Here is a 72089-nt window from a genome sequence, read left to right as displayed (position 1 = left end):
GATACTTTTAAGTTAAAATTAATTTAAATGTTAATAGGTACTAAGCAAGTTCAGTTGTATGGCATTCAATGTTAAGCTCCTAATAAGATATTTAATTGAAAAACACAATTTTCAATCTTAAAATGCAGCCAGAAGCCTTTCAGCTATAAATCTACATATTTGAATGAATTAATAAATAAATATTTATTAAACCCTTTCTATGTTCCAAGCACTGTGCTAGGTTCTGTGGATTCAAATATAAATTCAGGCGTTCTTTGACCTCAAGGAGTTTATTTTGTAATTTGCTGAGACAAGACATAGTAGGGAATTTTTGCCAGGGAGGGATAGTTTGTTTTGGGAGGTTGCAGAGATGTTGAATGGGGCATAGAGGAGTAGATTGGCATACTTTTCCCAGACAGCAATCATTTGATTATGGTTCCAAAACTGGAAAGCTTATGGTTGAAGGGGGTAGGGTATATTGGCAAAAGCCAGACTATCCATGATGATGCCAGTGAAGTACTCACCAAGCAGGACAGCATGGGCCCCATGGGAGTCTGCCGCTAAATATTTTAAAGGTTGATAGATGAAAATATAACATAATTTATGTAAATTTATGCAAGAACTTGGCTTCTAGTACAGTCAGAGCACATAGTGGGAGTTAATTTCTTTTAGCAGGTAAAACAGGTTTTGTTTTATAATCAACTTAAAATATTTTGATTGTTGTTTCCAGGTTTTTTTATTTGACTTTTTTTAGGATAAGATTTATGGATGTGATCTAGATGAAAATACACTAATCAGTTCATGTCTACTTTTGACCAAGTATTTCAGGCAACTTGTGTGGTGGAAATGTTGAAATGATATTTGGGCTTATGAAGTAGCCTTCAGTGGATATCTCTAAGATAATTCCTAGCAAATTAGATTTTGGGAACAGGAAATAGAGATTACTATCTGAAAGCAGCCATCAAACCATAACATGCTTGCATGATGAAAAAGCTGCAAAAGGATTATGATTTTACCTGAGAAAATCAAAGTGGCATAAATCAGAAAAGCAACCTATAGGCAAAGATGTCTAGTCATAAATATCAGTAGTTCTTTGAAAAATAGAAAAGAGCTGGCCATGCTATGTCAGGAGTTATATTGATTGACTCTAGTAGAGGGCATCTTATAATCAAATCATCAGAAGCATTCTATTCAAAATTGCTTGAAAGACTATTCATTCTCAGGCAATGCACACCCTCTCTTCATTTGCCCAGATAACAAAATCCATTTCTCTCATTAAGAAAGAGAAAGTCAAGAAAAATACAATATTTACAAGGATGAATATAATCCATACTGCATGTCTGAACCACTTTTAGGGAAAGATTGACAACTAATTTTAAAACTCATCTGGAACCTGTCAAAACATCAGCTCCTTTTATTTGAAAGAAATGTTTGTTGATTTTTTTAAAAAAAAATCACCTTCATTTCTCCATATCTCCCTCTCTCATCCATACCAGTGAGTTATCTCTTATATAATACAGCAGTTCTTAACCTGGAGTCCATGACCTTGTTTTTAAACTGTACTTCAACGTAATTGGTTACCTTTGTAATCTTATGTATTTTACTTTATACACTTAAAAACATTGTTCTGAAATAGGGTCTATAGGCTTCACCAGACTGACAAGATGATGCAAAACAAAGAAAGAACTTCTATTTAATGGCAAGGAATTCAAAAGATGCAGAGATAAATAAAGTATTGATTACGTGTTTACAATGTGCCAGACCTTACGTTGAGCATGAGAATAAAAATACAAGTAAGCAAGACAGGTTCTGCCAGCAGAGATCTTATGTTTTAAAGGGAAAATAGAACAATTCAAGAAGAGCTTGAATGACGGAGTCTGATTTTGTGGCCTGGAGTGGAAATGGTCAGGTTCAAAGACCTGGTTCCTAGAAGAGTTAAGGTGAAAGTTCACCTATCAGAGTTGAGAGACTGAGGATCCGTACTCAAGGCTATAATGTGAGGTGGATGAAAATGATGCCTGGAGTTCTGGCAGCAGGGTGCTTAGTAAACCACTCAACATATTAATAAAGTCTATTGGTAAATGGACTTTTACTTTCATAGTTTCCACCTTTGCAAAGAAGTAAAGGTATATTTTCATATTTTTTCTTTGATGTCAAGCTTATTCATTAAAATTACCCAGTATTAAGGTTTTTTTAAATTGTTGTTCTGTTTACATTATTATCATTGTTGTGATTACTGTACCTAGTTATCCTTATTTAACTTTGCATTAGTTCATCTAGGTTTCCCCATGCTTTCACATAAGTTTCACATTCATTGTTTCTTACCAAAATAATGTCTTAAGAAGAAATGAAATTTAAATCATTTCATTTAGAATTTAGCAATTACTTCTTCAGTAATTTTAGTCCTTGAGAGTTTGCTTACAGAAAGACAAAGCTAAAAAGAGGTATGAAAGAGTCATCTAACCTAATCTATGTTCAGAAAAGACCTTCCTTTAAGACAACATACAGGCCAGTATCTATCTTCATGGGCAAACTGTATTTCAAGCTTGAAAGGCCCTTCAAGGGTCATCTACAACTAACTTGACTTCATATTTACCTGACTGTACTTAAATTACTCAAGGAAGCATATTATTTGATTCCACATTCTGGTTATTTGAAAGACTCTGTCTTTTCATAAATTGATTTTTATCAGTTTTGCTTGCATAAGTGTCATCATTATCAGTCTTGTTCAGCAACTATACTCCGCACACAGAAAGGATACAAGGCAGGGTACTTTTTGGTTTTGTTCATTATTGTTATTTGAGCATTAACAGCTTTGGGATCAGGAAAGGCCACTAAGGTAGTGGCACTTCAGTTGAGCTTTGAAAGAAACTAGAAATTCTAAAAATTACATGATAAGGGAATATTAACCACACATGGAGGACAGTGTACAAAGGCACAAGGAGAGGAAGATGGAGTGCTATGTGTGAAAAGCAGCAATATTGGAGGCTCCCCATACCTGACTGCAAGCAAGGAAAAATGTTGAGAAGATGGAAAAGATTTTTTGAAAAAATGTCAACCTAGATAGAACATAAAGTGGATATTATGTACTAAGCACTTTGCTAAGTGCTGGAGATACAAATATGAGAAAACATTTTTAGGATCAAGGTTCCTGTTCCCAAAGGAGCTTATATTAAGTCAGAACATAAAAGGGGAATTAGAAAGTGGTAGAAGGGAGAAGAAGGAGGCTCTCCCCAAGACAACTGGTAAGGAGGCAGAACAGTACAGATAGTGAAGTGAAAAAGTAAAATTAAAGAGACAAGAAAAGAATGGTTGATTAGTTAGTTTGATAGAAAGATGGTGGTAAAATTTCCTAGTAGAAATCTTTGACAGTTTTTGAAAAAGAAAGAGGAGATAACATGATAAAGTATAAAGACTCTGGGTTCTTGTCCCAATTTTGCCACTAAATTGCTATGGAACCTAAGTCAACACACAACTGCTCTGGATCTCAGTTTGAGGTTAAATGAGACAATAATTGATTTGAATTGTCCTCAGTTTTCTTGTTTTTAAAATAAAGGAGTTTGACTAGATGACCTCTAAGACCCTTTTGAACTCTAAATGTTAGATCTTAAAATTATACAAAATGAAATGCATTAAAAGACACAATATAATATCATGTTACCTGCAGGAATCATAGTAAACACGAAGACATGGACATAGGTTTTTAGATGATTAGATGGACCTTTTACCATGCTTTAGTGAACTTCTCCAAATTCAGAGTGTCATTGATTAATATCTGACAAAAATGAATGTAAATGAGGCCTAAGCAAATTATACAATGCTTAAAGGTACCATTGACAACTAGAGAATGTCAGTATTTAACATATATGTTCCTAGGTGAAAGCAACTAAGTGATAATAGATAACATTTAGTGCTTACTATGTATGTGTCAGGCACTGTGCTAAAAGTTTAATAATTGTAGTCTCACTTGATCCTCGGCGACCCTGGGAGGTAGAGTGCTCTTGTTATCCCCATTTTATAGATGAAACAGCAAACAAAGATTAGGTGACTTACCCAGGAGCACACAGCTAGATGTGAACTCATGTCTTCCTGACTCTAAGTTGAATGGATTGCGGCACTTCACCGCTCCTTGCTGCTAAATTTCTGAAAGAAAATACAACTAAGTTGCAAAAAAAAAAGATACTAGAAAAATCAATAGAAGGAAATGTAAACAGCCTACCAAGGGAATATGACAAATGAAACACAAAGACAAACAAGAAAGAAGTCATAGACTTCAGTAGAATGCTGATGAAGCTGACCTTGATAACTGTTTAAAAAGAATTCAATGAAAAAGATAGAAATAGGTATATTTTTTCAAGTATAATTTTGGAACATTTACAAAAATTAATCATGTTCTGGGACATAAGTTCAATCAGACTTAAAGATAATCAACCATAAAACAGTATACAATAAAAAAAATGCTCAAAAGATGAAAGTCTGTGTAGAGAATAAAATTTCTGATGTAACAGATTATAGAAGTATCAGATTATATTAAAGATAATTTGAAAATTATTATGTGGGTCAGATAGGTGACTCTGTGGACAGAGAACTGGGCCTGGAGTAAAGAAGACTCCTTTTCCTGGGTTCAAATCTGACCTGACACTTACTAGCTGTGTGACCCATGGCAAGTCACTTAACCCTGATTGCCTCACTTTCCTCATTTGTATGTGTATGTATGTCCATCCTTTGTTGCCAAAGAAGACCATGCCATCAGAGAAATAGTGACATGACTTGTTTTTTGAGTGAGGGAGGGCTGTGCAGGTCACCAGCCTCACTTCTCCTCCAGAGCCATCTGAATCCAGTGACCAGATATTCATCAGGATGACTGGAGATGAGCCAGGATGAGGCAATTGCAGTTAAGTGACTTGCCCAAGGTCACACGGCTAGTGAGTGTCAAGTGTCTGAGGTGAAATTTGAACTCAGGTGTTCTATCCACTGTACCACCTAGCTGCCCCAAACTGGTATTTGCCTGAATGCTTTGCATTTACTAATAGGAGAAAAAGATGGTAAGTTCCTTCCAAATAGAGATTGTTTCATTCTTCATATTTATGTGCCCCAGCCCCTTGGAACACAGTAGACACTTAGTAAATACTTGTTGGTCATTAGTTGATTTATGACACTTGATGAACTTTAAAGGAAACTAGAGATTCTAAGAGATGGAGATGAAGGAGCAAGCATAAAGATGGAAAATTTTCAAATCAAAAGAGAAAAAAAAGAAGAAAGAATCAATTGAATTGATAAAAAAAAGTTGCTTTTTGAAAAAAATAATACCAGTGACACACAGGTAGCTAGGATGAGTGAGCTGTGACCTGGGAGTTCAGTAGGCTAGATAATTGCTCATAGCTACAAAGTTCTTGTCATGACAGTTCTTCATGGCAGAAGCTCCTATGTCTGTGACATGTGTTGGAGGTTGAAGGAGGCAGGAAGACAGGAAGAATGAGGACATGGAATCAGGAACGGTAGACAGGAGGCACAATGGAATACCAGGTTGAGATTTGCTATCCTATTGAAGTAGACCAGGAACCAAATCAAACGGAACCAAGTAGGATAAGAAAAGCACAGTTGGGGCAGCTAAGTGGTGCAGTGGATAGAGCCCCTGAAGTCAGGAGCATCTGAGTTCAAGTCTTACCTTAGACACTTGACACTTACTAGCTGTGTGACCTTGGGCAAGTCACTTAACCCTGATTGCCATACTAAAAAAAAAGGACAGTTTGGAAATATTATTAATTCACAGTTACAGAGAAATTCTATTTTAATATACTCAGAAGTTAGTAATGCAAGTCTTGTAAACTCCATTGTAAAAATTAGGAAACCAAGGCGTAGATACTAGATGATTTGCTCAGGTTCATACAGCTAATAAATGCTGGAACTAGGACTGAAATTCAAGTCTTTTGACTAAGAATAGTATTCTACCATGCCATCTCTGAGAGCACCCAGAATTCCAAGATAAGCACCACTACAAGACTGGGAAAGGCTTGGTGGTGGTGATATGTATGTGGCTCTGGGTAAGAGGGGGAGGAGAGTAGAGTGACAATGAATGAAATGAATGGTCTTCTGTCAGCTTTTTGACCTGTGGGTTTGTCTGCCATGCGTGGTTCAGTATCTCCAAGTGCCAGAGCACTGACAGAGTGGTTGAAGTTTGAAGAACTTGATGGATGCTCTCCATAGAGATTTGGGCACATGATAGCAATCTTCAAATGTTGGAACCATGTCATTTGGAAGAGGGATTAGACTTCCTATATAGAGTTTCGGAGAGAAGAACTATAATAAATAGTTGGGATTAATAAGAAGGCAGATTTTAACTCAATACAAAGAAGAGCTTTCTCATAGTTAGAATGATGAAACAATGAAAGAGGTTGCCTGGCAAAGCAACGAGCTACCTGTCACTAGATGGTTTTAAGCAGAATTTGTATCACCATCTGTCAAAGATGTCTTAAAGGTGCTTTTAAAATGAATTCTTGAATTGTATGGAAAGTTTGACTAGATGACTTCCAATGCCTCTTCTAAATGGTGCAGTGGATACAGCACCAGGCCTACATGCAGGAGAATGAATTCAAATCCAGCCTCAGATACTTATTAGCTGTGTGACCCTGGGACCCTCGGTTTCCTCATCAGTAAAATGAGCTGGAGAAGGAAATGGCAAACTGCTTTCTTTGCCAAGAAAACCCCAAATGAGATCATGAACAGCTGGACGCTACTGAAACAACTAAATAGCACTTTTAAAATTCCATTGCATATGTTTTAAAATTATATTTCTTTTTTCCACTTTTATTATGAATTTGACAATCAACAGCAAACATTTCAACAAACAACAAGAAAGAGGACTGTGTAAGAAACTGTGAATTGTTACATACGGTTTCTAAAGAAATATATATACACACTTGTATATAAGTATATACACAATATTACATATGTAATATACATGTATGTATATGTGCACACCCCACCACACAAATATATGTATGTACAAATACACACACATATATGTATATTCACTTAACCTTGCAGTGCTGCACAGTGTTTTCAAAGTATAAATTAATGAAACTGCTGCCTTGCATTGACAGAGGGCATTTCTTCAAACCAGGGACCTGCCACTCCCATTAAAATCACAGGTCCAGTCATTATCCATATGTATTTCTGTATATATACAGTATTCTACTATGCTTAAATTAAAAATATTATTTTCATATAATATTTTTTTCAAAGATGGAAGATATTTATTTTACAAGAATAAAAGTAGTTCACAAAAATATTGTTAGAAATGGCGTGGGAAAAAGAATGCTTGAGGTTATTCTGAGACAATGAAATGGAAAATAGGAAATATTGAGCCAAGTGCCAAAAAGGTGACTGAGGGAATATCTGAAACTCTCCTCCCCCACCAACTGTCCCCTGTCTATTAAAAAAAAAAGTAGGTCATTTAGTCCTACCGTGGACCCTGGTATTGTATTTTCCCCTTTGAGATTTTGTCTGGGTTTGGATAATGTGATTGTCCAATAAAGGTTTCAGCTTCCGGGAGGCTGACAAGAGTGTTTATTATGAAAGAAATAAACAAACAAAAAATTCCACCTCTTTGTGTAGGGGATGAGTCGGATAAAGGGAAGCCAATATCAGTTTTAGGCTTTCCGAGCTCTTTGTTTGTAGGTAGCCAGGCAGAAATAAGTATTTGTCATTGTACTCTTCTAGAATTATTCTAGCACAGTGTGCTGCGGACATGACACATCAGAGTGTGGGATTTGTCTTTTATTACCTGCCAGGACCTTCTGGTGAGAGCCACCATTGAATTCCCTAACAATCTTTGTTGTCTGGAGAGGTATAAATATTGTGCTCGCTTGACCACGGCCTTTGTGATTTCTGGGGCTGACTTCAAACAGAATGTGCTGAGATGAATGATGAAGGGGAGCCTCTGGAGAAGGTAAGATGTTAATTATTAATAATGCTATTTACCACAAAACTAAGAACGGTCTTTTTGGTAATCTGAGTCAACATACCAGTATGAATAAAAGTAGGACTGTCCTATTCCTTGTGTGTCTCCATTGTCTTTCCATTGGGAAAGCTTGTGAACATTCTCTCCACTTACATTATAACTCAAACATTTAAAAAACAAAACAAAACAATATTCATAGGTTTGGGAATCTAGAGCTGAAAGGGTATGTAGTTCAACCCTGTCACTTTAAAGATGAAGAAATTAAGGCCTAGAGAAGTCAACTGACTTGTCCAAGGTAACATAGATAATAAGGGGCTCATGTGAGATTTAAACTCAGTTCCTCTGACTCCAAAGTCATTGTGCACTTTTCACAGCACAACACCGCTTTTCACCACTATTAAAAACAAACCAAAAAACCTCTCATTGAGTGAGGCTTGATATTGTCAAACTTTAAATAATAACTATTGAATTATGGAATACTAGTCTTGAGATTAAAAAAGAAAATAAAAGAGTTTTGTGCCATTTTTGTGGCGGTGGTAGAAGTAAGGGTGGGGATTTTTTCTTTGTTTAAGTCTCTGCATTTGTTAAAGATTTGTAGTTACTGTAGGTCTGGACCTGTGAGAGATGGCATAATGGATACAAGTCAAGAAGCACTTGCTTTGGTACATTCTAGTCATATTTCCTCATAAAGTAGCTTTTAAGTAACTAGGGAAATTCACTAAAGTTGTTCCCCGTTCACGGCATTCCATCTCTTGCATCCAAACTGTTGCAGTGGCTTTTCCTCACTCCTGCTGGTGGAGATAGGGTACTAGGTTTGAGGTCAAGAAGACCTGAGTTCAAATCCAGCCTCAAACACTTCCTAGCTGGGTGACCCTGGGCAAGTCATTTCACCTTGCTTGGCCTCAATTTTCTTATCTATAAAATGGAGATAATAATAGCAACTATCTCCCAGATTTGTTATGAGGATCAAATGAGATGATAATTATAAAACACTTAGCACAGTGCCTGGCACATAGTAACTAATACATAACTATTTGCTGTCATTATTGGCTATTGTTTTCTTACTCCGCTCTGCCTATAGGAACCTCTAGTTTATTCAAGCCTCAGCTCAAGGGCTTCTTTCTACAAGCTGGTTCGATTGATTCCCCACTCCGAGTTCTTAGCATGCCCCCGTACACAGGTTATGTATTATATATGTTTTGTTTCCTCTTGAAAGCAAGTTACTTGAGGACAGGGACTGATGTCATTTTTATTTGTATATCTTCAGTGCCTAGCACATATTAGGTGCTTCATAAATGCGGACTTCGGTTGAATTAGAATTAAAAATTATAGACAAATTGATGAGGAGTTGTGGATAGGCTGTTAGACTTGGCAGTCAAGAAGACTTGGGTTTAAAGAAGATCTAAAGTACTAACTGTGTGACTCTGGGCAAATCACTCAGCCTCTCTGGTCCTCAGATAACTCATCTATATAAGAAGAGAGTTGGACTCTATGGCTTCTGAGACGCTTCCAGCTCTAGTCCTGTTGTCTTATGATTTAAATCTTCATGGGACTTAACACAATTACTACACTGCTAAATCATAAATAAAATAATTTATTTTTATAGGCAGCTAGATGGCACAGTGAATACAGTACTGAACCTGGAGTCAGGAATATCTGTTTTCAAGTCCTTCCTCTGCCATTTGCTAGCTGTGACCTTGGGCAAATCATTAAACCTCTGTTTGTCTCAGTTTCCTTAACTATAAAAGTGGGCCTAACAAAAGCACCTACTTCCCAGGGTCCTTGTAAGCATCAAATGAAATAAAATACTCAGCATAGTACTTGGCACATAGTAGGTGCTATATAAATGTAAGTTATTATTATTAGTATCAGCAAAATAATATCATGGAGTTAAATATTGTTCCATATATGGGATAAGCCCTTGAAGTTACCTTTATGCTTCTGGTTTTTAAAAATTTTTTTATTGAGAAATGATTTTCTATTCTTAGCTCATAATGTACTTCCATTGAGTTTGACATGGGTAGCATTGTCATGGCTCTTTGGCAACTTGGTGAGTCAGCTAGAGTCCTCAAACAGTGACAGCTGCAAATGTACGCTATACCCTATTAAGTCACCAAATTGACCAGGTGTGGTTAATCTGATTCACATTTTGGTCCTGAAGAGTTCATATGGTTTCAATGTTCAGCTTATACATTGACACCTCTAAAAATCCCCCTTGAGTCCAAAGTGCAGGCCACAACACCAGCAGGTATGTTTGTATAGGCATGATACCGGTTGGAAATTCAGGGGAGCTACCTTGTTTTTCCCAGAAATAGAGTATATGGATGTATTAACTGCACTCTGATCAAGTTTGTTGACCATGACAATACCACTGAGTCATGGGCATAATTATGAAAAGGAAGGAATTAAGCTACAAGAAATTTATAGGATCATAGATTGAGAGGTGGAAGGGGCCCTCAGAGGTCATCTAGTCCAACTCTCCCCATTTAAAAAAATGTGGAAACTGAGACCCATTTGTCTAAGGACATGAAGTTTATAAGTAATAGAGCTGTGCTATGAATCTAGATTCTCTTAAGTCCAGAGCTAGTGCTAGGTTATTTAGTTTAACCCCCACATTTTGTTGATGGAGAAACTGAGTGTCACAGAGGTAAAGGAACTCATCACATAGGTAGTAAAGACGCAGACATGTTTGTGGAGAACAGTGACAGAGGGTCAGGAGGGGCAGCATGATAGAATCAAAAAAGCACCATACTGAGACTCAACTTCAAATCTCCCCTCTGACACTTACTAGTTATTGTTGTAGGGGTCACAAAGAGTTGGACACAACTGAAAATGACTGAATAAAAACAACCCAAATGCCACTTCTGATGCCATCAAGTTTTCATTTTTTTTTTTTTTTTATAAATCAGGGGAATTTGATTTTGAATTACTTACTTTCCCCCAGAGTCATGCTCAGTCTGTTCTTGGACAGCAAAATCATTTTCTATATTCTCCATTCTCACCTTCAGCTGTAATTTAAACCAATCACATGTAGAGTCCCCAAAGCATTCAGGATACATCTCAATCTACACTGGTCACTTGCTTTATATGATCCTGCATTTCACTTAGAGTTGCAGATAGGAACTGGATCTGGGATCTCTTTGGTAGGAAAGTTGGTGGATGAAGAAACTCCCTCTATAACTGCAAGTAAGTATCTTATCTGACATTTATATTCCTAAAACATTCCTAGATTCCTAGATCTTTAAGGGATTAAACGGCTTGTCTATGGTCACATAGAAAATACATCAGAGGCAGGATTTGAATTCAGGTCTTCCTGGTTCCAAAGCCAGTTTTCTGTCCTTTATGCAATATTGCTTCTCCAGCATCTCAGATGGCTAGGAAAATCCAAAGACTAGGAATAAACTGAACAAAGCAACAGTAAATACACCAGATCTAGGCTTTCCTTTGTAAATAGATACTCTATTTGCTTCCATATCTATTAGTTATGGATGAAAAATCATGTCATAAATATCAAATAAGAGTCTTGGTAGAGTAGTTTTCACAATTTTTTTATCCTCACCCAAGTTACTTTTGTGTCACCCAATTCCTCTGTAAAGCTATACATCTTAAGGGGAAGAAGGATGATGTATTAACTGGAAAGAACATGTACAACATGTTTTTTTTCCAACTAGTTGGAGTAGTGGATAGAGTACTGGGTCTAACATCAGGAGGACTTCTCTTCCTGAGATCAAATCTGGCCTCAGACACTTACTAGCTAGGAGACCTGGGCAAGTCCTTGTTTGCCTCAGTTCGTCGTCAGTACAATGACCTGGAGTAGGAAATGGAAAACCAGTCCAGTATCTTTGACAAGGAAACCCCAAATGGTCTGAGGAAGAGTTGGACACAACAGAAATGATTGAACAGTAACAACAATGCATGTTAGGAAGTGATTAAAAAGCTGCTGCTTCGCACCAGTTGCTCTGGGAATGTAAACGGCATCAGGAGTTAACTGCAGAGAAAATGCAGCATAAAAAAGTGTGTGCTCATACAAGGGGGAAGGTTGTTTGTGTGAGAAAAATAAGGCAATGACTTTCCCAAGTCTAACAATTTCTTTGGCTGAGTCTTCAGCTAAAAAATGAACACTTATTAATCTTGGATTTAATAGCTTCCCCTAAGGATATGCTATTGAGATCTTTAATCAAAACGATGACATAAAGCAATGTTTTCAGTCAACTTCTTCAGAGTGGTGCCCAGAAAAAAAGATGGAAAGACACATTCAGATTCCCACAAACAGACCCTAAAGGTATCAGAGACTATGAAATAGGGAAAAGTGATGCTCCATAATCATCTTCAAAGTCTATTTTTCATGTCCTGAACTGCATAAGAAATTATACTAGGTGCCCTACAGTGCAAGTTAAACAAGAAGAAAGATTCCAGGCTCTTGACAACTTGAGAAGCCAAGATAAAAACATTAACTTATGTAGACGTAAAGTACATATTTTTGTCCAGACATGAGTTTTTTGTAAATGTATAACCAAACATAATGATCAAGAAGAAATGCCATGCTGATCCAGACCAGTGGTTTGTACAGTCTGGTAGTCTCTATCTGATAGGATTACCAAGAGATGCTTGGGGGAAGGCAGAGTTGCCTCCATAATGAAACACCTAAAATGCTAATGTTGATTAGCATTTGTTAAGTACCTACTATGTGCCAGGCATTGTGCTAAACCCTGAAGATAACAAAGAAAAGCAGAAAATAAGACAAAATAAAACAGAAAAAAAGCAGCCCTTTCAAAGATCTCACAGTCTAGTGGGGAAATAGCACACACAACTATGTATAGACAATATGTATACACACATATATATGTATATATATACACATGCCTATATGTATATGTATGTGTGTACATATATAGGTACACACCTATATATGTATACATGTATGTAAGTATGTATGTATATAATATATATTTTAGGGTGTTGTCTCAGGAAGAGGACGCTAAGATTAACAAGAACTGGGTAAGGCTTCTTGTAGAGAGTAAGGCTTTACCTAAGACTTAAAGTCAGTCAGGGAAGCTACAAGGCAGAGATTAGGAGAGGGAACATTCCAGGAGTGAGGGAAAGCCAGTGAAAATGCCCGGACCTGGAAGATGGAATGTCTTGTGTGAAGGACAGTGAGGAGGCCAGTTTTACTGTAATGAATACTGGTGTCATTTTGTGTGTGTATATTTGTCCTTCGTTGCTGAAGAAGACCATGCCATCAGAGAAATGATGACATGACTTGCACTTGACTTTGTTTTGAGTGAGGGAGGGCTGTGCAGGTCACCAGCCTCACTTCTCCTCCAGAGCCATCTGAATCCAGTGACCAGATACTCATCAGGATGACTGGAGATGAGCCAGGATGAGGCAATTGGGGTTAAGTGACTTGCCCAAGGTCAGAAGGTCACAAGTGTCTGAGATGGAATTTGAACTCAGGTCTTCCTGACTCCTGCACTAGTACTCTATCCACTGCACCACCTAGCTGCCCCTAGATAAGATAGAAACAAATAGAACAAAGATGAAGTTAGAGAATGAGAAAGTTCTAGAATGCAATAAAAATCAGTTTATCTTTGTCTGGAAAAATTATTACAAAAGCATAGAAAGTATACAAAGAAGATTTAAAGAGAACAGGAAGCTCCTTAGGTTAAGTGGTGGCAATTCAACAAAGAGCAGAGGGGGAGAAAGTGGAGAGGGCCCTAGTGTGGTAATAAATTCTATCCAGGCAAGTCATTCCTTAAATGAGTCAGTGAGTCAGTACACTCAGTCATTTTTTAGTCATATCCAACTCTTTGTGACTCCATTTAAGGTTTTCTTGGTGAGTATACTGTGGTAGTTTGCCATTTCCTTCTCCAATTGATTTTACTGATGAGGAAACTGAGGCAAAGGGGATTAAAGTGATTTGTCCAAGATCACACAGCTATTTAGTGTCTGAAGTCATATTTGAACTTAGGAAAATGAATCTTCCTGAAGGCCCAGCACTCTGTTCTGGCAATAGCTAACTGTCAGTTAGACAAGGCTCCAACTGTTCATTATTATACTTGGTTTAGGGTAGTCAGGACTGGTTATTTGTAATCTGATTGCTTCTGGGTCCACCACCCCTAAGGTTCCAAAGTTCCTGCGTTCATTTGCCTTCCTCCAACCTCCCAAGATACTTTAGGCTCTCCTTCCTTTGGGAAAACTGCATACCAATGTGGCTCAAAATCACCTCACCCTGTTTTGGCCATGATACCTTAACTAGGTGAGAACATTCTCAATCAATAAACTTTAGATTATATGCTCAAAGGTTTTTGAACTAAGCCCAGGCAACTTGGATTCGGATGACCCAGGGAATATTTATAAATTATTTATATTCATTATATTACATTAATTTATATATTGTATATAATTATGTATTATATATTTATTATATATATTATTATATTTATAAATTATTAAGGAAATTGAAAAGGGATTCATTTCACAAATTTGATTTATAATAGCTTTCTAGCTTGACTCCCTGAGAAGGAACCTCTTGGGGGAGGACAAGCCATGATTTTGGCCTTGACCCCTTTATTCCCTTTTCTCTATTCTCCCTTTGGGCTTGGACTTCTTATCGTCCTACCAATGTCTATCTGAAGCATTTTTTTTTCAGGCTCCCAGGGTTAAGTGACTTGCCCAGATTCACATAGCTAGTACCAGTGGTCTATTCATTGAACCACTCAGCTGCCCCATACCACATGACATTTGACCTCAATTTCTCTTTAACTCAATGTTCTGTAGATTCTTGAGGTGGGCAGCTTTTGAGGGAGGCAGAGGACTTGCGTCCAAATTCTGTCCCTGCTGATTATTTCTCATGCAACTTTGGGAAAACCAATCACTTATCCTTTTTGACCCTTAGTTTTGTTGCCTATAAAATAAAGGGGTGCGACTAAAATGTCTTCTAGTCCTAGATTTTATTGTTATCACTTAGGATATATCTTCAAAGTAATACCTCTTGTTCCCAGTGTTTTATTGGACATAAAGTCTGTAAAAATAATTTTCTAGCCAAGTATTACTTCTTTCATCAAGAATTAACACGTCACTATGCAGACTTTTTGGAATGTTCCGAATTAAATATGATATTGACTATTAAGCTTTATGGAAATTAGAAAACATTTGAACAAAATATATAGTGCCTGTGTAATTGAAAATGATAAACATAAGTTAAAGTCATTAAAAATAATTTCATCGTTACTGAATATGATGCTCTGTGTGTCTGTATTGGTTGGGAACATCATCAATACCTTGAATTAGATGTTGAAAACAAATCTATTTGATGTTGCATAGATATAGAATGCCTAGGCTAAAATAATGAGTAAAGTGATTTTCATTTAACTATTTTGTTTTATGTTGTTTTTAAGCTTGGTTGGCAAACTTTAGTTCACCTTAAAATCACTGTCTTGTAAAATTGAAGTAATTCCACAAAAGCAATGATCCTTTACTCTAAATATTCAATAATGTCTTTTATATAGTCTGTCTAGGTCTGTAGAACTCCGAAGTATCACTTTTTTCAACTCAAAAATCCAATAATAGATAAAACAGTGGAGGATTAAAGGGGAAAAATTTAAAATCTATATCAGTAATATAAATTTAGATTGTGGGTCCTTAACTAAAGTCTTTTATTGTTTCAAAACTTAGATAGAGAGTGCCAAAATTCTACCAGGTCTGTTTGGGTAGTGGCTCTACATCTTTATTATAATATGTACATCATATTATAATAGTAAGGAATTAGTCATAATGCAATTTCCCACACTGTTTCATATAATTATATATAAATATGATATAATCTCTAAATCATATATATATAATTATATAATGAGGTTGATATTGTGCAGTCTTGTTTTTCTTGCCTCCATCTACCCTTATCTATAATTTATTTGGATAATTTTGCTTTGTAAGCTAGCTTTTATAAAGTTCTTTCTACCCACTGGATTTTAGCTAAGTGGCATAGTCAACAGAATATTGGACCTAGTCAGGAATACATAAATTCAAATCCAGCCTCAGACACTTATTAATGGTGTGACCCTGGGCAAATCTCTAAACTTCTCTAAGACTCAGTTTCTTCATCTCTCAAAAGGCGATAATAACAGTAACTACTTACCAAAGTTATTGTAAAGACCATATGAGGTAACATATGTAAAGCACTTTATAAACCTTAAAGCTCTTAAAGCTAGTTATTATTGTTATTTTTTAGTCAGAAGACTTTGGTTCAAATTCCACCAATATCATTTAGTAACCACATGACCTTGGGCAAGTAATTTAACCCCTCTGGGTCTCTCCTTTCTCACTGCAAAATGGAGTTGACCAAATGACTTACAAGGTTCCTTCTAGTTTTAAAGCTATGGTTAATTACTCTCCAACAGACTAAGGTCCTTAAATCAGAAAAAAAACATATGTGTGCCATAGAGTGTTATCATTGAAGGTCAATGTACTCACTCCTTTCGAGTGATGTTTTTTTAATGATTTCAGTCCCAAGTGTTTGTATAGCTTTTGAGTAATCATGTGAAAGTCTTGCTCATTCCTGGTCGATTTTTGTGGTTGTTCAGTCATTCAGTTGTATCCAACTCTTTGTAACCCCATGGACCATCACACGTAGTCAATTTATCAATATTCAGTCTAATACCCAGTTTTAGCAATAAGAGTAGGAAACTGTCAAAGGCAGACAATTTTAGGCACTGCCATTGATTCCCTGATGGTATCAGTGATTAAATATGGCTTCTGTGTGGGAACTTAAGCAAATCTTTTTCTAATAATTCAATTGTATTCTCTGCTATAAATATGTATTAAGGACCAACTACTGTTCTAAGTACCAGAGACATAAAAGTAGTTAGGTCAAAGGCTCAGCATTCAGGGAGCTAATTGAATTTGAAAGAGCATTGAATTTGGAGTCAGATCACTTGATTTTGAAAGGTCAACTCTATTACTACTTGTGTGATTTAAGAAAGTCACAAATTTCTCTTGGTTTCCTCAATCATAGAGTGAAACATAGGCCTTAGATGATCTTTAAAGTCCCTTCATGTTCTAAATCCTATGGTTTTATAATCTACTATTGGTATAAGGGAAGTATGAAAGATAGATACACAAAAAGCTATGATACAAGGAGAATCTGATAAGTACAAAAGGACAGGTTTCAGCAGTGTCATGAGAAATATGAGGGAGCAGGAAAAAAAAACTTTCACTGTCAAGGATGGTGGTAAGGGAAGGCTTTTCTGAGGAGACTTCAACAGATGGAAACTGTCAGAGTTATTCTAGATGATGGGGACAGAATGAGCAAAGGTGTGGGAATGGGAGAGGACCAGAGTAGAATAGGAGATGAAGAAGAGGATAGTTTTATTAGAATCTCAAGTAGGCAGGTAGATGGCACAATCCATAGAGTACTGGGCCTGGTGTCAGGAAGACTCATCCTTGAGTTCAAATCTGACCTCAGACACTTATTAGCTTTGTGATCCTGGGTTCAAGTCACTTAACCCTGTTTGCCTCAGTTTCCTCATCTGTAAAATGAACTGCAGAAAAAAAAGGCAAACCACTCTAGCATCTTTGCTAAGAAAACCCCACATGGGGTCACAAAGAGTCAGATATGACTGGAAACAACTGGACAACAATAAAGTGTGTAGATGATAATATGTGATAAGTCTTCAAATGGAGTCAGAGGAAGGGAGGAAGGAAGACAGAAAGGAAGGAAAAAAAGAAAGGAAGGAAGGAAACACTCAAACATCTACCATGTGCCAGACACTATGCTGAGAACTTTACAAATATTATTTCAGAGTTGGGAGCTGGAGTGTTGTGTTTGAGGAAAAGCAAGGAAGCCAGTGCCACTGGATCATAGAATATGAAGATCAATTTGACAGCTGATTGGAGAATTTTCACAGGTTGTGAGTTCCTTGAAAACAGCAACTGTATTTTTGTCTTTCTTTGGATTTCCAGATCTTAGTACAGTGTCTAGTACCTGGTAAGTGCTTGTTGTTAATCATGATGAAAATGATAAGGACGTGACACTTTGAGAAAGCATATCATTCAAAAGCTATCAGAAGAAAGCTTAAGAACTATCATGGCAGTTCTCATCATTTGTCATCAAGCTGAACTTGATCGTTAGTTAAATGGTAGGGATGCACAGGAGTTTTATCATATTGATATTTATCATATTGATTTATTGATGGTACAATGTCTTACAATGCTCCAGCATTTGAAACAATTCACACAAATGGCAATGAGATGGAAGTTAATTTCATTTGTTCTGTATTAATAATTTATGAGAGGCAGCATGCTGTAGAGGCTAGAGAGTGAGGAAGTCAGGAAGAATGGGATTAAGTTCTATGAATGACACTTATCACCCATGTGACCCCTAGGCAAATCATTTAACATCTCAGTGCCCTGGGCAGCTTTCTAAAATGTTAAGTTGCAGAGAAGGAGATGCATCAGTTGAGGTAGTTTCATCATTGGGACTGATATCAACTCAGTCTTATAATAAATTCTATGTTCCATACCCATGTCCCTTGCCTCTGCAAAGAAGGAAAGGAGGTCTATTTTTCATATTTTCTTTGGGTTCTAAGATTGGACGTTATACATACATAGCGTTCAGGATTTTTGTTTTTGTTTTTCCACTTACATGGTTGCTGCTTTGATTTGACTCCTAGGACAGAACCAGAATCACTAGGTAGAAGTTACAAAGGGGAACATTTAAGTTTGATAGGAGTTGGAGGGGTGAGGAAAGTGGGGGTGCGTGTGTGGGGGGAGAGGCTTCATCATAATTAGAGCATCTCCAAAGTGGAATTGACTGTCTTGAGAGGTTTGTGAATTCCTTCTCTTTGGAGGTCTTCAAGCATAGGTTGAATGAATATTTGTCAGCTATGTTACAGTGGGGATTCCTTTCATGTATGGGTTGGATTAGGTAGCTGCTAAGGTCCTTTCAATTCTCAAATTCTACGATATGAGTTTCTTATGCTAGTGAAATCATGGGGTGCCAAAACCAAACAAAGATTATACATCCATATAATAGACCAGACCTTACTGAGACTGGTTTAATACCTTGGATTCAAGATTGGAGCAAAATGAGACATGCAGTCCTTCTAAAAGGTAACAAAGGGAGACTTAACTAAAGAAGGAGATAAATATTCAGGGGGTATATGTTGTTGATTCATTTGAGGAGAGTTCCTCTGTGCCTGTGTTAGTCATGATGCTCATGTGTTTGTCAGGAGTCTCTGGGAGGAGCCCCTTACAGCTTGGCCCTTTTGTACTTAGAAACAAGGAAGTTACATCAGTGACCCAAGACTTTATAGTCTCTTGAGCCAATTGGGTCCCACATCTTTGCTTAGTCTGCTGCTGCTTGGGCCTCTGATGATAAGAAAAGTAGTATCAAAATTCCCTTGTCATAAAATATAAGAAAACACACATGAAATCGATGCTATACGATAGTTTCTATCTTCCAAATAATTCCAAAATTAAGGTTCATTAAAAGTTTAATTGTTGCCTTTTGTTTTTATGCCATAATAATTTTACATTAAATGTTTCTTTCCTTCCTCCCTCCTACAAATTCGAGTCTTCCTCATCATAGAGAAAAAACATTTAAGGAAAACCCCCCAATAGAAGACCATATCTGTCAGTGTATACCATATCACACAAGTGGAGTCCCCCACCTCTCTACTGAGAAGAGGCAGTTATGTTTCCATAATCAATTTTAAAGTAATTCATTTTAATATTAGAAATTTCTGTGGGGGAATTTCTAAAAGGTAACATTTTTGTTATGGCTTGTTCTTTTGAACATCTATTCAGTGAATAGTTTGATATTCCTTTCTTGTTTTTAAAGAAATGCAAAGTCAATTGATTTGTTCTTCCAAATTTGGTAAACATTGATCCCCTTTCCTCCCAAAATTTCTATCAGAGAATAGAATTGATATGACTTTTTGGCTTACTTTCTTGCTTAGGCACCAACATCACTAATAATACCAAGAAAGCTTGGGGAAATGAATATTAACAATCCTAGCTTTGGCTGGAGCCTTGACCTCTTGTAATATTTATTCAAGAGGTCAAAGAAGTGGTTAGGTTTTTTTCAGTCTTGTTCTTAAAAACTCAGCTATTAGAGAAAATGAATATCACAATGATTAAAGTCAGTGATATTTAGTATCTAAATAACACTACCCACTATAGTACAGAAAATTAAATTGGCCTAAGCTAGGTTCAAATTTTATGCTTGAGAGCACTCCTTTAGTGGAAGCCATTTGTATTTAATTTGATAGAGTAAATGAGATAAGGATAAAGAAGGCACATGTATGCAAGCAGTATAAGTAGATTTCAAAAGAAAAGATGTAATGAGAAAAAATTCATGAATTATGAAAATTTCTTGAGTTATAAGGAAGTCTTTCTTTGAGAATTCTATTGTGAGACAAAGGGATCATCTAATGTAATTGATGCAAAATCATTCTAAAGAGCTGACTGTCTCTGGGGTAGAAATGCTTGTCACAAGAAATGAGAACCAACATGCTTCTGCTGAATTTTAAGCTATTCTATGGCCTTCACATTAATTAAATTCTGATATTTATTTAGCTTGTCTTTTAAATCTCAAACTGTGATAATCCCTTCTTTTCCAAGTCAAAAAGCTTCCACCTTTCCACCTCTATCACGCCTACCATTTGCTCCTCTGTCTTTCTTTCTGCTCTTTGATTCCTCTATCTCTCAGACTATCACCCCACTTATGGTTAGATCTGCTTACCTAGCCATCCCAGAACCCCATGGTTGACCATTTCCATAATATTTTGTGTCTTCACAATTCTTTATTTGATTGTCTGCTGTTCCAACTTCACTTCCTTGGCCGCTGGAGAATGTAATGAAGCTCTAATGATAGATTTCACTATAAACATATGTTGTCTTGCTTAGTTTAATAAACAGGAGGCAATTCAAGAAGTATTTACTTAATATTTACGTATTATATGCAAGTCATTGTGCTAGGGATTCAAAGACAAAACAAAAGAAAAGGAAAAATAATAAGCTTTTTTTCTTCCAGTTTACTTGCAGCACTTTATTTGGAAGGGCATTACATTCTAGGGTGGTGGAGACAATGTGTGACATAAATAAATGCTAAATATGTGCAAGGTGATTTTAAGGGGAAGGAACAGGACAAAGACATAGAGTTTGTAGAGAGCACAATGAAATAGTAGATAAGAATGAGATAACAGACAAAGGAGGGAATGGAGCTGATATGGAAAGATGTGAGCATTCAGGGAGTGATGGTTACAAAAGGGAATTTTGACCTAGGTAGCCTATAACTATGAATTATGGTAAACTCATAGGGCAATTGATTGATTGTCATCCTCTCTATAATTGCAAAGCTATTATTGACTTTATTATTGGTCCCTAAAATAAAGTGGAAAAAGAGAGAGCTACAAATGTGATAGGCAGCAGAGAGGTATGTTCAGTCTTGAGTCTTGCCTAATAGCCAAGGCAATGGTTGATAGAGTCCTTGGAACCACCTGAGTGAATAAGGATGAACTCTCCTGCCCTTAGCCAGGTCAAGTCTGCTGCAGGTCTTACTCCATTGTTAAATATATATAATATCATTACTGATGTCCAGTGACTCTCTTGAGTTGACTCCCTTTCACAGTCTATGCATCAGCTGCTTAAAACCTATCCTATTCTTCTTGTATTCAGTCCTACTCCTGTCTTCATTCTAAATATATTATCTCACATCCAAATTTACTAAGAAAGTCAAGACCAGAATATTAAAACTGGAAAGGACCTTAGAGGCCATGCGCATATTTAATAATAATAATAGCTAACATTCACATGGTGCTTACTATGTGCCAAGTAATGTGCTAAGTACTTTAAAGTTATTATCTCATTTAATCTTCACAACAACCCTGGGAAGTAGGTGCTATTATTCTTCTCATTTTAGAGTTGAGGAAACTGAGGCACACAGAGATTGAGTGACTCACCCAGGGCTATACAGCAAGCAGGTGTCTTAGACTGGACTTGAGTTCAGGTCTTCCTGACTTCAGGTCTGTCACTTTCATCCACTGTATCATCTAGCTAACCCATACTTAAAAGATTCCCCATTCAGCATACCCCACAAGTATTATTTTAGGTACACAAAACAAAGAGGCATAGATACCATACTGGATGACAGAATTATATTGAAAGCGGTCTTTACAGCATAGAATATTGAATTGTAGAAAAAAAGACATTCATTATTTAAATGACTAATTGTAGCACCCCAACCCATACTTAAGTTCCTAGAAACATTCTTGGCTGTATCCATTGCCTGCACATCTCCATGTTCCTCTGAATCTCCCCTAGCCAACCAGAATGAAGTATTGTAACATTATCTTAGTAAGGCAAAATAAAATAGCTGAAATTCTTACCACTTGAGGCAGTCAGGTGGTGCAAAGGATAGTCTGCTGGAATCTAGAGTTAGGAAAACTGAATTCAAATCTAGGTAAAATACTTACTAGCTTATGTGAGTTCGCATCTATGAATAGATCCTTCGTATAATCTCCCCTTACTTACAGTGTGGCTGAGTAGATAACATTTTTCTGCTACTCTTGATCTTCTCTCTGTCTGCCTGGTGGCAGCTCTCATGTTTTCTTTTCTCTGCCCCCATTTACTCACAGTTAGATTGGTGTCCATGAACTGCTTTTCCACAGTTACTTAACTCTTAATCTAAGAGATGCTATATTGAAATTGCTTGGAAACACCCTTTGCACATCAGTTACTTGAAAGGCAATAGAAACCTCAATGGCTTCCTTTTGGGAGCAAGGAGACAACTGATTATTAGTAGAGCCAAGAATGAAATGTCACCCAGGGAATGTTTGCTCCCTCCATGTCCATTTTACTTCTTGCTTTCCGTTTTTCCCCTTCCAGCTCTCCTACTTTTGCTGTTTGAACCTGCTTGTGTACCAGCAATATCGACTTGTGAAACTGCTGTAGCAAGGTAAGAGTCCTCATGGTAAAGACCTATCACACAGGTTGTGGGGAATGTAGTGTACAAGGAGATCAAAACATACATGCTTTGAAGACTCTTGTGTGTGCTCTATAGATGTTCCTTATATAGCCATAGGTCAGAGCTAGTGAGGAATACAATTAATGCCATAACAGTGCTTAAAGATGGGAAAACATGGAAAAACTAAAAGCCCTACAGACATGATGAAGGACAAAAAGAGGTATGAGAGAAATGGAACAGGTATGAACCTAGAGATTTGTTCAGAAAGGGAAATTTTAATGTTATGGATCTTAGAGAGATAGTGAGGTCTAGTATATGACCACCATGGGAGGAAACTGAAATAGAAAGTCTAAATGTCAAGTTGAATATTTGACCCACGTAACCAAAATAAAACTTTACTGCATCAAGTTTAGAGTGATGATAGCACAAATTAATCAAAGGATTTTGATTCCTATAGAGTAATGTAAATGTTAAGGAACAACTCAAAGAGCACAAGATTGTTCAAGTACAAAAAGAATTTTCCTAGGAATTAGCAACCTAGTCCTATGCATGCTTTTGGATCTCTTTCCTTGGCTCTGCCACTGTGTGCTATGTACACGCTGTTGGACAAAGTGCATTTCTTTCTGCTTCTGGTTGTTTCCTTGTAGCGTCATTGGATCAGAAGTTTGGAGTTGAAAGAGACCTTAGCGTCAGCTAGTTAGTCAATAAGCATACATTAAACCCCTACTTTGTGCTGGCATTGTGCCATTGAGTTCAACATGCCCTTCTTACAGATAAGGAAACTGATGCTGAGTCATATATCTAATAATTTTCTAAGGCAGGATTTAAACTTCAATCTTCTTGACTCTTACTCTAGAGTTTTATCCACCACACCATCAGGTTATTTCATGCAGCCCTAACTAGCCCCATCTAACCCTAACCCTAAATGCGCACTCTAAAACAATATTGAAAGGACAAAGCTCCAAGGGTGTTGTAGCCATTCTGAAGTTTGAGACATGATTTAAATAAAGTTCTTCAAACCTTCAAGGAACTGTATGTGTTTCTTTCCCCTCTTCCTTTCTCTTCCCCCCCACCCCCAGACACTCTGTCCATTGAACTGTATCTGATTCCTTCATGATGTGACCAAATATAAATGAAAGGTTAAGATGAATGCAATATATGGCACCGAAGAGAACAGTGTCCTACATAACAGATATGCTGCTGTTTAAGCTAGCAGAGAGATTGTCACAAAAAGTACCTAAATATGCTATGGCTAATCACCACAGGATAAGAAAATAAAATAGCTTAGGTTAAGGAGGACTGAAATAAATCCCTCCTTACAAATCCAACCTTTGTAATAGGATTTGTGGCAATGATATCCCTCTAGTGCCATATTAATAGAACTCCAACTCCAAGGACTTAGTGGAGAATGGTCAGGGTAGAAGGGTGGGGTTGGGGGTGGGTGTCATTTCTCTTCAACCAGCTATACACATTGGCTCATTTTATGTAACCTCAGATGACTCATATAGAATTAATTATAATAAATATTTGATGAATGAATTTAAAATTTAAAAAGCAACAGAAAAAAATAACCCTTTCCTTGCTGTTAAGCAAGAGTCCTTTTATTCCATCTTATTGAAGTGTCATATTGCTCTAGGCATAAATCCTCAAAAATAAAGTGATCAATTTTCAAACAAAAGAAATTCTTAAAAGCAAGAAAAACATTATAAATAAAGGTATGAATGGATCCCTTTGAACTTTAACTTTTTTTAATTCTAAAGTTGGAGATGGTGATTGATATCCCAATTTCTATAAATAGAAATTTAAAGTAGTTTTTGCCATATTTTCCCAAATTTTCCACCTCTTTTCATTCTTCAAGCAATCTAGTGCCCTTCTCTAAAGAGGCCATGACCTTTCAGGTATTGTTTCACAACTCAAAGTCCTTTTTTGCTTTAGAACTATGTAGAGAGAACCCAGGTCTGTCTTCTGTGGCAGAGGTATTAAACATAGAGCCTATGGGAAGCCAAGTGTTTACTGAACCAGATTAAAACATAATTAGGAAATATTTAATAAATAAATAAAAATACATTAAAACATAGACAATATTACATTCAAAAAACTACATTAATATGAGGTCCCCCATGAATTCTTATGTATCAATTAGTGGTTCCCATTTCTACTTGATTTTGACACCATTGATTGAGGTCTATGCACAAGAGAGGCTAGCAATAGAAAGGAGTGATAGGGATTTTAGACTCTGGTGAACATGAAATACTATTTAATTGATCCCTTGCTTTCTCCATTCCATAATTGAAAGGCTATAATTATTAGGGAGTTCTTACTTGAATTGAGGTGAATTCTAGCCAAATTACAGTTTCCAAAACACTTTCACATGTATTTTCTCATTATTTTCAATTATTAGTATTCAATTCAAGCCCATCTAACAAGGATTTATTAAGAAGCTGTCATGCACAAGTATCACATTGGGGTAGTAGATATTTATCTGGCCCTGGAGCCAGGAAGATCTTAATTCAAGCCTTATCTCTGACATATACTGGCTGTGTGACCTGAACAAGTTACTTAGTATCTAAGTGCCCTAGGTGACTTTCTGCAACTTTCTAACAAGTTACAGAGATGTGTATTGTTAATGGAATGATACGATCTTTCCCATCCATTAATAGGCTTATGCGACCTGCTTAAGTCACACAGAAGTCTGAGTCACATGAGTCTAAGTTACATGGAGTAGGAAGGGATGGAGCAAGAAGTATGGAGCAGAGCTGAGAGGAAGTGAGACAGAGCAGTCAGAGCTGGGAAAGAGAGAGGAATCAAGCAGCTAGCTGTGAGTGAGAGAGAGAGTGATTTTGCTTAAGAGAGTTGGTTTGTGGGAAGGCCTGATAATGTGTACAGACTTCTTGGTTACTATGATGGATTTCTTTGTTACTATGATGGATTTGGCTTTTTGGTGCTTGAATTAAATATCTTGGTTTCATCTTCCACGGAGACAGTCTATTATGTCTTGTGATTCGAGCCTGGATATATACCAGTATATTCATAGCTGCAACTGTGGGTATCACTTTGGCAATATAAAAAGTCACAGACTTGCATTGGTAGAAGATGTGTCTTTTCCTTATTCAGGAGTTCCCTTTGCAAATGAAATCACAAGTCCTGTCCCCATCCTAATTTTACAATTATCATGAGCTTGTCAAAAGCCTAGGTGTTATTTCAAAGATAGAAGGGCAAACACAGAGATAATGCTAACAAGGAAATACATCCCCTTTCCTATCCCTATGTACAAGCCACCATGTTAGAAGAGTGCTATGTAGTAGGTAAAAGTGCTGGAACTGCGGTTAGGAAGACCTGAGCTTGAATCTTATCTCAAATACTTACTAGCTGTATAACATTAGGCAAGTCATTTAAACTCTCTCAGCCTCAGTTTCTCCATTTGTCAAACTAGAATAAGGTAGTGTCTATTCTTAATAGTGTCTATTTTTGAGAGTTCTTCTGAGCATGTATATGAAGCTGTTTGTAAACTTTAAAGTACTGCTTTATTCTAATTATTCTCATTTTCTATTTTTTTTTTTAAAGCTTGATGTGAGAGGCAGTGTTGTATACTGGATAAAGAGCCAGCCTTGGAATCATTTCAAATCCTGCCTCTGTCACATGCTGGATGTGTGTCCCTGGGCCACACAAAAGTCACATAACTTATCAATATCCTGGGCAACTTTCTAAGACTATAAATTACTGAACAGGTCCTGCTTTTTGTGAACAGAATGAATTTTCCCATTAGGAATTCTCTATATCAGCGAAATCAGAGGCTAGAACTAAAACCTTAAGAAGCATATTTTGGATCTATTAAGGAATACTTTAATAAAATGAAGATGTGTAGCTTAGACAAGACTCAAAAGTAATTATGATAGCTCTCTTTCAGTATTTAAAAGACAGTCTTATAGAACAGGATTAGACTTTCTCTGTCTGGCCCCAGAGAACAGAGCCAGGTACAATTAATTGAAGAACTAAATTTTGGGCTTGAGATCAGGAAAACCTAAAAGTGAGAGCTATCCAGAGGTGGAATGGGATGCTTTAAGAAGTAGAAGTCCTTCCTCATTGGAAGTTTTAAGTAAAGGAAAGGTTGGATGACCACTTGTATTAGGGATTCTTGTTCTAGGTTGAAGAAGATGGTAATCATTGTCCCTTCCCACTCTAAAATTCTGTTATTCTTTGATATCAGAATATCAATTTATAACCATTGTTTTTTTAAAAAAATAAATTTTAATTTTTTATAGTATTTCATTTTTCCAAGTACATTTAAAGAAAGTTTCCAACATTCACTTTTATAAGATTTTGAGCTCCAAAATTTTTTCTCCCTCCCTCCTTTCCCTTCCCCCTCATCAAGGTGGCAAGCAATCTGATATAGGTTATACATGTACAATTCACATTAAACATATTTCTATGTTAGTGATGTATAAACATTCTTAATTTTTTCCACAGTTGAAATTAATTGAAAAGCTAATAGTTAATTTATATATCATAATCAACATTGGCATTCCAAAGGATCAAAGATGCTGATTTTGAAGGGACTTTAGATACCATCTAATTGTCATGACAAGCAATCAAACTTTCAAGGCTATTGTAGCCATACTAATATTTGTGATATGATTTAAATATTCTTTTTAATGTTTTAGGGATCCGTGATTTTGTCAGTGTAGATACTCATTTTACCAGATCATATTACAGCCTGGCTACAATGCAGTAACTAGAAAATTTCCATGATTGAACAATTGAGTTGGTGATGAACTGCAGAACTCACTTTGGCTGGTCTTCAGCGGTAAGACATAGGTTTAGTTGCTTGGATCATATTCAAAACTTTTTCAACTAGTTATTGTCAGCCAGAGTTTATACTCTATCTTTAAAGCTCATTAGAATGCAGAATCACCTTTGCAATACAACGAGGTATCAGAGTGTAACCATGATGGAAGGTTTATATATGAATGTACAGATAAGTGATAGGCTTAATTTTCTTAATATCATTTCTTCAACCTCCATGAGAAAAGAAAAGAACAGTCAGTTAGTTAACAAGCATTTATCAAACATTTATTGTAAGCCACATTGTGCTAAGCAATGGGGATACAAAGAAAGGGGAGGTAAAGGGACTAGGCTTATATATAATATATAATCTTAATATATAAGATAGCCTATTATTGCACTAATTATTTTTGAGTAAAAGTAATATCTATTTTAGAATCTGACTTTTCAGTCTCTACTGTGTTTCTGCATCTATGTCTATTTTCCATGCAATGTGTTGGCTCTGTTTATTGATTACAGGACAAAGCAAGAGTTGAAGAAGAAGTTGATGGTAGCTGGATATCTAAGAGGATAAGAAAATAAAGTTAGTGAAAAGTTCATTTCATCATCAGAATTGGGAAAAATGGATATATCTTTCTCAGAAGGTATCTCAGACAACTATGATCTCCCAATAGCATGTGGTCATTTACAGACCCAAGTGAGTCTACCTCTTCAGAATACAGCTTGCATTCCTCCTGAACAGCAGGAACCAGAAGAAGAAAGAAATAAAAATTATTCCCAAGTAGCAAGTCTAAAAAATGACAAATCTAGAGTTATTAAAGAAATACACGAAAGCAATCAACTAAAGCAGATGGAGATCAGTCTCAAAGCAGATAAAGAAGGAGCAGCAGTGACAGAAGATGAACCTGAGGGAGTCAGAGTTGACAATGAGGATGTTTCTCAGAGAAAGGAGACAGAGACAGCAACTGAGCATTTGGGAAACCATGACAAAAGTGTGAAGCAAGCATTTACTTTGTGCCTTGGAATGCCCAGATCAAGTCTGCAAGAGCTTGAAACTCTACTTCCAGAGTGTTCACTAGGTATTCATCTAAACAGAAATGGAAGCAAGCCCAGGGACACTCTATCTTCCCAAGTATTCCTGCCCAAACCTTGCAAACAAACAATAACAAAGCCAAAACAATGGCAGACATTCAAGACATTTTGCCCTCATCATAGAGAAGATAAAAAGCTAAACCATGTACATAAAGATATAACCGGAATGCCAAGCAAACCAATCCTAAGACCCATTTTTGTGGAATCTGAGGAACAGCAAACAGGTGGCCCAGATGAGCAGCCCACTGGAATAAAAACTCCCCCCCGGACAACTGGGAGCAAACCAGATCTTGAATATGACCCCAACACCAGCCATATTGGTAAGAATGCAATATTTTCAATTTTGGTGTGTCTTTCATGGTCCTTGTTAAAGTTATGTCTCCTTAATTTGGAGGTGATATGGTGTGATGTGAAGCATACTTCTAGGAGTCAAGAAACCTGATTGCTGAACTTGGTTCTGCTTCTAATCACTTGTAGAACCTTTGTCATATTAAATACTCATGCTAGATCTCAGTTTTCTGACCTTCAAAGTGAGGTGGTTGACCTAGTTGATCTCTAAGGTCCTGTCCATGTTTAATATTCTGTGATTCTAATTGACAGCAGTATAATTATGTTTGATAACAGGGTCTATTGTACTCTCAAAACTGTACTTGTTCTCTTTTTGTGGCAGCAGGTGATTATGAAATCCAACCACCTGTCCCCCAAATAGTCATTTACAAGTGCTCACGTCTTGTTCACTATAACTGAAATACTTCCTCATTTTAACAGAACAAAGGCAACATGTCTCTGAGGTCTTCCAGTTGCTATAAAGTTTTGTGATTTTTTTTTATATTTCCTTTTCTACCCCTTAAACATTTCCAGCAGTAAAACTACTCCCATGAAGTCACATTGATTTAATTTATTAGTCCTGCGAGGTGGTTGGAATGCAAGAACATCAAATATGAACAGCACGGTAAAGAAAACAAATGAACCACAAAGCTTGCAATTACCTCCATGCTATTCATCATGTCCATTTGGGAAGTGTTGACCAAAGGGCTTAATTGTTACTAACAGGTATGATTTATTTGAAACAGGAATTTAAACAAGGATGCAGCTCAATCAGTTGATGCTATAAAAATGAAAATAGATTGGCTAGAGTTCTTATATTTGATGAAAAAACTTCAGATCAGAGCACTATCTCATTTGTTGAGATATATTCCAGACCATCTAACAGTGATTCTTACTTGTTGGTTAGACAAGGCGAGATGTACTCTATCAATGGTAGCTCATAATACAAACATAGTTGTGATCTTGCACATGTAAGATCTTACCCAGTATTTATCATTCAGAAAATACTTTAGGAGAAATTTGACTTCAAAGATCTGTGATTTCATTCATGTGAGTACTTATTCCCCTGTTGTAGATTGCATAACATCATAGGATCATAGATTTTGAACTGGAAGAGAACTTAGAGTCCAAGCCAACCCCTTCATTTTATAGATAAGGAAATTAAGATTTAGAGAGATAAGGGATTGGCTTAGGGTCCCACAACTAGTAGGAGTCTGAGGCAGGCTTTGTACCCAGATCTTCATGACTTTAAATTCATTACTCTGCCTACTACACTATACTGACTCTCGTAATCCCTGCATGCTGTGCATGGTCTTCACTATTCTTTAGTTGAAGTCCTTCCTCCCATCTCCACCCATGACCAATTCACCAGCCAGTCAGTCAACAAACATTTAACAGTCAGTAGACAGACTTATGGTGATGACCCCTTATAATATATTGATTCTAGGCTCTATTAAAGTTGTCCTGTTTCAACCCCTGTATGCATATATGCCAAAAATTACCCATTGGTGTAGCTGAAAAAGCATTGAATAGATATAGTCTAACAGTCTAATTCTATAATGTACATTGAATACTCTATAGCTTATTGTCAGTTCTGTACTTGTAGTCCCGATAGCTAGGTGAAACCATCATACTTTTCTTTTTCTTTGTGAATCTAGAATTTCCTTCGTATCATGGTGATGCATTGAAGTTGTACTTTAGGAGAGGATGCTAAGTAATACCTTCAGAAAAACTCCAACAAAACATAGCTTAATGCTATTTTAAGATATTTTGAAATCTGATTATCTGAAAATGAAATTTAACAATTAAAACTATTTTATAGATATCAGAAAAAATTGATACTATCCTCTCCCATCTTTTTTCAATAGATTGCCCCTACTATTACCCTTTCTCTTTCTTTCTTTTCTCTCCCTTGCCCCATCTCATTTTTAGTCTCTCCCTATCTACTGGCTCATTCCTGGCTTCCTACAAATATGACCAAGTTTCCTTGATCCTTACAAACCATAGATGTCACCCTTCCTGCCAGCTTTGGTTCCTCCTTTCTCAACCTAATTTTTTGAGGTCATTTATACTTAGCATCTCCTCTTTCTCTTATGTCACTCTCTTAACAGTCATCAATGTGACCTCCAACCTTATCACTCAGTTGTCAAATCTATTAGCCTCTTCTCAGTACTTAACCTTCTTGACCTCTCTGTAGCATCTGAAGCTCTTGACCATGCTCTCCTAGATACTAGCACCCTTCTAGGTTTTCATGACACTGCTCTCTCCTGATTCTTATTTTCACTGACTTATCATCTATCTTAAGCCCAATAACTTTGAGTATACCAGAAGTCACTGTTCTGGGCTTTCTTCTCTTTTTCTTTCCCTCTACACTTGGTGATCTCACTTACTCCTGTGAGTTTAATGATCAAGTTTAAAGATAAATCTACACAGTCATACATAGCTGTTCTAAGTTCCAATCCTATATCATGAACTATTTGACATTTCACACTTAATGTTCTATAGGCATCTCTAATTCAACATGCCCAAAATAGAGCTCATTTTCTAACCCACTTCCTCTTCCCACCCTTCTCTTGAAATTTCCTATTTATGTTGAGAGTGGTACCATTCCAGTCCAGTGACTTCCAATCACCCTGGTTTATCCACTTTGCCATACACCATAAATCTAATTTTGTCATTTCTATCTCCTCAACATCTCTCAGACAATTTACCTTCTTTAAACTCCCACAACCATCACATTAATTTAGGGTCTTATCACCTCTTGCCTAAATATTTGCCATGGACTCCTGCTTATTCTACCTTCTTCAGTTCTCCCTTGCCAAATTCATCCTCTAACAAAATGATTTTTCTGACACATAGGTAAAACAGCGTTATCCCCTCCACTCAGTAAACTACATTCACTCTCTATTGCCTCAAGAATCCAGTACAGATTTCTTTGTTTGGCATTTACTATTCTTCAGCATTTGGCCCCTTCCTAATTTTCCAATACAGTTATCCCTTCCACATCACTGGGGTTAGGGATTCAGTGTCTCCATGAGCTTGAAAATCCACATAAAATTTTTTGGCCTGCCCTTGTGAATTATTAGTCTTAATTATTATATTAAAAAATAAAATATGTTGATATTATATGATACTCTACATACATTTATACATTTTTGAGTTTTCAAACTTTTTCTGTGTTGTCTCCTAGCCTTTGTGTGTCATGTGCAAAAACTACCAAAAAACCCCCATTTAATTTATTATGCTGACAAGTGACATATTGAAACCATGATGGGGAAAGTTATGATGTGCAAGAGGTAACTGTAGTTCCACATTATTACCCTCCTTAGTCTCCATAGTCTAGCCATATTGACCAACTCGCTCTTCTTTATATACGATGCTCTTTCTTTTGTCCCTAATTTCCTTCAAAGTACAGCTCAGTTGCATCCTCCTAAATAAGGCTTTTCTTGATTTGTACACTGCCTCCCTCCAGTCCCCAGTTACTGGGATTCTTTTTCTCCTGAAGTTATTTACTATGTACTTCACTTATGTGCACGTTTTATCTTTTCCAAGAGAATATAGTCCTTGAGAACAAATACTATTTTATTTTTGTCTACATATCACTAGAACCTTGCACGTTTCCTTAAATAGTGTTTAATCAGTGTTTACTACGTTGAGTGAATAATGGACATAAATAGCATGCCTACAGCACATTACAAATGATGAATTGTATGTACAAAGCAATGTAAAATTTACTATCAGCTAAGTAGTACAGTGGCTAGAGTACTAGACCAGGAGTCAGAATAACTGGAGTTCAAATCCTCCCTCAGTTACTTAATAGATGTATAGTCCTTGGCAGCTAGATGGTTCAGTAGATAGAGCACTGAAGTCGGGAGGATCTGAGTTAAAATTTGGCCTCAGACATTTATTAGCTGAATGACCCTGGGTAATTCATTTATTCTTGTTTGCCTCTGTTCTTTATCTGTAAAAAGAGCTAGAGAAGGAAATGGCAAACCACTCGATTATCTTTGCCAAGAAAATCCCAAATGGGGCTGTGGAGAGTAGGACATGACTGAAATAATTCAACAACGATGAATGATCCTGGCAAGTTACTTAACTTCTGCCTGTCTCAGTTTCCTCAACTGAAAAATGGGGATAATAATGGCATGGCTCAAAGGAAATATTTATAAAGTATTTAGTAGACTGTGTGATATATAGTTGGTGCTTAGTAAATACTTTTCCATTCCCTTCTCTACCATCAAAGAAATGTATGATCTGAAAAGCACATAGGTAGTTCATGTAGAAAGAACAAGTTCAATTCTAATGTTACATTTGCACTCATGTAATGTCAAGAGATCTAGAGGAGGAAACTCAGAATGTTGGGTAGACAGCCTGTGGTGGTTTATTAAAGGGTATGGACAAGAGTCACACAGATTGAGAACGCTTGGCCAGGTTCTGGAGAGACAACCAATATTCATGGGATCACATAAATTGAATAAAGATATTGAAGTACTGAAGAAATATATGTTTTTACTTTTAAAGAGTTCTTGACTAGTAAATATTGACTGTATCATTATTAGTTATATGATCATGGACAATATATTTAAGGTATTTGGGTCTTGTTTTTCCCATCTGCAAAATCAAGTATTGAATGATTGATTAGCCTTATAGACCTAGAGGAAGTCAACCAAGATAGAGAATTATCTACAGATTATGCCATGTGAGGATTAGTTGAATGAGGATGTTTGACCTGGAAAAGAGAAGACTTAAGAGGAATATGATAATTATCTTTGAGTATTCCATTGTGTTGTGGGAAAGAAACTGGATGTTCTTTTTGGTCCTAAATGGTAGAACTAGGAGAAATAGCTGCAAGCTCCCAAGAGACAAATTTCAGCCTAATGTAAGGAAAAATTTGCTAGAGATCAGTCCTGGTAAAGAATGGAATGGGTTGCCTTTGGAGGCTAATTTTTTCTTTTTTAAATTTAATTTTTTCTTTTTAATTTATGAAATAAAGCAAGTACTTCCATAGCATAGTAGAATAAAAACCTGTGATTCCACATGAAACCATAAATCTTGCTATTAATTTTAAATCTGTAATAAAATTATCATGTAAATTTCCTTTTTCTTTTTCTCCCTCCCTCCTCACCCGAGAGATGAATAGACACAAATATCTATATCTATGTCTCTATCTATATCTAAATTTATGTGTGTGTGTGTGTATAAAATCATCCTATAAATTATAGGTTTCTTTAATATAGGCTTTCAATGAAAGGCTAGATGACTACTTGTTATGTATATTGTAGAAGGATTTTTTTGTTCAGCTGTGGTTTAAAGTAGATGGCTCAGATTGTATAATTCTGATTTCAAAATAATTTTGGTTTTACAAATCTGATTTATAGAAAATTTATTAATAATCCTTTCAAGGCACTGTTTTATTTTTATTTGTTATTTATTTATACATATAAATTATTTATATTATTATATAATATATTATAATGTAACATTATATAATATTGATATATTGTATTATTATGTAGTAATAATGAAATATAATAATATAATAAATAATTATTATTTTTGTTATTTATATTTATTATTTTAAAATGAATTGTTATTTTATAGTATTTCCTTTTTCAAATTGTATTTATTAGCCTACTTAAAATTTAAAAAAAAAAGATGTATTAATGCCTTTTGTCTTTATACCATGGTTATTTCTGAAATTAGCTTCTTATTTCCCCTCCAATGATTTTTTCCACAAAACACATGTACAACATTTCGTATTCTTAGTGCCCCATTTTTAAAATTTAAAGTGGGAAGTGCATTTCCTCATCTCTTTTCCAGGGTCAAGATTAATTCTTATAATCACAAAGAATTCAGTTTAGTTTTATTCTAGTTAGGTAGGTGGTGCAGTGGAGAGAATGTTGGACTTGAAGTCAGGAAGACTTACCTTCCTTAGTTCAAATCTGGCTTGAGAAGCTTACTACCTGTGTGACCCTGGGCAAGTCACTTAACCCTGTTTGCCTCAAGTTTCTCATCTGCAGAATGAACAGGGAAGGAAAGGACAAACTACTCCAGTTGTTTTCTTTATATCAAGAAAACTCCAAATGGGGTCATGAAGAGTAGCGCATGGCTGAAAATGATTGAACGAGAACAATAACAAAGTTTTTTTTTTCTGCTTACTTCCCTCTTCATTAATTTTTGAAAGTCATAAGGTCATAGATTAAGAATTGAAAGGGGACATAGAAATCATCTAGTTCAACTTCCTCATTTTATAGATGAGGAAACTGAGGCGTAGAGAGGTTAAATAGGTTGCCCAACGTCATTCAGGTAATAAATGGCAGATCTTGATCATGTCTTGTTTCTCTAAATTCCTCATGATTGTTATTTTTTAAAATAATAAAATCCCATTGCATTAATTTGGTGGGCTATTTTTTTTTGCTACCGTGAAGAGTACTTCAGTGAGTATTTTTCCTTTGATCTCCTTGGGGTTGGAGATGCAGCAGGAGGATTTCTGAGAAAGGATATTGACACTGTGATGTCTTTTTCTTTCACTCCATCTCTCTGGTTCTGTCTCTTTGCCTCTGTCTCTCTTGACTTTGTAAGTCAAATGCCAAATTCATTTTTATTTTTATTGTTGTTTTATTTTATTTTTTTGAGTGACTGCCTCAAATGGCTTTCTTTTCTCAAAGGTCCATTTTTTTCCCCAAAGATGGTTAGGCTTGGCTTTGCAGGGTCTTCTCTTTGGGGATGTGTCTTGAGGTCTTTTACTTTTTGTGATATTCTGTTGACTTCTTTAACTTCTTGTGGTTGTGGAGTTATCCTGGGCTGTATGCAATGAAATTCTTTCACAACCCAAGGCCTTGAAAAATTTACTATTTTGGAATTTTAGTTTTGAAATTTAACCATTCAATACCTTGGAGTTTCAAACATGAGGCTTTTCTTTGGTAGCAATTTGTGGATTCGATTAATCAATAGATTGTTATTTGTATTAAAAAGTCCTAGGTTTTTTTCTTGTATTGCTTCCTGTATTATGATATTCAAATTTTAAAATTTATCATGCTTTTCTCTTTTAATTCTGTGCATCCTGTGTTCATAGTCAATTACTTTGACTGACAAATAATTTTTTAAAAAATTGTTGTCTGTTGCTTCTCTTTTGCCAATTTTTCTTCCATTTCAATATTTTATATTTCCAAATCTGCAATTCTCCTTTTTAAGAGCCTTTGGTAGTTAGGAGACCTTTACAATTATGTTTCATAGACTGTTTATTTTCTTGTTTATATTTATTAATTTAGCTTTAAGATATCTGATTACCAATCTAATATCCATCTTAATATATTTTAAAAGTATTATTTCTTTTTTGAACTATTTTGGAATTTCATGCTATTGTTCCTTTACCTCCATAGAGTCCCTTTTTCAGTGGAGGGTTTTTGGTTCATTTTCCATCACAATATTATACTTTTTCAATGTGTTGAGGTCTGTTTTGAATTTTTACTAATTTTTTTTCTTAAAAAATCTGACTTAATTTGCTTGAATACTAAGCTTATATTTGACTTTGGGATTTTTATTTTCAGTCCTTTTCTTATACTTTTAGCAGCTTGTTTCTAGATTTTCCTCCTCATTTTTGATCCCTTCCCCTCTTGCGTGCACTTTTTCTCTTTATAGATCCCCAAGGTTGAGCATCCTTAGTTTTATAGACTTGGATGATGTGGGGTTCAGTTGGTTCCCTGGCCAGAGTAAATTCCATGGGTAAGGAATGAATAAAAGGTAGGTTTGTAGGGTCCTTTTCCTTGAACATGGAAGCTTCTTCCTCTCTAGTCAGCTTTGGACAATCATGTCTTTGGTTCCCACTCCCCCAATCACTCTCCCTTTCCTTCATTGGTCTTTGTAGAGTCATTGATTTCTGCTTCTTGTGGGATAGGAAGATATTCAGATTGAGTCATTTCTGTGAAGGAGTTGGACAAGGACACCCAGGGCAAGGAACCTGAGAGACAAGGTTGTGAGGTTGTTTGCACTGGCTATGCCTGGTGCATAGGCCATACTTTGGTTGTGGAAAGTGAGTCAAACCTTTAAGCAAGGTCTCTGAATTTTTTTTTTTTTAATTTCTCTGATATTTGGTCAAGAGGCTTTTGCCTGGGTTAATATTTCTGTCTTATCTTAAGGATTCACTCTTAACTGTTATAAATTTGGCATTCATTTCCTTCTTTTGAGGTGCTTTGCAGGGTGTGATCTCACTAAAGAAAGAGAAACAAACCCAACTCCATTCTTAAGGACTTATAAACTTTTAGTATGCTCTTCTCAGGTCTTGAAGAAAGCTCACAATCTTTTAAAAGATATTCATCATAACAGAGACATGCAAGGTGTCAAGGTTGTGTATTTATGTAAATTTATTCTCATTTACATAAACAAGGGCATTTGTGTAAGCACCTACATATGGTAATGACATACACTTATGCAAATAGTGCTAACTCCCAACTAGGCAAAAGTGATAAAAAGCCTCTTAGACTGCTCTGAGATAGCACAGTTGGGAAGATGTATGGAGCTGTGGGGGCAAGAAGGAAGGCCTCTGATTATAGGGAAATGAAATAATGAATCCACATTCAATAGCTGTCTTCTGGATGTCTGGGACTATAACAGTCTTAATCACTACATTTATGTCGCTCTCAGGTTCTTCATTCTTCACAGTAAAGTTATTCACAGACAAAATCTTTTATCACTCAATAACTTGAACTCCATTTTTTTTTTAATAGATGGTACCAAGGATCATGATACCCGCAACCCTAGATTTCATATCCCACTTCCCTTGTTCTCCAAAGTGGAACACATTAAACAAGAGATGGCCAGAGACAATATACATTTTGTCCGATTTGAAGCAACAGATCTACATGGAGTGTCCAGGTCCAAGAGCATTCCAGTTCGTTTTTTTCCAGTAAGTTTAATATTAAAGTTATAATTTTATGACCATTGCATAAATCACAATTATATTTATTTCTTGGAATCTCTAAACCAATTCAAGCATTCATTCAATTTCTCTCAGCCTTTTCCCAAGCTCACAAATGTTTCCCCTGAATCTAAATATATCCCCTTAATTTAAAATGCTTCTTCTTCATCCTGGCAGAGGTACAACATAAAATTAGGATGGGAATTTTAGTTCTTTTGCCTTGAATAATCTCTCTCTACAGAATTATCTTTCCTAACTTACCATGATCATGAAGATTACATTTTATCTGACATGAGTAAAATACAAGAGGAGACCCAAGAGCAAATATCAAAAGAAATGAGTGATGAGATTAACCTTTTGAAAAATACAAGTATCCCTTTGTAGCTACTAATTATAATTAGAAAATGTGTTAGTTTCTGGATGACATTAAAAATATTTGGGACATTTGACTCTAAGAAACAAAATTTGTTCATTCTCTGCACCCTCAGTCCCCCAAATGGTGTTGAGATTAACATGGAATTTTAATTAGTATAGAATATTAATATGGAATATGGTTTCTATCATATCCTTTTGATTTTGCTAAAGGAGTAAGAATGCTAATCAGATTGCAAATATAATATATAACAATATTTCTGAAGTTCAAATTAGTCTTTTCTTATCTTGTAAGATGTCACTATAATGTGTAATTATTATTTGTGTAAAGGGTCTGATGTGAGTCTAATGGAAAATAGATAGTAAGAAATTTATTGTTAATTGTTGATAAAGGATTTTCAATAAAGCCTAGTGCAGTAGAAAGGGCTTTGCACCTATTGTCAGAAGATCAGAACTCAAATCCAGCTCTGCCACTTAATTACTTGTGTGATCCTTAAAGCAGATCATTTACTCTCTTTGGTTCTCCCTTTTCTCATTTATAAAATAAAGGGTTTGAACTAGATGATCTAAGGTACTTTCCAGCTCTAAACCTGTGCTTGTACGATCCCATGATATTTACCCCAATATCTCATTGCTTTGTGTTCCCGGGCATGTGCTTGTAAATGTTTAAAAACTACCTCTCTGAAAATAATGTCCACACAATACACTGTTAAGTTTAATCTGCATTATTTAATCTGCATTTTATCCATCACATTCTTAAATTTAGACAGTCAACAGCATAATAAATCAACCCCTCATTTGTTGTATTTGCTGTCTTCTGAGGTGAAAATTTAACAATCATCTACTGGAAGCTAGTCCAAGCTGGCTCCATCAAACCCTTGTTTATTGCTGAAGTGGAAGATAAACTCTGGCAGGTCCTACTTAATGAGAAATGTCTAGTGACTTTTGCATAATCTATGGTCTGAGAACTAGCCTCACTGAGTTTGGAGAGGCATATTGCCAGAAGGCTAGTCACAGGATGATTTTTCTGGGGGAGACCACAGCATTTCATGAAGAATACTAAGATTTGGTGTCACAGTGGGTATAGTGCCAAGTCTGGAGTCAAGAAGACTCATCTTCCTGAGTTCAAATCTGGCCTCAGACACTTACTAGCTCTGTGATACTAGGTAAGTCACTTAACGGGGTTTGCCTCAGTTTCCTCATTGTAAAATGAGCTGGAAAGGAAAGGGCAAACCACCCCAATATCTTTGCTAAGAATACCTCAGATGGGAGCACATAGAGGCAGACATGACTCAAATCACTGAACAACTAAAATTTGAAGAGGTTACGTATGATTTGCTTTGGTAAAGTGAGTAGCTTACACACAAGAACACCTTTTATTTAAACAGAGAACTCTTGTGGTTTTAAAAAAGAAAATAAGTTATACAGGGTAAGAATGTAGCCGGATCTAGGCTGGTGGCAATAAAAATACTAATAAGGAGATGGATGGATACAAGAGGCATTAGGCCTATGAAATCATAGGTCCAAATCCTATCCCTATTTTACAATTAGCCTCTACTTGTCAAAAAGTGGTGAATTAAAGGTGGGCTAAGTATAGAGGTGCTAACAAAAGCAATAAGAGTATTTCATATTTGATTGTCCATAGATGGAAATCTATGCAGATAGACTTGGAAATAGGTAATCAGCCCTAATCAAATTTAGTGAAACATTAAGGGTAATTCGGATCCAATGAATATATCAATATTCTTTCCATCTGATTGTAATGTTGAGATAAAATAAACATAATCATACATGCCATTAAAAGGCACTTGTGAAACATTCATACTTTTAGACCTGCCTTTGAGCCGTTAAGAAAGACAAGGGAAACAGCTCCTAAATAGAAGTGCTATTGATTTAAAGAAAAATCTTACTTTTGTGAAGTCAGTGCAAAAAAAATTCCCAATGATTTTGAAAAGGTGAAAATCATAGGATCATAGATACAGAGCTGAAAGAGACATCAAGGTCATCTAATCCAACTTTATCATTTTAGAGATGAGCAAACTGATGCTCAGAGAGATGAAATAACTGGTACAAGGTGACAGATAGTAAGTGATAGATTCAGGACTAGAACACAATTTTCTTGATTCTAGAATGACTTTTATAGCATTCAGATGAATCAGGATAGGAACTAAAACTTGAGTGTTATAATATATTCCCATAAAGACCCATTTTAACTTTGTGATGTGTGTGTGTATGTGTTAATGTGTGTGTGTGTAAACCATGGTAATAGATTTTTTAAAAAATCTAAAATGTAATAATGTGCCACTCTTTTAGCTTTTATATTGCATTAGCAAACTTCTTTTATAACTCTTTCTTGTTCAGCTTCCAAATTTCTCATCCCAAATGCTCCATAACGTTCCCTCTTATTTAGGAAAAAGCAATCCATGGAATTTCCATACCCAGAAGCTATCTTGAGCTGACCTTGAATCCTAAAGACAGCGAAGTGGATCATCTAAGTGTAACCAGTTTTAATAGTGACATCATCCTGATCCCCGAGTTATCAACCTTTAGACCTCTACCATGGGTTGAGAGAACAGCAAGAGTGATATGTGATCCCTTTACCATAATGGGCAACCCTCTATTGACCTCTCCCAGACACATTGCCAAACGACAGCTGAGTCATCTGCGGGAGAATGGTTTTTCTCTGTATTCTGCCTTCACCTATGAATTCTGCATTTATGGTGTTGCTGAAGTCATTGATTCAAAGACAATATCCTTTCCCATGGGAATGTTACTAAGCAGTCATGACCAACTCTTCATTCAAGAGCTTGTTGATGGAATGTATCACATGGGCGTCAATATCGAGAGCTTCTCTTCTTCCATTGGACCTGGTCAGATGGAAGTGATTTTCTGGCCAGAATTTGGCATTACTTCAGCAGATAATGCCTTCACCTTCAGGACTGGTAGCAAAGAAGTGGCAAAGAAACATAATTATCTAGCCAGCTTTTTCACGGAGACAGGATTTTACAATTCAGGAGTTCTGACTCATAGTCTGTGGGACACCAGTGGGAGGAAAAACTTATTTTCCACTGGTTCCAGGGTACAGCAGCTCACAGACATTGGGAAAAAGTGGTTATCAGGGCTCTTAAAGCACTCTGCTGCTCTCAGCTGCCTAATGGCACCTGCTGTCAGCTGCAGAAAGCGCTATTTTGTGGATTATAAAGAACCAAAGGAATGTGTGGCTCCAACATGGGGATATAATGATAATAGCTGTTCTTATAATATCAAGTGTCATGGTGAGAAAGGTGTTCAAATACAAAATCGACTGGGTTCAGCCACAGCAAACCCTTACCTTGTACTTGCTGCCACCATCGCAGCTGGTTTGGATGGAATCCAAAGTGGGAATAGTTTCTTGGATGATCCAGATGACAGTGAAAACTCTGTTCAAATACAACCTTCAGAAATTCCTCTAAAACTGGAAGATGCGTTAGTGGCACTTGTAGAAGATCAATGTTTGCGAGATGCTCTGGGAGACGCCTTTATCCATTATTTTGTTGCCATGAAGCAGTACGAGTTGGAAAATGAAGAAACTGAGTCAGAAAGAAATAAATTCCTAGAGTATTTTATTTAGAAGATACCTAATGTCTCCCTTTCCAAAATACATTATAACTGCTTAAATACCTGAAGATTCAATAATTCAATTCAGTAAATTGTTCATTAAAAGTAACTAGTACTTATAAGGTCTTTGATCTGAGATAATCAAAGACAAAAGCAAAAAAAAAGTCTTCAAATGTAATGCCTTCAAAGAATATAGGTCCTAATGGGAGAAGGATGGTGTTTTAAAGGTACAATAAGTCAAATAAATAAAAACCATTATATAAAGTCATTGTAAGAGAGAGAGAGAGAGAGAGAATGCTAACATTTGCTGTAGGGGTGAGGGATGGAGACCAGAAAAGGCCTTGTGAGGTTCTGGCTAAGTGACGAAAGCTCGCTGGGTGCAAGTTTTCTCATCTGTAAAATGAGGGAGGTGGGGCTGGATCACATGCGCTCCAAGGTCTGTTCTACCTCTAGACTATCATCGTGATATCTTATAAGGTCTCATAAATCAGTGGTCAAGAATGGGTGATCAATAGCCAAAAGAAAAAAATCCAAATCCTTTTCATTTTTCCTCCTTACAGTTGCTGTAGGTGTGTTATAGAAGGGATTAACACATCAGAGGGAGCATGGACAAGATGACCTCTGATATCCCTCCCAGCTCAGGAGTCTGTAATTCTCTGATCAGTAGCTTCTTAAATATGACTTTATTTGATTTTATACAGACTGAAATGAATGGTATGTTTGGCTAGGGAAAAGGCAAAAAAAATCCTTTAATAACAAACATACTGAAAATACAAGATGAAGTTAAAAGGAAGAGGATTAAATTCTAGGAGATAAGTTTGCATACTTTCCTTGTGCTGTCAGAAAGACAAAAACATTTATTGATTGTTAACTAGGTATTGAACTTTGTACTAAACACTTAACTGAGAGGCATAGCTTAATCTTTTAAAGATCTAAATATAGTACACACGTACATGAGAAGACAAGAGCATTTAGTAAACAACTATAGGGAGTAAACATTAATTCATAAATGTATCATATATACATGTGTAAATGTATACGTACACATATATACATGCACACATTATATGTGCAAACACACATGTATGTGCTTGTATGAGCACATGTATGTATAAACACACACACACATATGTAAATCTCAATTGTTTGGTATAGAGGAAGAGAAGGTCCAGGTAAACCTAGAAGAGTCCTGTGTTTTGGATCACCATTTTTTTTTTTTTTTACCAATTAGCAGCTATGTCAGAATACCATAAACTTTCAAAATTCAAAAATGCAATGAATTGAAGAAAAAAAGTGCCTTAGCTTCATCACTTACTCTGAAATAGAGGCCATTTAAAATTCATAGAATTACAGAACTTTAAAAGAAACTTAGAAATTATGCACTAGAATATAAGCTTCTTTGAGGCAATGGATATAACAGTGAAAGAATGAATGAAACGCATTTATTAAATTCTTACTATGTTCCAAATACTGGACTAAGCACTGAGGATACAAAAAGGAAACGTGATACAGCCTGTGTTGTTGTGGAGCTCACGCTCTAATTGAGGGAAATAACACCAAAGAGAGTAGAGCTGTAGGCTAGATGGAAAGGCCTGGAAGTCCTAACGATACATCAGTGAGGCCAATGACAAGGCCCAGGGTGTCTTTACGTTAGGTCAGATGACAGTACCTGGGTTTGGAGGATATAGAGACATGGCAGATGGTAATGCTTGGTGATTCTCTGCCCCGTGAAAAGGCATAGAGTTGGTGACTCCATTTGAGCATCCTTAGTCAGGGAAGGTCCAAGATGACAAGGCAAAGATACACCTACTTGTAGTGGGTCTTCCCTAAAATTTTGTTCTGGGCCAGCTGAGAGCAAAGAAAGAAGGTAAAGGAAAAAGGCAAATGAGGGAGGGCACCTCCAATTGTGGCAGGTGAATGAATGAAAAAGCATTTATTAAGTACTTATACACCAGACAATGTGAGGAAAGGGAGTGTGTTTGTGTAATATTTTTTTACTTCATATCCTCACTGCCTTGTCTATGGTCAGCTCTTAATGAATATCTGTTGAATGAAGCCATGACTATAGTCAAATCTTTGACTGACAGATGAGAAAACAAACCCAGAGAGCTTCTGTATTTTTTTTTATAAAAATGGGCACAGACTGAGAAACACACAGCATATTGTGTATATCATGTTCATATTATGCTAAAATCTTATTTTCAATTTCTGCTTTCCTGTGAGATGTAATAGTTCATTTTCAGTGCCTGTGTTACTATTTGGAAATAAAAACCACTTCTATTGGCATCTGAGAAATGATGCATGCGTTTGTTTTCTTTCAGGATCACATCTATCCCTTTGCTCGTATTTTAAGGGTCATGCACTACAAGTCAAAGCTCAGACATAGCAACCTCTCTTCAATATCATAGTTAAAACTAAGACACATGAGTTGATATCAAATACAATTTTTAATTTCACCAGCTTTTTCATTGGAGGTCTAAATCAAATAAAGAGAGAGATAAATGAATGGATGAATGAATAAAAAAAGAGATTTCAAGATTTCACAATTACTTTCTCAGGCAGAAAATAGTTGTTTTTTTTCCTTCTGATTCAACAGATTCCAATCAGTACTGGTAATTAAAGTCTTTACCAGCTCCAAACTCTCATTCACGGTGGGACCAAGTATCCCTGGGTCACTCCTCTTTGAAGCTCAGTTTTCTCATCTGTAAAATGGAAATGATAATATTTCTATTACCTACCACATAATTTTGTTGTGGGGAAAGTGCCCATTATATTGTAATTATCCAAATTGGCAAATTTTCCCATCATATGAACATGTATGTTGCCCTTGAATCAGACATACCTGTGTCATAAAGGACCTGTTTCCTTTTTATATAATATTTTATTTTTCTTTCAATTACATTAAAACAATTTTAAAATATTTTTTAGTTTTGAGTTCCAAATTCTGTCCCTCTTTCCCTCCTTCATTCCCCCTTTCCTGAGATGGTAAATAATCCAATATAGTTTATACATGTGCAATCATGTAAAATATTTCCATTATTTCCATATTAGTTATTTTGGATAAGAAGTCTCAAATAAGAAAGAAACAGAGGTGAAGAAAGGAAGAAAGAAAAAAAGAAAGTGAAAAATAACACGTTTCAGTCTATATTCAGGCAGTATCAGTTTTCTCTCTGGAGGCAGACAGTATGCTTCATCATTAACGACCTATGTTTCTTTCTCCTGGTTCAATCCACACTATACAAACACTATAAAGCCCTTTCCCTGGATAGCCTAGTATAGTGGTACCAACTTCCCATCTTCCAAGCACATTAGTTAGAAGAATTTTGGTAAAAGAAATGAAAAGAGTAAACATTGGCTGTTATGCATTAGGCAGATTCCAGTAAGGTGAAGTCCTATATCAGGTATATTAAAGATGACTCTAGTTTGCTTTTAGCACTTGAGATGTTGTTAATGAGGTTAGGGAGGGATCTCAGATATTCCCATTCCTGATCTGGCCAGCGATTACAGTGTCAGCTCTGGAAAGCTGGGTAGATAGCTATGGCCAGAGGACAATAGGCACCTTAGAGGTCAGCTAATCCAACCTTGATATTTAACAGATGTGTCAATTGAGTGTTAGGGAAATAAAGTGACTTACCCAAGGTACCATAGCTAGTGAATTGCCAAGCTAGGCCTATGAATATTTTAATTGCTGTGGGTGTTTTTCATAAGCCTGCTGGTTTTTTAAAACTATTTGGAAGGCTGTTTTATGGCTCAAAAATAATCTTTTATGAATCTCTTTTCAGAAATTGCTTTCTTATTTTGCTTTCCTCTAATTGTTCTAATCAAAGCTTAAGGGGAAATGTGATTACTGAATTTAGAGTTGCTTATTAAATGAGTACATATACTATGTGTAAATTAAAAAAGTATGATGACTTGAAACCAGAAACTAAAACATTAGTACCACAGTAAGGGGTGTCTATTTTCAAAGATATTTTATTATACCAAATCTCATTTGACTGTGTCTGAAACCGCTATATAATAACAGCCAAGTTTGAAATGATGATTTGAATGAAATGGAAGATTTAAGCACTTTAATATGAATACAAATTGAAAGCACACTTTGAAGTCTGCACTTATCAGCAGCACAGCCCACCCCCTGACATCTCTCCAGTCACTTGTTTGATGAAACTGACTTACAAAGATGTTTACCATGTAGTGTGGAATTATTAAGTGAGGGAATACTTTTTCTTTTGGGTTGCCTATTAAAAATGTTGGAAATTGTGTTTCTATTTATACAAGATATGTGTGCACATGGTAGAGATATAATCCAACATTAGTATATACAAATAAAATCATTATAAAAATGATCTTGCTTCTAATATATTCCCAAAGAACATGATGCAGAGCCTGAAATCCCCAGGATTAGGATGTCTCCAAATTGAAGTAATTTTATCTTCAGAAGGCCCCCTGTCAAAAAACAAATGCATTACTTGGGAAGAGTAAAAATTTTGAGTCATCTGCATGAATAAATTTTCAGATGTGACCTTAGAAAGCAAAGAGTAAATCTCTGAGTGACTAGAACATGGGATTGGCAAATTTCTAATAAAACAAAACAAAAGAAAGCAGTCTTGGATTGGCTTTTATCAGGAAGACTGGGGGATAGAGAGAACAGTATGAGTCTATTCAATCTTGTTCTATGTAAAAGTGAAGGCAATAATAGAAATGATGGTCCTTTAGAAAGTTAAGGAGAAATAGTAAGAAAGTCATCTGTATTCTGGGAGGATCTTTAAAATGCATTTTCAAATACATAATACTTGGTTTTTAAGTGCTACTTCATGCCTTACAAAGTGCTTTGTATGCACTATCTCATTCGAGCCCTTCAAGAAATTTGTGAAGTAGGTAGTGCAGGTATTGATATTTATTTTAGAATTCCAGATGGAAGGAACCTTAGCAGTCATCTAGTTTGGTTGGTTTACAGAGGACAAAACTGAAACAAAGAAAAGTTAAGTGACTTGCCCAAGATCACACTGCTTGCAAATTATAGAGCTGCCATGTAATTGTAAATTAAAAAAAAAACGACTGTGATTGAAGATATTTCAAAAAATCAAAATCATGTAAGATTGGGGATATTATGTATGACTAATGATTTTTTAAAACTAAACTTTAAGGAATATACTGATAAAATGTGTAAATTAGATACTATTATCTAAGCATTAGAAATGACCACAAAGCTCTGTAAACATTTATGGAAAAGAAACTATTAAAATATATTTGAATACCAACAATAATAAGTTCATAATAATGTCAATATTTTTATAGTGGTGTACTATCAGAATGTGATATTGTTATAATTTTAATATAACATATTATCATTAGCATATTAATATAATAAAATTAATATAATTTTAATATAATAATTTTAAATATTTAAAGTTTTCTCTCAAAGAAGAAAGAATCAATAGTCATCTCAAGAGTCTTAGCAATAATGAGTCCTTAAGAATTGCTAGCTAATTTATTGACATAACTAATATTATAATTTCTTTCTGCATATATAGAACTCTTTAGAACAAATTAGGTTCAAATTAAAACCAGCAGGAACTACACAGGCAAGCCTACAGAAAGAATTAATCTTTACGTTTGGAAAATTCTTGGTTGCAAACATACTAATAGTTTAACCTTGACTTTGAATTTTTTTATTTTAAATCTGTAAGGTCAACCTTGGCATATCACATTATACCACTTATGAGCTTTGATTTTATTACCTGTGAAATGACAATGTTGAACTATGTAATCTGTAGGATCCTTTCTAGCTGTAGCATTCTGATTCTAATAAGCTTAGAAGTGTATGGGAGAATAAACATAGCCATCTTTAGGCAGTCTCCTGTTTAACTTTGCAAATGCATTCCTACTTTAGTCCTCACCAGGCACAACACTGCAAATCATGCCACCTGTGACATTAAGGTCTTACATCTCTCTCATGAAACTTATTCCAGGACTCCAGGTATAGACCATGACAGCAATCAGTCACTGAAAAGGCACCACAGGGGTTGTTAAAGTGTCTTTCTATTCACCTTGTTTCACAGGCTATGTTTTGGTTTTAGTCAATATATTGGAGAGGGGGAGCTGAGTGAGTATCTGAATAGGCCTTGGCCTAAAAAGGCCAAGGTCTTCCAGTGCCTCCTGGGTCATCTCCAGTTATCCTGATGAATATCTGGTTGCTGGATTCAGATGGCTCTGGAGGAGAACTGAGGCTGGTGACCTGCACAGTCCTCCCTCACTCAAAACAAAGTCAAGTGCAAGTCATGTCATCATTTCTCTGATGGCATGGTCTTCTTTGGCAATAAAGGACGAACATGACAGCGAGTCAATATATTGGACTGACCACTAATCAGGAAGGGGCATACTAGATAGAGGGCTGACACAGACGTTGGGAAGACAAGGGTATACATCCATCTTCTGACATTTAGGATTAATACCTCTCTGAGCAGCAGTTTCCTCTGCAAAATGGGAATGAAAATATCTATAGGACTTATACCATAGGATTCTCGTGGAGTTGAATGAGACAATGAAGCTCTTTGCAAATGTTAAGCAATACATAAATGCCTGGTATTACAGAAACTGAATTTTTTAAAGATATATCTGAATATTGTATAAATTTAAATATTAATGTTCAAAAGAGGAATTAATCCATTGGCATTTCCAGAAATGTGACCTCTGTGCCCTTGGGCAGGTCACTTAAGTTATCTTTGCCTTAGTTTCTGATCTGGAGGTCTCTCATACACAATTATTGTTAGTGAATAGTGTTTTCATGTCCCAACATTGTTCCAACAAGCTGAATTCTTCTTGCAAAATATAATCAGGTAGGAGCACTCTTTATTTTTCTCCTCAATCATAATTAACCTTTTTCCTTGTATTCATTCATTCCTTTTTAATGTTTTATTTTAAAAAGTTTTTTGGTTTCCAAATTTTCTCTCTTCTTTTTACCTCTCACCCACCCATTGAGTAGCCAAGAAATACAGTATCAATCACACATGTGAAGTCATGGAAAATATATTCCTGTACTAAATATGATGCAAAAAAAACCACTCAACAAAAAAACAAGGAACATAAAGAAAGTGAAAAAAATGCTTCAATCTGTACTGATAGTTTATCAAATTTCTCTCTGGAGGTAGATGACATTTTCCATCATGAGTCCTTTGGAATAAACATGAGTAATCTTAAAACAGAAGTTTCAAATTTAAATGACTCTTTAATGTTTTAGGAATATGGAAAACTCTGATGGATAGTTATATCTTATACTCAGGGAATTGTCTAATTAGGTGCATTTTAATCAATCAATCAACAAGGATTTATTAAGCTACCAGTACATGACAGGACCGGTGTTACATGCTTATGGAAACAATGATAAAGAATGAAATAATTTTTATTTATGAGGAGAGGGAAGGGAAGGAACAAATATTTCTTAAGCACTTACTATGTGCCAGTCACTATGCTAAGCTATAAATAAATACTATTATATCATTATTAATACTATTATAAATACTATTTCACTTGGTCCTCACAGAAACCTGAGGAGGCAGGTGCTATTATGTTCTCCATTTAACAACTGAGGAAATTGAGGGAGGCAGAGGTTTAAGTGACCAAGATCACACCCCTATTAAATGTCTGAAGTTGAATTTGAACTCGAATCTTCCTGATCACAGGCCCAGATCTTTTTTTGCTATGCTGTGTAGCGGCCTCAAGAAGACTCCTTAAGGAGCTTATATAATAATGGGGGATCAAAATGTAAATACTAAGTTAATAAATACGCACATTTACACATTAAGTACACATATACATAAACAGAGTACTTACATATAAGCACCCAATTATACATGAAGTAATTAAATACAAGGTAGTTTGAGAGGGAGGGCACCAGATATTGGTAGGGATAAAGAAAGATGGTGCTTGAGTGGCATCTTAAAGAAAAGAGGGAGTCTCTATAAGCTACAAGTAAAGAGGGGATGCATTCCAGGCATGGGGGATGACCAATGCCAAGGAATTCATAGATTACTTTATTCAGGCTTCAGAAATATTCTTAGAAAAGAGCTGCTAGCATTTAACGATGGCAGGAAAGGTTTGATACTTCCTTTGTCTGCTTGTTTTGTGAGTAACATGAGGCAGCACACGGATTTTTGAAATTCCCAGCCAGTTGACATGGATAAGGGTTAAAGTAAGATAGAAAGGAAAATCAGGACCTCCTCTAAAGAGCTGACATAAAATGGGACACTAATGCAAACGTTCAGAAAAAGCTTTTTCACAAAAAAAAAGTGACGACTGAATTTCAGAGGACAACTTTAATAAATGAAGTTATTATAATCAGGATCTATTTCTCTCTTAAGGAAAGGAAAGGCAGCCTCTTAACTAATCAAGACACCAACTGAGTCTTATAGAAGAGGTAACGATGTTTCATTGATAAATTAGGGATTTTGTTTCATCTTGTATTTTAAGTGATTGTCATTAAATGCCTTAGAAGAGAGCAGACAAAATTCCCAAAGTGTGCTAGAGGGCAGCAGTGTACCATTAAATAGGAACTTTTGCTACTCTATTTGGCAAGCCTCTGTACTTAAACTGAGGACAATCATTCTTAAAATGACTAAATAATAGCCTTTCCTTTCTCCCAACTGCAACCAACCCAAGCTCACAAATTTTTGGCAGCAGGTAATAGAAACAGTCAAAGCAGGAATATATTTTCACTTGCTTCCCTTATGATTTAGGATAACAAATATTTAAAACAAACTCAATTCAAATACTTTGAAAAGGAGAATAGCTTTGGAAGGAGAGAATGCCACTGATATTCAAAGGAGATATTCAGGATCTATGGGAAATATAAAATCTTAGAAATTTACTTATATTATGATGTAATCTGAAGTTAATCCAGATTTTCTGAGTTTTGAATGACTGCCATGAATCTTAAATAAATCAGTCTGAAACACATGAGGCCCAAGGGGAAAAGTTTATTATTGAATAGTCTATAAGAAAGGGTAATCAAAAGCTAGTGTAGTATTCCTTCTTGTTTTGGGGTTCCACTGGGATGATTAAGTTATGAATATTACATTCAAACTGCCCATGAATCAAATATTCTTTTTTTTTGTAGAAATCAATCCCCAGTTTTGATCATAATGGACCACACATCTATTTCGTTTTCTGGATAAATTTCTGGAAAGGGCGACATCAGCGAGTTTTCAAATGGTATTCCCTGACAAGGATTTCACTAATTTTAGAAATTGTATGGCACTTACATTTGAAATCACATGTACGTGATCTAGTCTGTCATCTCTCTGGTAGTTTGCTAATGTAAACCTTCATGGTTCTAAGTTTGCTTATGGTAAAGAATCACAATGTGCCAAGGGCAAAAACAGCTGAAGAGTCACTGAGTGATACTATGATGACTAAGAATAGGCCAAGTTACAACATCACTTCAAAAATTAGATAACTTATAGCACTTCTGCTTTTTCCTTTTATGAGCTATAGAAACCAATATCCCTGATTTCCTTCAAAAAGCCCAAGAATGATCTGGCTTGTTTGAGGATGGTTTACTAATTCCCTCCAGCGATTAAACAGGATGTGAGGAGAATGGGTTGTAGCTGGAGATTAACAGAACATTTCTATTTCTAGTCAAGGACTTAACTATCCAAGTGCCCTCTGCAATGTCAGTTCTGGGGAAATTTAACAGTTTTTGTTCACAAGAAGATTTGGGGACCAGTCAGGCAATGTTGTGTTGGTGGAAAGGGTTCTGGATCTGGGTGGAGTCAGAGGCTCTAGGTTTAGGTCCTGGCTTGCTTTGCTTGCTTGCTCATTGCCTCTGTGACTTAGGGCAATTCCCCTAAGTCTCATTTTCTTCCTGAAAAACAAGGGGTGTGGAGAAGGTGGATTAGATCTCTCATATGCTTTCTACATCCTGATACTATCCTGCAGAGCAACAGGGACTGTTTGTTTAACTTGCTTAATACGGAATCTGTCTCAGTGCCCTGTATGTGACATTTAATATTCTCTTACAGTGACAAGAATAGTGGAGATGTTATCCATCTTTGCAGACTATTTTAGAAGCCTTTCCTTCACCCTTCATATCGCAATCATTTTTCTTAAATGAAGAGAAAAAAACATTAAGTTCCAGTAAGATAAATGAATAAATATTAATGAATCATCAAGTCCACACATTTTTAAAAATGCTTTTACTTCATATGATTATATATTTAAATAGCAACAGCAGATGACCAATTTTTAAAAGCTTACCTATATCAGTAGGATAATTATATTCATGGAAGAAGTCATGCTAACCAACATAAGCAGTGAAAAAGGTTTTATTTGAGAAGTGATGATGAAATATTTATCCATTTAAAAAATTTTCAAATATTTTATTTTTATAATCTATTGAAATAATAACTTATTTCCATTGCGCACAAAGAAATGAGAGGTTGCATGATACAGTGGATAGAAAGGTGGCTTAATGAGTAAGACCTGGGATTCAAATCCTGCCTCCCTCTCATGTTGTCTGTGTGATCCTAGGACAACTTACTTAACCTCTCACTGTCCCTGGATAACTCTGTAAGATTATAACTGCTCTACTCTGATAGAAGAAATTTCCTTACTGAGATGTCCTTAAACCAAACAAATCACATATCCAGTCTAAAAAAAAGTACAATAAATAAACTGTAAGCACTTTTGGCATGCCGATATAAATATGGTTAATCCTGGATTTCTACTTTTGCATTTTTTTAAATCAATTTTTAATGATGTCTCTTGTTTTTATATGACCATGTCCCATTGTATCCTCCTTCTACCCTCTTAAAGGACTGTATTTTCTAATTGAAAAATTTTTAAGGAAAAAAATGTTCAGCAAAATAAATATATTAAGAAAGTCTGACCTTAATATGCATGTAATGTTCTATACCTATTATCCCCTTCCTTTCCTAAGAAGAAGGAGGAGGTATCTTCTTTGGATTCAAGATTGATCACTATAATTTTGCAACATTCAGTTTTGTTTTGTTTTCTTTTTCTTTTTGTAGTCATTGTATATATTCTTTTTCTTGTTCTATTTACTTTGTGTTGGCTCATATGTCTTCCTGTGCTTCATTTATTCATTATTTCTTACAGCCCAATGATATTCCACTGTTTGTACACCATAATTTGTCTAGTCCTTCTCCATTCAATGAACATCTTTGTTGCCAGCTCTTTGCTAGCATAAAAATTGATGCTATAAAAATTTTGGAATATATCAGTGCTGGGGATGGAAGCTCAATTCCATGTGGACAGTCTCGGGGGGGTTAAGGTGGGAACTTCTAAATCTTAGAGTTCTCACGAGGCCCCCCCAGGAAACGACTGGGAATCGAGGTGAACCGAGCTATCTCGTGTATTTCCGCCTCTTCCCGTGAGAAACGTGATGGGAGAGAGCTCTCCCCGCCCTCGAGATTGTCCCGGATCTGGGCACACCTAACAGCACGGTATTCAGATGCAAACTATGCGGCTGGAGAGCTTAAGTAGGATCAGGAAAGCCTGAAAGTTCTCTTGGGCGGAGGGGCCACATCTGAGGACAACAAGGCTCTGCTTTTCCTCTCTCTTCTCTCCCTTCCCCCTCTCTCCCCACTTATACTTCTACTTCCAATCTCTTATTGTAAGATCTTTGCCTCCTTGGGAGATTCTTCGCTCCCTCCTAAGGAAGAATTCCCCTGCACTTGTAACTAGACCCTGAAATAAAGCTCAACCCTTGTTCGACTCTGGAACGTCCTTTCTCTCATATAAGCATCCAGTTTGGCCAACCGAAGACCTCTGATAGAGGTAAGGGAAGACTCGGGTAGCCCTCAGGCCTCTAGGCCTGGCATATCAGGCCTTTTTTTTTTGGCAATTGACTTCCTTAGAATTTCTGGATGAAGGCATATAGATATTTTAGTCATCTTCTAGACATAATTCCAAATTGCTTTCTGGGATAGTTGGAACAATATATTAGTCTAGAAATAATGCTTTAGTGCACCCATAATTTCTATAAGCTCTCAAACATTGACTCTTCCCATTTTTTGTCATCTTTGCCAATTTGCTGAGTGTGAGGTGAGTTGTTTTGATTTGTATTGTTTTGCCTATTCCACATTTCACCCACCATTTATTAAGTACTTGCTCTGTAGGAGGCAGTATGGTGTAGTAGATAGAGAGCTAGCCTCAGAGATAGGAAGGTCAGGGTACAAGTCAGATCTTTGATACATACTGGTTAAATGACCCAGGGCAAATCACTTAATCTGAGTGCCTCAGGCAACTCTTGCATATTCTGTTTTTCAGAACAGTTGCAAATCTATGTTGGTAGAGAGAATTTCCTTATTTAAGAGTTTTCTATTATCTATGAAGTCAGAGTTCTGGACATCACCCCCAATTCTCCCTCTGTCTCCACCTCCCAAAAGAGCATAAGGAACACACACACACACACACACACACACACACACACACGCACACCAGTCCTGCCCTACAGCAATTTATATTGATTTTTTTTTTTTTTTGCTCATTTGATCCTGGCTGATAGACACCAAAACTTCATCCTATTCAGTGATTAATTTCTACTCCTAATGGCAAATATGTTGAATGAATAAATGAAAGACCATATCTTCAGTGCTTTCTATGGAAGCACTGTGCTAAATGATAAGGATACAAATAGAAAAGTGAGAGAGACCCCACTCTTAAGGAGCTCACGCTTTAACTGTGGTTAACACACATAAAAGGAAGTTCAGCTTCAGGACAGGTAGCAAGAACCACAAATCCTAAGTGTATTAGGGGTGGATGGCTAGGTTAAAGGGTCTTCAGGTTACATGAGTAGGTCAGATGAGAGTGCTTTAAGTCTGAAGGGCACAAAGACAAGGCATGAAGTAAAGACTTGTGATCCACCATCTCAGTGGAGGGAACAGAATTGGTGACTTCCATCTAATCAAAGTCATGTGAGAAGCAAAATAAATCAGATTTTGCAGAGCCATGTCTGGAGAAGGTAAATGGAGAAGGCTGCTCCTCCATCCTTCTTTTTGGGAGTAGGTTGATCCAAGAGTATAACCTTTCTTGTTCAGTCAACTTTATCATGACCAGCTGCTTTATGACATAGTTTCCAGGAATGCATCATGCTGGAAAAACATGGACTTCCTGTGTACTAGTGCTCATTTTTAATCCAACCACATGAAATATATTCCTATTATGTGGAAATAGATCTATTCCTTGAATGATTAAGCAACATAGAACAGTTATGAAAAGTTGAGCTTAAATATTATGAAGATGTAGAAATAACCCTCAAGAAAATAAATTCTGGAGAAAAATTTTAGGACCTTACAAAGTAAATATATTTGGAAGAAATCTGTACTGGAGATGTGTCAACTTTAAAGATACCCAAGATACTTTCAAGATATCTCCAAGGGGAAAATTACAAAAGAATGGAGAAGATAACAGAGAATATCAGTGCAAAACAGATATCTAGAATGCATTAATAATTGAAAATCCATACACCTTCTCTTTCATTTTTATGAAATTTGTGAGAAAGGCCTATGCATTCATTGAGAGTATTCTTCATAAAAATTTAAAACAAACAAACAAAAAGCATGAGGCAGGTTTTTCTAGATGATTTTTTACAACAGACCACATTTTCACTATTGCACAATTAACTGAGAAGGACCAAACTGTTGGAAAAACAATGCTCTGCTGCATTCATTGCTTTCTGATTACAAAGAAAAAGATAGGTTTGAGTCCAGCAAAAACAAAACTTAAAAGCTCACATTAGTCATCAAGTCCTTTTGTTTTTAACCACCATCTCTCACATATATCTCCATTTCTGATCTGACACACTGCCACCTCTCCGGTGCAGAGCCACTCACCTCATGCCTGGATTGCTAAGCTATTCTAATAGTTTTCTAGTAGGTAATTCTGCTTCATCTTCCCCACTCCAGTTCACCCTCCTTTCAGTTGTCAAGTTGATCTTCTGAAACTGTCTAATCATGTCACTCCACCCCCACTTAGTAAACTCTAGTGGCTCCCTATTATATCCAGGATCAAAAGCAAAATTCTCCATTTGCCCTTCAAAAACCTCTTATAACCCATGCTCTTTCTACCTTTCCAGACTTCTGGCACCTTACTCCCCTTCAAGTACTCTGTGATCTAATGAGGCTGGTTTCCTTGTTCTTCACACATGATAATCCATATTCCCCTTCTGAATGTTTTTACTGGGTGTCCCTGATACTGAAACACTTCCCTTCCCCCTTATCTATATTTTCTCCCTTCCCTGTTTTCTTCAGTTCTCAGATAAAATCCTACCTTCAACAGAAAGCTTTACCCAATCCTCCTTAAAATTTAGTGCCTTCCCTCAGAGATTACTTCTAATTTATCCTGTATATAGGTTGTTTGTGCATGATTGTTTGCATTTCCTTTCCCTCAGTAGACTGTGAGCTCCTCGAGGGCAGGGATTGTTTTTTGCTTTTCTTGATATTCCCTATGCCTATCACAGTACCCAGTACATAGTAGGTACTTCATAAACGCTATTTATTTATCTATTTATTAATGAAAATGCTATTTACTTATTATCACTTAATAAATGAATAACTGACTCAGAAAAACAAAGGCTTAGAAGTTTCAAAAATATGTTGCTTATGTATATAAGATTCCTTGATGAATGTAATCAGAGATAGACATGACTTTGATAAAAATCTGATTATTTGTATAAAGGTAAAAAATAGGAGGATATGTTCTCATTTTCCAAAAATTACATTCTTTTGGACTTCTTTTGATCTTGCCACCATGCCACCAGGAACTTCATCTTTGGGAAATGAAAGATCCAATCAGACTTTGTACTCACATTTAATTAATACCTTTTCCCCTCCCCTCTTCTGATTGGAGGATTGAGCCATGAGCTCCAAAACCTCCATTTAAAGGAGGGGAGCCCTGATCAGCCATCTTTTCATTTCTCACCCAGCTGCATTCCTTCTTTGGACTTCATTGGTTCTTTAGATTCTTCAGCATGCCCCCTTTCTGGGTACTTTTCCCCTATCTTTTTCAGTTTTCCCTCTTTTTCGTGTTGTATCCCCCCATTAGATTGCAAGCCCTTTGAAGAGCTTTTTGTATTCATATCTGCAGTGTTTCACATAGTGCTTGTCACTATGATAATGCCAATGATAGAAGGGACTTAATAAACGTTTATTAAGTGACTAACTGACATGTAGTTACCAAAGGTGTTTGTAAATGTCATTGATTAATGTTCTGCACAGAATCCAAAGGAAAGAAAGATTTTCTGTAGGTAGGGAAATTTTCCCAGATGATGTTGCATGTAAATGAAAATGTGTTCGTTCATTAAGACCTGGAATTCTACAGGTCATCATCATTGAAATCCAGTCATTCAAAAGAAATTTGCTTAACAGCTCAAACTTAAAAACATTTAAATGGATATGCTTTACTCTGATTATGACAGGCTGGTGGATGAGAAGCCCTTGGAGGTAATAAATCAGAAGATATGCTTTGAATAGCTACTGTAGAAGGATAATGAAATGGTCCCAGAACGGAATAGGAAAAAGACCAGGTCAAATGGCATTTAGAATCTTGAATAGCATTTTCAATGGTACCAAGCTATTCCTTGCCACCAAAGCCCATAACTGTGTAGTATCTGATACTAATATATGGATAAATTATGCAACCCTATCATCTCAGGAGATTAAAAATATTATCAAAGAATCCAAATCATGATAGAAAGACACATAGTAGGTGTAAGTAGAGTGGAGCATATTGCAAATATTTACTTGCATAAGAAGAGAGGTGAAAAAGTGAAAGGAATGAACGTATGAATATGAAAGAAAGTGGGAACTTTTTTTTTTTCAAGGATGAGGATTCCCAGTAGGACAAGCTGAGTGTTGTTCTGGAATATATTAATCCAAATCAATTCAATTAGCAACTATTTATTAGTTTCCTACAAGGTGCAAGGTCTTACTGCAAAGGCTGGAGTCAACATGCCAATGATTTGGATAAATCTTTTATGGAGAATTTGTGGAAAATTATGAGCAAGAATAACAAAGAATATGAAAGTATAGAATAGGTTCTGATCCACATCAAAATACTAATTCTGATGAGATGCATGGGACCACTGAAGGATTAAAGTAAGTAGTTATAAAAATTTTAGAGGTAGAATGAATCAATTTCTATTCAAAAATTCAATAAAGACCTAAACACATGTATTTGAAACATGACTGGTGCTTTCATTTAATTTATGCATAATTTCATGTGTAATTTTTTTGGAGGGAGGTGTTATATAGCATTACTTGCTTTGTTATGAGATGATATTTAATGATTACTAATTGATTTAATTTACTTTTAAAATATAAAATTGTATAATGACTTCCTTTTAAGTTAAAGAATTTTGTTCCAGAACACATTTGAAGACATTTTGTGCTAGAATTTATATCCCCATTACAAAGTAGGTACTTTATACTTTATCCTAAAATATGCATTAGGATCTGTTACTATTATTATTATTTGTGCCATTATTACTACTGCTATGTAAAGAGAGGAATATAATGTAAGCTATAACAGCTAAATGATTAACAGAGAAGACATGGTATTGTGGAATGAACATTTTTGGACAGAAGACCTGGATTCAAATCCTAACTTTTTCATGTATCGCGTGAATGATCCTGAGCAAGTTATTTAATCTCTGTGGGCTTGCTTTCTTTTCCAAAAAATAAAGGAGCTGGACTAGATGACCTTTTAGCTCTAAATCAATCCATGATGCTATGATTTTAATATGCATATGTAAAATAAACAACTTGTTAAGATTTTTCAAGATGATAAATAGCCTACACTGGATATATACACATCAACTCCAATTGGATTTCTCATAAATAAAACCCATTTAACCTCTGTTAATTTGCTGCTTCACTGGTGAAAAACAAATGACCCTTAGCCAATATTTATTGAGTACTCATCACTAGAAAACACTACTAAATTCTATCAGTTAATGTTAGAAGGAGATCAATAGTTAGATGACAATAGCTAGACAATAGATGAACAAGAGATGAAAACATTGAGTGTTTACTGTATAGTAAGCATGGTACTAAGTGTTGACAAAACAAATGCACTTCGTCTAAAGAGTCCTTGCCTTCAAGGACCTTGCATTCTAAAGCGGAAACTACTCTGAGGAGGAGTTGGCTATGATGGGATAAGTAGAGCAGTGAGTGGAATAGTTTGGGAAGTACTAGACCAGGGATTCTGTCTTCATGATAACTTACCAGTTTGAACTCCCTGAAAATTTGAGATATAACAAAGTGACTTGATTTCCCCATTTCAAGAAGACTTCTATTCCATCTCCACACTTCTGGGGTTTTCTCCATGTCACTAGAGCTACATGTTCTGGGACTGTTAGTAGTTACTTCAAGTGCCTTACATGGAGGAAATAGCTTTAAGAAGTGGCAAACTTAATTTTCCACTTTTTTAAATAAAAAAGTTCCAACCATGTGCCATCTAGACAAAAAGCTTGTTGAAGTAAAGCCTTCCAAGGCTCTTCTAAATTTTTCTATTGCTGCTCAGTCAAGACATCCTTGACTTGAAAATTTAGGTAAAGACCAAGAAACATGTCTCTCCTATGCTGCTTCTCAAATGCTGGTTCCTTGACTTAGAACATTTCACATTAGTTAAATTAAACTGTGCAGGGGAAAGAAAAGCTGTTTCTAAGTCTAGAATACCTCTTTAAATTCCAAGACAGACCATTAATCCTTTCTGCAAGCTACCAGGACTATTGTAACAGATTCTTAGGACTGGTAAGAAGTATTCTGACATTTAAATCCTGTCTCCTATTCTCAGCATTTTGATAAGAGGATGCTACTATAGAAGAGGTTCAAATGAATGGATGAATAATTATCCCCCAAACTTAAACTTTTAGAGTGCTTTACAATTAGATAAACTGTACCTAATCTTCAGGTGATTCATGTTTATTCAATAAACGTTTATTAAACACCTAATATGTGCCAAGTGTCAGGAAAACAAAACCAAAACTATTCCTTTTTTCAGGAGTTTGCATTCTAATTGGGAAGAAACAATACATATGTAGATAAAATTCAAAATATTGACAAATATTGTTGAAGGTAGATACTAGCTACTGGAAATACCATAATAACCCCGTAAAGTAGTTAATGCAAATAATAATTTCATTTGATGATGAAGAAACTGAGTTAGAGAGTTCATGCAACTTGTTCATGATCTATAACTGAAAGGTATCAGAGATGGGATTTGAATTACAATCTTTTGGAGCTAAGTCTGGTGTTATTTTTACCATGCGATCTTACACTTTTGTGAGCATGAATGACTTTTCAAGAACTACTTGTTTCTTATACTAGAATACTGAAACCAAATGAGTGACTATTTCTCCTCTGCTGACTTGAGGGAAAAGATAGAGTCCCAACAATATGAACCAAGTTTCTTAACTCACATCTTCCTAGGCATATATGATCAAATCAAATGAGATAATATTTGTAAAGTACTTTGCAAACTTTAGAATACTATAAAATCTCAATTATTATTTTTTGGTTTTACTAAGTTCCAAATACATGAATTTAAAAGCCATAATGCTGGGTAAAACTTTCATATAATATAGGTTTCCACTCTAAGGACTAAGGATTTCTGGACCTTGCCATCCACTTTGCTGCAACATCCTGAGACCTATCATTTCTATCCTTCCTATAGACCTACCCTGCCTTATATGATGTTTCTCCCTGAGGGCAGAGACTTACTTACTCTTCTGTTTGTCATCCCAGCACATAGCACAATACTTGGCACATGCTCAATAAATGACTTTTACTTCATTTTTTCATACCAAATCATATTGTTTGAATGATCTTTTTGGGGGAGGACAATTAAGATATCATTAGTGTTCGAAATGACAGATGGCTATTTATATTTATTATTTAAAAAAATAAACTAAGCATTATGCTATTATGACATAGAAGAATATGTAATGTAAAGTAGAAGCAAATTCAAATAGTTGGCTTAAAAGACACTTCTACTATATGCAGAAAGAGATGAGGATATTCGACATAGATTTCTACTGAAAATGGCTCATTTTCACATTTCAACAAAAAGTATGTTTATTCTCAAGAGCACCTTTCACTTAATTATTTAATCCTTTCTATCATAATTCCTTTTCCACTGAGGGACAGTGATAATTAATTTTTAAAGGAAATATTTTAAGTTAATAAAAGGTATTTAATATATTTCTGAGCTAAGGAAACAACCACTTCAAATATTTGACGATTATTTCTATATATTCTTCAGATTTTAAGATCCCAATCAAAGTTGGTCATTTAGAGATGAAACAGACCTTATAGGTCACTTAGGTTGACCCATCTCTTATTTTACACACAAGGAAACTGAATCCCGGAGAGATTAAGGGACTTGCCTCAAATCACCCATGTAATCAGTAGCAGTGCTACTTGAGCTCATATTCTGTTCAGGTATAACTTTTTCTTGTAACTTTCCCTTTTTTTTTAATACCTGAATAAATAACTTTTTTTTAACATGAGTAGGTCTCAAATTGCAACACAAAATAAATAATGAGCAATAGATTTTTTAAACTGAAAAGAAAATTAAAATCTATTATTATATTAACAAGCATATAGGATAGGTATGTTTATGTGAAGTGATGAGGAACTGAACCAGAAACCGTCCAGAGGACAGAAGGGGAACTCTACGAGAGATTCTATGAAGGTAAAATTGACAGACCTTGGCAACAAATTGGACGTATCTGTGTCTGAGAGGCAACATTACATAGTGGTTATGGGGCTGGCCTTGGAGTTAGGAAAATCTGGATTCAAGTCCTATGTCTGGTCCATATCAGAGAGTGACCAAGGACACCTAAATTAGCCTTTTAGTGTTCAATTCAGTTCAACAAGGGTTTATTAAGTTATAAGCTTGGAACACTGCTAAGCCCCAAAGATACCAAAAATGCAAACAGTTCTCAAGCAACTTCCATTCCATTGGGGGTGGGAAATATCTCGTATATGGTTAAGTAAGCATAAAACATAAACATGGTAAATATAAAGTAATTCTGAAAGAAAATACCAATTATTTGGGGGTCAGTGAAGTCCTTCAGTATGAGTTAGCACTTGAGTTTAGGCTGGAATAGACCTAGATATTCCAAGAGATGGGGCCCACAGAGTATAAATCCTAGATAAATGTGTGTTGCACATAATTGAATGAGTTGCTGATAGAGACCGGTACAGGGAATTTCCACACTGGAAATCTGTTAGATTAAATCACTAGTCTAGACAACACCACTCCAAATCACATGAAATCCATCTCAAAATTAGGAAAATTCAATATTACTAAGGTTCTGATTCTACCAACAAGGTTTTGGAATTTTCTGGAAGTTGGATTAAAGTATTAATCCTTTTTGAAGAGATGACCTTATTTCTTCATCTCCTTGTTATGAAGATTAGTAACTGAAATGGCTTAAGCCAACAGGTATGTCCTCTTGAGATTTCTTTGTCATGGCTTCCAGGTAGCAAGAAATAGGCTTGCTATCATCCATGGTTGTTAAAGCCCCATCTCAGACTACAGTGGGCTCTCTGCTGAGTATTTCATAGCAAATTAAAACATTTCTCCATGCAATGACACAACGAAATCCTCTGGGTTTTCCACTAAATCAGACTGTCTCACTATAAAGTCACACAGTTGGCTTCATGGCATTGCACAGTGAATAAGTCTCACAATCAGGCTACCCACATAAGCTTCTGTATATTGTACAGTAAATCAATAGAGCTTTACAACAGAATTACATGGTAAGCTTTACTGTTTTATATCCTAAATCAATGGAGATCTACAATAAGATTCCCCTTTTGGCCCTTATGAATTGCACAGTAAATCATGCACTTTTCATTGTGGTCCATCAAATGTCTTACTTTATTTCCACAACAGTATTGCCACTACTACAATATCAGGAATACTTTCAACAACCGTAAGAGCTAGTGGCATATGCCGCATTGGTTAAACAAATCTATTCCTTCTTGTCACCTTCAGCTTTGGCTAAATTCAACTGAGTAGCTCATGACTAAGCATTGTAGGTTCTTACAAAGGGGAGAAAACTGGAGTCATGTGGATAAAAAGAGTCAAATTTCTCTTCCCTGAATTTCCCTAGACAATGTGTTGTCATTAGGTATCATATACATCCCAGCATCCCATCGCAGTATGGTATTGATAAAAAACTCTTCACTAATGATGTAGAGAGTAGAACTTACTGCTGGATTTTATTATTTAAAACGAGATTAGTGATTCATGATTGAGTACAAAGAAAAGGCAAAGTTGGGTAGTTCATTATTAAGAGGATGGATAGCTAAGAGGAAGAATCAGTCAGTCATTGGGTGAGGATAGGACTGAATGAATTGAAACCACTTATTAAATGCCAAGCACAATGCCAAACACTGGAGATATAGATTAAAAAAAAAAAGCAAGACTGTTCCTGTCCTAAAGAAGCTTACATTCTAGTAAGTGAATACAACACATGTCAGATAAGGATAGCCAAGGAGGAGTGTTTTGATCTAGGATGTTGTAGGATTAGTGAATGGAGCTATGGTACAAATGATTGTCATGTCCTTCCTAGAAATGTAGTGCTGATTTGATTACTGTTCCTGGAGATAGAGGTGGAAAGAAGAGAGGGAAAATGTGGTGGTATGACATGCATTGGGCAGGGAATAATGAATTTAATTTGGGTCAAGCTTCATTTAAAAAAAAAAAAAACAAATTCACTTTATTTTCAATTCATGGAACAAGTAAAAATTTCCATAAAGTAGTACACTAAAAGAGATGATTGCACATGAAACTGCAAATCAACCATGCACAACTTGCTAGTCCCTCCAAATATACAACAAAGCTATGATCTAAATGTCTTTTTTTCTTCGCTACTCTCGCCTCCTTCCCTATCCTAGAGATAGCTTCCATTAGACACAAAAGAGGTCTAACCAACCCGGATCCCAAAGCTCCAAGGTGGAAGCTGGAGTTCCAAGTCAGAGGTGAAGGCTGGAGTATGAAAGTGATTAGAGAGTATAGTGGTACATCTGGGTCAGGATAGGAAGAATCAGAGAGAAAGTGATGGGGAAAGGAAATTTGCTAATGTCTTAAGTTATTGGTGTGAATATCAGGAAAAGATAATGCATGAGATGGTAAAATGAGTTTCTGGATAAAACTCTGCTGAAGGGATGTGTTTTTCTTTTAGGGACCCTCCATTTCTTACTTTAGAATTTAAAGGAATTTTAAAGATGATCATTTCTCATCCTCTCATTTTCCAGATAAGTATGGAAGAAAAGGAGATTAAGAGGAGTCAAGTGTCTTACCCAAAGTTACAAAGAGTTAGTGGTAGAGAAACTAGAATGGAAATATCCAGGCGGCAGCTAGGTAGTCTTATGGATAGAGTGCTGAGCCTGGAGTCAGGAAGACTTAAGTTCAATGTGCCTTCAGAAACTTTCTAGCTTATGTGACACTGAGCAAGTCACTTAACCTCTGTGTTTTAGTTTCTTCAGCTGTAAAATGGGGATGATAGTATTATCTACCGCCCAGGGTTATTGTATCAAATGAGATAAAATTTGTAAAGTACTTAGAACAGTGCTAGGGTCAGCTAGGTGGTACAGTGGATAGAATGACAAGTCTAGAAGACTCCCCTTGCTGAGTTGCACTCAGACATTTACTAGGTATGTGACTCTGGGCAGGTTGCTTAACTCTGTTTGCCTCAGTTTCCTCATCTGTAAAATGAGCTGGAGAAGGAAATGGCAAACCACTTCAGTATCTTTACCAAGAAAACCTCAACTGGGGTCATGAAGAGTTGGACATAACTGAAAAAAAATGATTGAACCAAATAGCACAATACTGGCGCATAGGTAGTTAACAATTTTGTCCTTCCTTCCTTCCTTCCTTCCTTCCTTCCTTCCTTCCTTCCTTCCTTCCTTCCTTCCTTCCTTCCTTCCTTCCTTTCTTCCTTCCTTCCTTCCTTCCTGGCTGCAAGTGTAGTACTCTTTCCATTCTATCTTCTTGGCAAGGAGATATAGATCATAGTTAATAATTATCTGCATTATGAACATTTTCTCCATCGCTTTCTTAAGTCTAGAAACTAAAAAAAGCAATATATCAAATCCTGATTTGTAACATTTCCTGATTTTCAAAGTATAAATGCTCACATTGAAAATTTAACAATCGCCTCTCCCCAACCAGCACACCACCACTCCCAACCTAACATTCTTTACCTGAACACTTTACCTTCCCCTAGTCTAGATTTTGGATCTGTATGTTGCCACTAGAATCAATGAAAGCCTTTTGTTCCCCCCTTAAATTTGCCTTTTTGTTAGCATTTAACCATATTTCATAGGCCACTTGGTCTTTTGCTTGTAGGGATTTTGAACCCAACTACCTCCTTTGGGGTCCAAATTGTTTGAATACTCACTAAATTGCCACACATCAACTTGTGTGTCTGGTCTGTTCCAAGTTGTCTCACATGTGGAAACAGTTTTTTTCCTTCACTTTGTCTCTTTTTGTCCTTTTTCGTCACACTGCTCCTACCCTGTTTTACATTTTTGCTGACAGGGAACGATATGCACATCCCAACCCCTGCAGTGATTTTAGAGGAACTTGGACCAAATTCAAGGCATTGAAAGGAAAGTGATATTGGATGAAAAGGGAATTCAAGCCTGGCCACTAAAGCTCTCGCCAGGTGTTTAGCACTTTTAATCCTTTAAGACCTCATTAGATTTTGGTTAGCTGACCCTAGATGCTCACATGCTCCATGAGTGTCAGCTGTTTCTTTCTTCCTTTCAGAAGAAGTTACCACTCTGAGACAATGCATGTTCACAGTGGGGAGGATCAGGAGAAGTGACAGCTAAACTTTCAGTGCAGGTCTGGCTGAGACCTCACTATTCTTTAAAAACCTTTGAATTTCAAACCCATCTAGTTTAATAACAAGAATTCAATTCAGCAAGCATTCGTTTCATAGTAGTATCATTCAAATATCACCTTATTATATACTTACTATATGCAAAGCACTATACTAGGGAGTAGGGATAAAAAGATTAAAAAAATATAACGTTTCCTGACAATAAGAAGCCTACATTCCTTGAGGGGGAAATCATGTACACATAAAAGTATATGATAAATATATACTAAGTAACTGGGTCATCTAGGTCAGGTGCCTAACAAGACTGCAGACTAAACATTTGCTCCAGTCCCCATTAACTCTAAATTTTATTTTATTTCAATTTACGGAATAAAAATACATTTCCATAGTAAAGTACATTATAAAAGCTGATTGTATATGAAACTGCAATCTGCTAGGCACAACTTGCTAGTCTTTTCAAATATACCCATTAACTCTAAAAAGAATCCTTCAAAAGAAGTAAGTAGTAGAGAAACTGCAACTGAATCATCAGGACAAAATAAAATCCTTGACAAGGTAAAAATCTTATGAATTAACAGCAGAGAACACAAGTCTTTAAAGGGTGCACTAGGCATCTTTCCACTGCTAGCCTTCATGTTCCTAAGACAGATGCTCAAATTGAAAGAAAAATTCCTACAGATTTGTGGCTGGGAAGTACCCTGGTATCCCTTGCTGCTCTAGGCACTGAAGATATCCCTCACTCTTAGCTCACTTCCCACTAACCATAAGAAAGAGACACTGATTCTGTTGGTACCACAGGAGGCTTTGTAAGGCTCAGTTTGCATATCTTCAATATGGGAACATTAACATTCATGCTACCCACCTTAGAAAGTGAGAAAAGGACTTGTAGACAAAGTGTTACATAAATGTTAGGTACTATTATTGAAGGGGAGAAATATATTTGCAATGTATTGCAAATTTGGTTCTTTTTATTTATTATAGTAGTCTTTGACATGAAATATAAAATTATTTTAGATGAATGCATTTAGAAGAGAATTAAACCATATATATGTAAAGCTATCTATTTATACCTTCCTAACTGTGTGATATATGAGTGGATGAGGACATGTTGAAGGGGATAATTAAGCTGAAACATCAAGCTTGGAATAATCATGAAACTTAATTGCCATCCACTAAGAAAGAAAGAAAATCAAGATTGTTTTGAAAAGAGCTTCTTTCTTTTCATACGGATGGTCTTAGAAAGAGCATCAACAAAGACAAAAAAAGCTTTTGATCTGGACTCATCTGTTAGTTAAATTCCATTTCTTTTTGGAAATGGGTGTTTTCGCAATATTCATATGTTCTATTGGATGGATAGGATCAATACAGATCCTTAGCTATTAATTCACAGTACAATTATGTTTTTTTTTTTTTTGATTTGATATCTGTGAGAAAATAATGTTAAAATCCTACATGGAGTGAAATCACAGGTTTAGACCCAGAAGGTACTTAACCCCTAATTTTTCAGAGGAAAATGAGGTCTAGAAAGGTCAGGTAACTTGTCATTAGTAATGTACCATTAATATGTGGCAGGTCTTAAGGTTACAGTAAGTGGCCGAAGCAGGTCTTTTGAGCCAAATCCAGTACTTTCCCCTATTTCTCACAGTCTGTGAGAATATCTTTTATCTCCTTCTTCACAGGGTTACCATTTCCAGACCATTTTCTTAGAAAGATTCTGAAGATCACCTGGCAGGGTAAGATACAAGACACTGAGGTCCTTTCTCAAACTAAACTGCCAAGCATTCAAATTTCCTTCTCGTCACTCAACTCCGATGGGCTGACCAAGTTGTTCAAATGCAAAATGTACACTTGCCAAAAGGACTATTTTACGGAGAACTTACACAGGGCAAGTGTTCACATGGTGGTCAGAAGAAGTAACACAAGGACACTCTCAAGGTCTCTCTTAAGAACTTTGGAATTGATCGTGTGACATGGCAGACACTGGCACAGCACCACCCAAAATGGTATGCCCTCATCAGACTATTCTTGGCTGTGCTCTCTGAGCAAAGGGGAATTGAAATAGCTCAAGAGAAATGCAAGATGTACAAACTTAGAGAATCCACTCCAAATGTTCACACACACTATTTGTGCCCAACCTGTGGTAGAACATTCTGAGCTTGTATTGGTCTGATCAGCCACAGTCACACCCACTGAATCTTGACTCCAGCACAGTGCTATCATTTTGGACCTCTTTGGAATGAAGGAAAACAACAACAAAAAACCAGTTTCTGTAGTGACAAGGCCTGTGTTCAAGTGTTGGATCCACTACTTATCTGTGTGAAATTAGGCCTTTTTTAACATTGATAAAATGAGGGGATTTTCTAAAGTCTCTTCCAGCTCTCCATTCTACGAGAAGACTTGAAAATGCAATTTAAAACAATAAACATTTGTTAAGCTTCATCAAGATAAAGTGTCCTGGGAGATGGAGAAAATGGAACAAATGTATTATCAGTATACAACAGTAAACTTTCAATTTTTTCTCATTGATGAATAAGCCTAGGGGAGATATGAGATATGACTTAATAGTGTCAGAGGACTGAAAATTTCGTAAGTGAGCTGGGCACAGCAGTTGAGAAACACTCCATATCCTATTCTAATCTCAATTATTTTTTTTCTAGAAGAGAAAGAAGTAATAGCATAAGGTGGAACAAGAAATAAATGTTGACATCACCAAGACTGCTATACTTCTCTCTTTTTGCATGCTCCCCATTGATCCTGGTCCAAACCAAATTACCTGAATGGTGATTTTCAGTGTATAGGGTGATCAGCAAATGTTCTGGTTGTGTCTTATTGGATTCCAAAGGTGGGCCAATTAGGATATGATGAATACATGGTCTTCATTGTTAAATAAGTAAAATAAGCAATTGTTGATAGTTAAATAATTTTTCATTGATGAAAGTCTGCCATTTTATCAATTTAGAAAACTTCTGATATATATGTATATTTATAGTATATATATGTATATATATACATATATGTATATATATATATATAGATATAGATATAGATATCAACAATGGTCTTAATGAGTTGTCTTTGAACAAGGAGATGTTAAGTGACAAGTCACTCAGCCAAAACGTGTCAGAACAGTACTTGAAACAGGTCTTTCTGACTCAATTTGTTCTTGCACTTTAGGATAATAATATTCACTTGTGAGGGAACTACAACATGCATTCATGTTCATTTCATGTTTCTGTCATGTTTTCTTTATTTTTTAAAGATTGCTTTTTATTTTTCTTCATTACTTTTGTTCAAGAAGTAGCAAAAAAGACATGACTAAAGAAATGTCTGATCAGAAACAGAGATGTCCAAGTCATGTGTTAAAAGCTTGAGTGTTGCATTTGTACACATGAAAAAAAAAATCAAAGAGCTAGAGGCAGGCCTCTAGCATGTTATATGATGGATTTATGGAAGAAATATCTAAGGTAAGACATTATAGATGGGTTGCAAATTGTGCAGGTGGAGGAGGACCCAAATCTATTAGCTCATAAAGTGTTTGAAATGAGAGCCCAAGGCTAGTAATGTCCTTCACTTATATCCTCCTAGTGAGTTTCCTCCATGTAATGAGTGACCATTGACATTGTCCAACAAATTATGACCTAAAATGCCCACCTCCTTTTTATGAGTATTCATTCTTTCATTTGACCAGATGTAAAACTTAAGCTGCATCTGCATGATGCCAAGTGTATATGACTTGGTATATTTCCTTGATGTCAAATATCCAGGTTGTCTACATGGTCCAGATATTTTGGGGTCCTATATGACCATAAGCATCCAGCTCCAAACCTATCCTCAACTTCTTTTCTTGACAGATCTGTAGAAATATGTTTGGTTTCCTCCTTCCCAGGGTAACATAATATTTTATTGCAAAAATGAAATTTCTACCTTCAAAAAATGCTCCGGGGCCCATGAAAAGTTCAAAGAGAAAAAGGCAAGCATTTTACTTTTCTTGAAAAGTATGAGATTCCACAAGGGAGGGAGATTTTTCTCTCTCCACAATCCCCCTATGTTTTGCTATCAGGGAAGTGGCAGAAATTTCACTATCTAGTAAAATAGAACTGTTTCAGGCCTGGTTGTTGTATTGTATAGTGTGAGTTGCACTGCTTCACCAGCTTATCTGAAACCACTCATCAATAAGTCTCTGTTTTGTGTTGCAACTTGGCACTGTCAGGGAAAAGAAATGATTCTCTATTAGAAAATTCACCAAGGTCTTCTTTTATTCCTTTCTACTTTACTGCTACCCTTCCCCCCATCACATTTCCACTTCTAATCAGGAGGAAACTATTTGAATCGTTCTTTTCTCATTTTCAAAGGGTCCTGAGGGTACAGTCGCAACATCTCTGCTAGTTACAATTCAATTAAATGACATTCTATGCTGAATAAATTACTGACATGCTCACACATTTAGAATTTTCAAATTATCTACAAAAACTCAAAGGGAAAAACACCTTATGAATTTTGCAAATATTCATCAAAGAAAGGTTCAAATGATTCTAGCTTTTAAATCTTCCTCATGCTATGTATTTATTGACAGAATTTAGGTTCAATGAATGACAGGCACTAGAAAACTTATTTTTATACTCTTTAAATATTGATGATTTTTTTGAGTTGAGTGAAAAAGAATTTTGGATTTTATGCAGTATACATAAACATGCACACAGCTGCATAACTGGCTTAACAAAATTAAAATACTAATAAGGCATATGGCACTACTTATATTACACAAGTAAGTATATAATAAAAATAAATCCGCTTTCCTAACGGGTGTTTGCAAGCTTAATCAACAACATTTGATCTAACAAGGAGCTAAGGAAAGTTTAGAAAGGTTTATAGGTGTTGTTTTCATCAGCCTATTTACAAGTATATCTCATTTAATATATCATTCATTGGTTCTTTGAAAACATGATGTTAGATGAAATAATGTCACTGGGAGAAGTTAGGTCATAAGAATAATTTTGTCCACAGTATCATAAATTTGGAGCATTAGATGCCATTGAGTCCAATTCTCATTTTACAGATGTGGAAACCAAGCTATGGAGAGGTTAAGTAACTTGCTCAGTCATATAGCTAGTAAGTATCAGAGGCAGGACTAGAACTCAGGTCTTCCTGAGTTTGGGATATCTTCTCAGAGCATAAAAGGAGTAAGAAAGGAAGGAAAGAAAGTTATGGGCAGAAGCCAAAACTGAGTAGGAAGTGGAAAAGTATAAGTTCCCTTGCGAACAGTCTGGGAAAGTATTGGAGAACCTGTGAAAGTGGCAAGGCAGTGCATAAATCAAGCTGAAGGTATCAGATGGGGTGTCCTTTAGAAGGCTTCTATCAAATATGGTGGGGAGAAATCAGGAAATTGCCTGAGTTCTCTTCAGTTTACCTCAGGAACAATTCTAAATAAAGCCTCTAAATGGATTCTGGAGTGACAGAACTGTATCAGTTAGCACCCTGATATGCACAGGAGGGCCTGCTGTCACAGGTTCTTAGATCTGCTTTTATAAAAGGAAAGAGAACTTTTGAGGGGTTAACAATCTCCTTTAATCAAGCAATATATCATTCACCTAGTTCAGGGGAAAAAGTTAGCACCCTGAACTTCAGAGAAAATACAGAGAAATCAAAGATCAACAGACAGGGTTTCCAACTGTCTGACCACAATCAATACATTTATCACAAATCAACAGACAGGCCAACTGTCTGACCACAGTTACCAGAGAGGGAAGCACCAACATCTGGGTTTTCAAAGCCAGCGGGCTCCTTAGCAGCTTCCTAGTGTCTTGTCTGACCAAACACTTCTAGTCAGTAAGCCCCAAACTAAAACCTCAACTCAGAATATTTATACATTTTTTAGAGCCAGAGGGCATCACAACCCTTGAGAACCAATGCTTCATTAACAAAAAGCTTAGGCCTTCCCACAAATCTTCCCAGGTCCATCAATGTATGGGGAAAATTTTTAATTACATTAACAATACAAGTACATATACTGTTTCTAGTAAAAAAAAAACCCTCTTATTTCTGTACTTTATTCCTAGTAAAGACTTTTGGTTGATAAAGCCAAGATTTGATTAGAGGCACTTGACTATACTAAAACAAAAATAGCAAAAGATCCCACTTTGCTTGTCTTCACAAGAACCCTCAGAAAGACAGAGTGAAACACTTTTCCAGATTAAGATAACTTAGAAGGAATTCA

The 72089-nt window shown here is 36.1% G+C and overlaps 1 protein-coding gene across 1 annotated transcript; it reads left to right on the top strand.

The window, feature by feature from the left end:
• The first annotated feature begins 37845 nt into the window (after positions 1-37845).
• On the top strand, positions 37846-42007 carry LGSN (lengsin, lens protein with glutamine synthetase domain). Its single transcript, XM_072638434.1, has 2 exons — positions 37846-38013; positions 40808-42007. The coding sequence occupies exons 1-2, from the start codon at positions 37921-37923 to the stop codon at positions 42005-42007; spliced, it is 1293 nt and encodes a 430-aa protein (XP_072494535.1). The 5' UTR covers positions 37846-37920.
• The last annotated feature ends 30082 nt before the right edge of the window (positions 42008-72089 follow it).

The sequence above is a fragment of the Notamacropus eugenii genome, chromosome 2, assembly GCF_028372415.1.
Source record: "Notamacropus eugenii isolate mMacEug1 chromosome 2, mMacEug1.pri_v2, whole genome shotgun sequence".
NCBI classification, from domain to species: domain Eukaryota; kingdom Metazoa; phylum Chordata; class Mammalia; order Diprotodontia; family Macropodidae; genus Notamacropus; species Notamacropus eugenii.
Note: the sequence above shows the minus strand (reverse complement) of the source record. Positions and strands in the feature narration are given on the sequence as shown.

Bases quoted from the DNA above. Each gene is read 5' to 3' on its own strand.
- LGSN (XM_072638434.1), top strand. From the start codon at position 37,921: ATGGCCAGAGACAATATACATTTTGTCCGATTTGAAGCAACAGATCTA. The intron at 38,014-40,807 runs GTAAGTTTAATA...CCTCTTATTTAG, and splicing joins TTCCAGTTCGTTTTTTTCCA to GAAAAAGCAATCCATGGAAT.